Below are 72,089 nucleotides of genomic sequence, written 5' to 3'. Positions count from 1 at the left end.
ATTTTTTTTTCTATTCCATCAGTTATTAATTTATTTAGCCATTTAATACATCACTACAGATTCATTGATATTTATGATATCTTAGAGGCCATACTATATTGCAACTTTGTTTATTGCACAAGTTTTTCTGTATCTTAGAACTGAAGCTTATTCTTTTGATCTAAGACACAGGCTGAGAAGATATCAGAATATCTTTAAGTTGGATCCTGTGCTACTTTATTGTGTGCATGACTAATGATGTAGGATTCTTTCCCAAGACAGATTCCTTATTTAGTTGGCATTACGGATGTTCCAGGATCACCTGTATATTTCTTGCAACACTCATATAATTAGTCATTTCACTTAAGAACATGATCCTTCATTCAAGAATTATATGAAAAACCAAGATTTGGGTGTTAAATGGTCATTGCTCTTGGATGTGTATTCCTTTTTTTAAAAATGTATTTATTTATTTGAAAGTCAGGGTTACTCAGAGAGAGGAGAGGCAGAGAGAGAGAGAGAGGTCTTCCATCTGCTGACTCACTCCCCAGTTGGCCACAATGGCCGAAGCTGGGCCAATCCAAAGCCAGGAGCCAGGATCTTTTTCCAGATCTCCCACACAGGTGCAGAGGCCTAAGGACTTGGGCCATCTTCCACTGCTTTCCTGGGCCATAGCAGAGAGCTGGATAGGAAGTGGAGCAGCTGGAACTCAAACCAGCGCTCATATGGGATGCTGGCACTTAAGGCCAGGGCGTTAACCTGCTGCGCCACAGCGTCAGCCCCAGATGTGTATTCCTTTTAAGACATCCAGGGTGGCAGGATAAATATGAGTATCTGTGTATTTTTTTTTTAAGATTTATTTATTTACTCTAAAGGTAGTGTTACAGACAGAGAGAGGGAGAGACAGAGAGAAAGGTCTGCCATCCACTGATTCACTCCTCAAATGGCCTCCAAGGCTGAAGCTGAGCCAATCCAAAGCCGGGAGCCAGGAACTTCTTCTGGGTCTCCCATGCATATACAGGGACCCAAGCCTTTGGACCATCTTCTACTGCTTCCTAGGCCATAGTAGAGGGCTGAATTGAAAGAAGAGCTGCTGAGACATGAACTTGAGTCCATATGGGTTGCCAGTATCACAGATGGAGGCTTACCCCACAGCTTCAGCCCCACTGTGTAGTTATTAACTGCATATTGTCATGTATCTATAAATATTTCTATGGTAAGCACATATAGCTACATTAAGATATATAAGTATTCTCATCCTTGGTTCCAACACTAGTCAGTGACCACATGGTTCATTCTAACCTACTTCTTCTTCTTTTTTTTTTAATCTATAATTTTCCGCACCTGGTTCCCACAATCTAACACCCATTTATAGAATTCTGTTACTCCCCTGTCTAGGATATAAGTATCAGAATTGTTAAAACATTGTCTCATGGAAAACAACTTTATCTTCTAGATTATAGGCTTTATATGGTTTTCCTGTTGCCTTTGATCTATCAAAGGAAAAAAATTACAACATCTTATTTCAAAGATCCCAATTGACTTTATATGCAATTTTAGAATCAGGCTGCATTCTATCTTATGAAATGGAGTAATTGTTCTGATGGGTTGGACAGAAGACATAGGTTTTATAGCCAGTCAGGTACTGAAAGAAAGCAAAAGTAGAACAAAACCATATAGGTTATTTCAAAGTCACTTGCCTGGTAAAATAGAGACAAGGAGACAGAGTAATTAAAAAATAAGCCATGGTTAACATTGGGTCACTGTGGATTACTTAGTTTAAAATAAAAGAAAAGAGTATAGTGGAGAGAACTTCCTTACCATGCCAGCTGAAATTGGCTTGCTTGGGAAATTTGTTGTCTCTCACCTAGCAACTCAGTTTCAATTTGGTGATCTGGAACTTTAATATGAGTGAGTATTTTGATTTTTCAGTGGTCTGTGAAGTCCTTAAACAGGAGCTTAGTCTAAAATCATGACCTCCTATAAATTTTATTTTATAATTCTTATGGCTTATGGTGAATAAGAATCTTATAATCCTCCCCACTACAGAATAGGACTTTGTAATGAAATAAGATCTGCCTGTAGTTTAAAATGGTTCCCCATACTCATGACAGAAACATGAGAGTAATACTTTTGAAACTTCATCCTGACAATCTAATGAAGTTTCTGGGAATAAGACCCATACCTATGTGGAGTTCCCCTAAGACTGAGACTCTTGGGATTTTCTCCTTATCAGTGTGGTCATATTCAGCCTCCAGCCATTTTTAAACATTACCATTTAAGTGTCCATCCATTTAAGCTGTTTCACGTAAGCAGAGTGCAGTGGAGTCCATACTCGCCTGTCACTCCGGATTTTGAGATAGAAGTTTGGCAATCTGTTGGGTCAAAGAAAATTAACTTACTTTTAGTTTTTTAGCTTTTGTTCTTGTTTTCTAAGCTCTGATTTTATATGTTAGAACTAAAACCAAAAGTTTTCCTACTCTACTTTTCAGGAACTCAGAGTTTAAATAGACTGAGCTAATTTGAGTAATAAACAACCCTGAAAAGCCATATAAAGTTGTCTGAAGTGTTAGGAAATTCAACTTTTGTACAGGAATCTATCCATTTCTGATAGGTTTCCCTGTTGCTGGCATACAGGTCGTTGTAGTAATTTCTGATGATTCTTTTTATTCCTGTGCTGTCCGTTGTTATGTTTCCTTTTTCATCTCTGATTTTATTGATTTGGGTCTTTTCTCTTCTTTTTTTAGTTAGTTGGGCCAAAGGGGTGTCAATTTTGTTTATTTTTTCAAAAAACCAGCTCCTCGTTTGGCTGATTTTTTGTAATTTTTTTTTTTTTTTTTTGGATTCAGTCCTGTTGTTTTCTTCTCTGATTTTAATTATTTCTCTTCTCCTACTAGATTTGGGTCTGGTTTGCTGTAGGTTTTCTAGAACCTTGAGGTGAATTGAAAGCTCATCTATTTGGTGCCTTTCGAATTTCTTGATGTAGGCACCTATTGATATAAACTTTCCTCTTAACACTGCTTTTGCTGCGTCCCATAAGTTTTGGTATGTTGTGCTGTTATCCTCATTTACTTCCAGAAAATTTTTGATTTCTCTTTTGATTTCTTCTATGACCCATTGTTCATTCAGGAGCATGTTGTTCAATCTCCATGTGTTTGTGTATGCTCTAGGGATTCCTGAGTTGCTAATTTCCAACTTCATTCCTTTATGGTCTGAGAAGCTGCATGGTATGATTCTAATTCTTTTGAATTTGCTGAGACTTGCTTTATGGCCTAGTATGTGGTCAATCCTAGAGAAGGTTCCATGTACTGCTGAGAAGAATGTAAAATCTTTAGCTGTAGGATTGAAAGTTCTGTATATATCTGTTAGATCCATTTGGGCCATAGTGTCGTTTAAATCTACTGTATCCTTGTTGATCTTCTGTCCTGTTGATCTGTTTATTTCTGAGAGTGGAGTATTGAAGTCCCCCAGTACTATTGTATTGGGGTCTAAGTCTCCCTTTAAGTCCCTTCACAGATCTTTTAAATAAACCGGTGCCCTGTAGTTAGGTGCATATACATTGATAATTGTTATATCTTCCTGTTGAATTGCTCCCTTAATCATTATATAGTGTCCCTCTTTGTCTCTCTTAACAGTTTTTGTGGTAAAGTTTATGTTGTCCGATATTAAGATGGCTATGCCCGCTCTTTTTTCATTTCTGTTGGCATGGTATATCTTTTTCCAGCCTTTCACTTTCAGTCTGTATGCATCTTTGTTGGAAAGATGTGTTTCTTGTAAGCAGCAAATAGATGGGTTTTGTTCCTTAACCCAATCAGCCAATCGGTGTCTTTTAACTGGACAGTTCAGGCCATTAATGTTCAGTGTGACTAATGATAAGTGGTAACTTTGCCCTGCCATTTGCCAAAGATAAGTTCTAATATGCTTTGAATTCCCTGTGATCTTTTGCTGTGAGGTTTCCTTCCTTCACCTTCTTTCATATTTATGACCGTGTTTCTGTGTTTCTGTGTGCAATACATCTTTAAGCATCTTTTGTGATCACATATTCTGTATGCTTCTGACCCAGCTTCCTGTCAATGTGCCTGGGAAAGCATTGCATGATTCCCCAGGTTATCAACCCCCAGCCACACATGTGGCGACCAGAATGGAGTTCCTAGGTTAGGCCCGAATGAGAACTGGCTATTGTATTCATTTGTTGAATAACCAGAAGATGAAAGAACTCTCTGTCTCTCTGTCTCTGTCTCTCTCTCTCCCTCTCTCTCTCTCTCCTCTCTCTATCCTCTATCTCTCCTCTCTATCCTCTCTATCTCTCTCTTTCTCTCTCATTATGTTTTTCAAATAAATGTTTTTTAACAAATGTGTGATTCTACTGGGAGATAGAACTTCAAATCAAGTGAACACTGAAAGAAACAGAGAAGACTGGGGATACAAAGGTGATACCAATAATAAAGAATCATGCCAGCAGGACAGATTTTAGTGAAGAAATTCACATTCTTTTTTTTTTAACTTTTATTTAGTGAATATAAATTTCCAAAGTATGGCTTATGGATTACAATGGCTTCCCCCTCATAACGTCCCTCCCTCATGCAACCCTCCCCTTTCCCACTCCCTCTCCCCTTCCAGTCACGTGAGGATTCATTTTCAATTCTCTTTATATACAGAAGATCAGTTTAGCATACATTAAGTAAAGATTTCAACAGTTTGCTCCCACACAGAAACATATAGTGAAAAATAATAGATGATTTTTTAAATGATGATGAAATCAGATCAGACCTATTGTCATGTTTAATCCCAGTGAGAGTCAAGTTGGGAATTGATAATTTCTTCTTCTTCTTCTTCTTCTTCTTCTTCTTCTTCTTCTTCTTCTTCTTTTTTTTTTACAGAAGATCACTTTAGTATACATTAAGTAAAGATTTCAACAGTGTGCACCCCCATAGAAACACAAAGTGAAATATACTGTTTGAGTACTCGTTATAGCAATAAGTCTCAATGTACAGCACATTAAGGACAGAGATCCATCATGAGGAGTAAGTGCACAGTTGTTGACTTAACAAATTGACACTCCTGTTTATGGCATCAGTAATCTCCCTATGCACCAGTCATGAGTTTCCAAGGCTATGGAAGCCCCTTGAGTTCTCCGACTCTTATCTTGTTTAGACAAGGTCATAGTCAAAGTGGAGGTTCTCTCCTCCCTTCAGAGAAAGGTACCTCCTTCTTTGAAGACCTGTTCTTTCCACTGGGATCTCACTCACAGAGATCTTTCATTTAGGTGTTTTGTTTTGTTTTGTTTTGTTTTGTTTTGTTTTTGCCAGAGTGTCTTGGCTTTCCATGCCTGAAATACTCTCATGGGCTTTTCAGCCAGATCGGAATGCCTTTAGGGCTGATTCTGAGGCCAGAGTGCTGTTTAGGACATCTGCCATTCCATGAGTCTGCTGAGTATCTCGCTTCCCATGTTGGATCACTCTCCCCTTTATTTATTCTATCGGTTAGTATTAGCAGGTAAGAGAGGGAAGAGATGTACAATTTGGGACATGCTCAAGCTGACTTGCCCCAAATGGTAGAGTTAGAAACATACCAGGGGACTCCAATTTAATCCCATCAAGATGGCATGTACCAATGCCATCTCACTAGTCCAAGTGATCAATTTCAGTTCACAATTGATCATAATGAAAGAACTAAGAGTCAAAGGGAGCACATAAACAAGTCTAGTACCTGAAATTCACATTCTTATACATCATTACACAGCCCTTGGAATGATTTTTATATTTTGTGGAGTATAATAATATAATGAAGTTTATAATCATAAGCTTATCAGAAAAATAAAAATGCATCTAACTATATTCAGTGCCATAAATGTAATAAAGCATGTGTTTGCCTAAGAGTTTAGAACAACCACCACACTTAGCAAAAGAAATCTGCTATATTAAATTGTAGTCCAGCAGGTTTTGAGTAGGTGCACTATTTCTGCATATTTTATCTATAAACTATTTGGAACACTATGTGATGGTAAGCATCTGCCATATTAAAGAAACATTTTTCTTACTCTGGAAAGTTATTATGGGTAAATCTCCATTAAATATTTTGGCTACGTGTATCTTTAATTAATCTTGCCAAATGAAAATAGAGTCCTGGAATATTCTCCAATGACAGATTCTGTTTAGGTACATGAAAAACTATTTTATTGTTAGACATATAATTATCTTTTACTCAATGAGAATGGCAAAGCAACAAATGCTTGCATTGTGACAGTATCTGGTTGGCATCTGTTAACAACGTGGATGGGTTCCCTCCCTCTTTGCTTGTGAACATACCTCTAGTAGTTACTTGGAGGGCTTGCAAAATTCCATATGGATTTTCACTGGAAGAGCCTTATGAATTGCTTCTCAATGACCACTAAGTGATGAAAATGTTCTGAACTGGGCACCAGCAAGTAGTTAGTGAGCAGACAGAATTTGGAGAGCTTATCATAGTTCAAAGATATGTTCCTTGGCCTCAAATTCTGGCCTGAACTACTTATGAATATGAGAAACAGAATGACATTATCAAAATGACACTTTGAGGAGGTGGTTCCTGGTGTGACTAGACTGGATAGAATAGATTAGAGTGGCAGACCTGGCACTGGAGAAGTTAGAAAGGAAGTACTTTAAAGATATTTTCATACAGGATGAGTTTGGACAGAAGCTCTGGTTTATGCCAAAAGTAATGTAGAACAAGGGCAGTTAGGTGAAAAATTAAAAATGTGACTTTAGCAAATTTAAAATCACTACGTATCAAAAGAGAAAAGAATAATGTTTATTTATATTTTACTTAGTATAAATATCATTGATTGGAAATTTCGGAAAAGTTTTAGAAGGAAAATAAATAAATTATTGTCTTCTGAATCAGAAAATATAAATATTTTCTTTTTTCAACTTTTGTTTAATAAATATAAATTTCCAAAGTACAACTTTTGGATTATAGCAGCTTTTTCCCCGCATAACTTCCCTCCCACCCACAACCATCCCATCTTCCACTCCTTCTCCCATCCCATTCTTCATCAAAATTATGTTCAATTTTCTTTATATACAGAAGATCTACTTAGTATTTACTAAGTAAAGATTTCAACAGTTTGCACCCACACAAACACACAAAGTATAGAGTACTGTTTTAGTAGTAGGTTTACTGCTAATTCACATAGTACAACACATTAAGGACAGAGATCTTACATGGGGAGTAAGTGCACAGTGACTCCTGTTGTTGATTTAACAATTGACACTCTTGTTTATGATGCCAGTAATCACCCAAGGCTCTTGTCATGAGTTGCCAAGGGTATGGAGACTCTTGAGTTCACCATCTCCAATATTATTTAAACAAGGCCATAGTCAAAGTGGAAGTTCTTTCCTCCCTTCAGAGAAAGGTACATCATTCTTTGATGGCCCGTACTTTCTGCTGGTATCTCACTCACAGGGATCTTTCATTTAGGTCATTTTTTGCCACAGTGTCTTGGCTTTCCATACCTAAGAAACTCTCCTGGGCTTTTAAGCCAGATCTGAATGCATTAAGGGCTGATTCTGAGGCCAGAGTGCTGTTTAGGGCATCTGGCATTCTGTGAGTCTGCTGTGTATCCCGTTTCCCATGTTGGATCATTCTCTTCTTTGTAATTCTATCAGTTAGTATTAGCAGACACTAGTCTTGTTTGTGTGATGCCTTTGACTCTTAATCCTATCATTATGATCAATTATGAACTGAAACTGATCCCTTGGACTAGTGAGATGGCATTGGTACATGCCACCTATATGGATTGAATTGGAATCCCCAAGCATGTTTCTAACTCTACCTTTAGGGGCAAGTCAGATTGAGCATGTGCAAAACTATACATCTCCTCCTTCTGTTATTCCCACTGTTATATTTAACAGGGATCACTTTTTAGTTAAATTTAAACACCTAAGAATAATTGTGTGTTATTTAAAGAGTTCAACCAATGGAATTAAGTAGAACAAAAAAAATACTAAAAGGAATAAAATAGTATATTGTCCCTCAACACTCAGGACAAGGGCTGAGCAAGTCATTGCTTCCCATAGTGTCCATTTCACTTCAACAGGTTTCCTTTTAGGTGCTCAGTTTTCACCAATGAGGGAGAACATACGATATTTGTCCCTTTGGGCCTGGCTTATTTCACTCAGCATGATGTTTTCCAGATTTCTCCATTTTGTTGCAAATGACCGGATTTTTTTTTTTACTGCCGTATAGTATTCTATAGTGTACATATCTCACAATTTCTTTATCCAGTCTTCTGTTGATGGGCATTTATGTTGATTCCAGTTCTTAGCTCTTGTGAATTGAGCTGCAGTAAACACTGATGTGCAGACAGCTCTTTTATTTGCCAATTTAATTTTCTTTGGATAAATTCCAAGGAGTGAGATGGCTGGGTTGCATGGTAGGATTATATTCAGGTTTCTGAGCAATCTCCAAACTGACTTCCACAGTGGCTTTACCAGTTTGCATTCTCACCAACAGAAGATTAGAGTTCCTTTTTTCCCACATCCTCTACAGCATCTGTTTTTTTGTTTTGTTTTGTTTTGTTTTACTTTTTTTTTTAAACTTTTATTTAGTAAATATAAGTTTCCAAAGTACAGTTTATGGATTACAATGGCTTTCCCCTCTCCTATAATTTCCCTGCCACTCACACCCCTCCCATCTCCCACTCCCTCTCCCATTCCATTCACATCAAGATTCATTTTCAATTATCTTTATATACAGAAGATTGATTTAGTATATATTAAGTAAAGATTTCATCTGTTTGCACCCACACAGAAACACAAAGTATAAAATACTGTTTCAGTACTAGTTATAGCATTACTTCACATTGGACAACACATTAACGACAGATCACACATGAGAAGTAAGCACACAATGACTCCTGTTGTTGACTTAACAATTTTTTTTTTTTTGACAGTCAGAGTGGATAGTGAGAGAGAGATAGAGAGAGAAAGGTCTTCCTTTGCCGTTGGTTCACCTTCCCATGGCCCCCGTGGCCGGCGCGCTGCGGTCAGCGCACTGTGCTGATCCGAAGGCAGGAGCCAGGTGCTTCGCCTGGTCTCCCATGGAGTACAGGGCCCAAGTACTGGGCCCATCCTCCACTGCACTCCCTGGCCACTGCAGAGAGCTGGCCTGGAAGAGGGACTAGAACCCTGGTGTGCCAGTGCCGCAAGGCGGAGGATTAGTCTAATGAGCCGCGGCACCAGCCGTTGACTTAACAATGTGACACTCTTGTTTATGGCATCAGTATTCTCCCTAGGCTCTAGTCACGAGTTGCCAAGGCTGTGGAAGCCTTTTGAGTTCGCCGACTTCAATCTTATTCCGACAGGATCATAGTCAAAGTGGACGTTCTCTCCTCCTTTCAGAGAAAGGTACCTCCTTCTTTGATGGCCCCGTGCTTTCCACTGGGATCTTACTCGCAGAGATCTTTCATTTAGGTCTTCTTTTTTTTTTTTTTTTTTTTCAGAGTGTCTTGGCTTTCCATCCAGCATCTGTTTTTAGTTAATTTCTGTATGTAAGCTATTCTATCCGGGTGGAGGTAAAAGCTCATTGTGGTTTTGATTTGCATTTCCCTGATTGCTAGTGATCCTCAACATTTTTCATGTGTCTGTTGGCCACTAACTGTTTCAGGATAGGGGAATATTTTATACAATAAGATTTCTAGTTGAATAAATTTATGTGTTGTCCAGAAATTAGTCCAAGCCCTTTATCAAGAATAAAGATTTTAAATGTCCTATTTTAAGTAAGCCACTTCCAATTGGAGTCAGAAACTCATGTATGCTCACATTAGGAGCTAAAATGAATAGACTTATTAATAGGCAGACCCATAAGCCTCACCCCAGGCAAACAAGTATGAAAATAAACAATGTTGTTGTCTTTGAGAAATTGCAAATATCACAGAAAATACATTCTTTCCTTTCTTTTTGTTGTTGTTTTCTTGTTTGTTTGCTGGTAAATTTTCAATTTATATAAGAGGAAGAAATTTCATGTGTTTGATATATACAGTTTGTAGAGCATAATGATATTTCCCACCCTACTCTCCCTTGCTCCTTCATTCCCACACTCCCTCCTCCTTCCTTTCTTATTTTCCTTTCAATTTTTAAAAATGATATACTTTAAGTTTACTTTATAATGATTGTGAGCTTAGCCTCCAACTAAATAAGGAATTCAACAAGTAGTAAGATGAAAAATCTACTCTTCCTCGGTAGTATAGACAAGGTTGATAAACTATAATCAAATCTCAAAATGTGAATGCTACTCATACACATTACAAATTTTTTATACTCTGTATATTAGTTACCACAAATCAGGGAGAAATGTGATATTTGTCTTTTCAGGACATGTTTATTTCACTAAGCATAATGGTGTCCCATTGCATCATCCATTTTGTAGCAAAATACAGGATTTCAATTTTATGGTTGAGTAATATTCTATCATGTGTTTGTGTGTATGTGTGTGTGTGTGTTTACCACAATTTATTTATCCATTCATTAGTTGACGGACATCTGTGTTCATTACATACCTTAGCTATTGTGAGTTGAATTGTAAACATGGGGTACATGTAAGTCTTTCATATGCTGATTTCATTTCCTTTGGATAAATTCCCAGGAGCAGAATGGCTAGTCATATGGTAAATCTACTTTCATATTTCTGATTAATCTCTAAACATCCTTCCATAATAGTTTTATAAGTTTAGATTCCCATCAACAGCATATTAGAGTGTCTGTCTTCCCCGTAGCATTTTGTGGTATCTTTGTGGTATCTTGGTGGCCCAAAATCCATTGACAGTATTTGTTTTAGAGAGAAAAAAGACAGCGGGGAGACGACTGTGTAGATGGAGGCAGAGATTGATGTCATATAGCCTTAGGGAACTTGTGGAGCCACCAGATGCTGATACAAGCAAAGGGCATCCCCATAAACCCTTTGGAGGAGAATGGTCCTGCTGACAGCATGGTTTTGGGACTTCTAGTCTGCAGAACTGTGAAATAACTTATTCTATCGCTTTTGAGACAACAAAGTCTTTATTCTATCAATCCTAAGAAACTCACACAAATGAAGGACTCTCCTTTTCAACCCAAAAAGGAAGTGATGACAAAATTCTTCACTTAGCAATTTTTGAATATATAAACTGTGTTTCTATTTTTGTAAATAAAATATTATAAATATATTCTAGACTATTATTTAAACTCTGGTTAATGTTTATGAATTTTGGTTTTGTATTTTGCAATTGCAATGATTTGTCAGGTACTATAATTGTATACAGTACTACTTATCCCTTCAGAAAATGATGCTAAGTGCTCCATCTTTCTGAATTTGTATTAATCATTTAAAGCATTTTTTAGTTTCTTTGTCTAATCTCTAGTTATGATTGTTTTATTTTTCATTTATGAAATAGTATTCTAGCATATAAAATCTTATTCCTGGAATTCATTTATTATTCACATTAATGTTGGTGTTTGATAGAAATGCAGCACTTTCAAAATAATAGAGTAGTGGATCAAAATTTTCACTTAATGTAGTTTTCAATCAATATTGTCTAGTATTACTATTTGACCAGACTCTCTGATTGCAATCAGTTATTGCCTGTTCTGATGGTATATTTAGCAGTATTTTCCATGTGCTACAAATCTACTTGATGTTGATCAATGAGCTAGATAAAAGATAATTGTTTTTCTTATAAATATGTAGCTTCAGATTCATTATCAAATTTCTCCCGGTACATTGGATGAACAGTTTCACCAGCTACCCAGGTTCTTCCTGTCTCCCTGTGTGTTCTCTGGTATCTGCTTCATCTCAGGCCAGTACCTCGGAGGATCAAAAGATGGCTGCCTGCTACTTCCATGGAAGCCCTGGTTCTCAGCCAGCCCCAAGGAGCACCTTCTCTCTGCTGCAACTTCTGTCTCAGATGTCCCCAGCAAGTGAACACTGTCAACACATTAGTCAGAAAATAAAATTTCTCCCAGTAGTCTGTATTTTAGCATTTATTTTTTAATGCATGTTTTCATTTTGACCCATTATTTATCTAGCTCTTTCAAAGCAAGTTCATAGCCTGCACATCCTTCTTTAGATACACAATCTTAGACAAGTTAATAGTAACTTACCTTTCAAAATCAAAGTCTATGCATTTAGTTCCAATTTAATTGAAATTTCAGGCTTTAATATCTGGTAGTTCCAAATTTGTTGCCAAATATCTGTTTGAATTGTATCAATTTTTTAAAGTTTACTTTTCCTCTCTGTATTAGTATTATCTTTCTTTTTCAGACAATTTATTTTGTTCATTTGGAAAGCAGAGAGAAAGAGAGAATGAGAGATAAAGAAAGATCTGTCATTCGCTGGTTTAACCTTCTTATTCCAGAAGCAGCCAGGCCGGGCTCAGTTCTGGTCTTCCATGTGAGTGGTGGGGACCCAACAACTTTGGACAGCACCTGCTGCCTCCTAGGATGGTCATTAGCAGGGATCTTGAATAAGAATTGAAGCTTGGATTCAAACCTCAGTATTCTGAAACACCAGCATTCCAAAGGACGTGTTAGCTGCCTCAGTAAGTGCTCTCTACAAGTACTTTCTTTTTAAGAGAAAGAGAAGACAGTAGGAGATATAGATGTAGCCTTCTAGCTGGTTTATCATGTGTGCTTATGTGTACATGCACATGTACCTATGTGTGTGAGAGAGAAGAGAAATGTCATAGACACAGTCCACATCCTCGTGTGTGTTCCATGTATAAGGGACACTACTCTTGCTATCTCTCCTGCTAATGTTCATAAAAGCTGACATTCTGGATACTCAGTGATCTAAAAGTAAGTCAGTATGATGACAGAACAAGGATTATGAAAATCACTTCTCATTCCCTTCAACCTTTATTTCAAGTAATATTCTTGTCACTAGCATCAGCCATGTTCCTGGTACAGATCTGGGTCAAACACTAGAGGAGAGGAGATCTTTCTTACTTAGACATTAGACCCTTAGAACTATTTCTCATTTTGAAATTAAATAACAAAAAAGATCTAGAATTTCTACAGCTCAGAAACATTCAATAGGCTTTTATAGAAAAATATGTATTAAGAAAGAATTTCTTTATTATTTCTGAGTTGAAAGTACATGATACAAAGATTGCAAAACCTGTGTGATTAAAAAGAAGAGCCTTCAAAAATTATGTTTATGCAATCATTTACACTAGATGTGTCTGTATAATGCACATAGGAATATATGTGATTATACAGACATACATTATTGTATGTAATACCTATCCTTATAGAGACTGTGTCCTCCTCAAACACCTCTGCCAGAAGGGTGGACTTTAGCAAGATAATTATTAACATTGTATCCTGAAAGACTAACTCTGGAAGGATGCATTGCACCATCTTTTTGGAGTCACTTTAAAGAATGTAATGATCTTGGGCAGATTCCATCATGGCATAATGGCTTAGGCAACTGCCTGCAAAACCAGCGTCCCATATCAGAGACTGACTTGAGTCCCACGTGCTCCACTTCCCATCTAGTTCCCTGCCAATATGTCGGGAAAGGCATAAGAAGATCGTCCAAGTGCTTGGGTCCCTGCCACCCATGTGGGAGACCCCAGTAGAGTTCTAGGCTCCTGGCTTCAACCTAGTGTAGCCCTGCCTATTGTGGGTGTTTGAGGAAAGAACAAGTAGATTGAAGATCTCTTTTTGTGTCCTTTATTCTCTCACTGTCATTCTGCCTTTCCAATAAATAAATCTTGCTTAAAAATAATATAATTACCAAATTATGATTCCAAACTGGTTGCAACAAGATGCATGTGGTTCTATCAGGGGCAGAGTGTTGGTAAGTACAGCAGAAAGGAGGCCCAGGCAGAAGGCATTTCAGGTACCCCATGAAAGACTCTGTCTATGTGTTACTAAAAGTAATATTTTATCACTTTTTGAACTTGCTGTCAGATTGAGACTTCTTTTTCTTCATTTTGACTTTGAGGTACAGTGATTATCTGTGACAATTTCACCCAAACATCTTCAGCCAGAAGAGACAAGAGGGATACATTTTATCATTAGAAACAACGCTATAAAGTGAAGGGTAATGGTAGTGCTGGAGCTATGATGATCATGGCAGTTGGACCACCAGACACAACCGTCTCTGTTCATGTGTGTTCTCCAAAGTTACTCCAACAACACATCGATTGTCCATTCTAGATTTTCGTCATGGAACCTGGGATCTCAACAAAGACTGAGATCAAAGAGCATCCTTGTTAATATGAAAGACTGAGCTAAAGTGGAAAGGCTACCCTTGCCTTTCAAACACACAGAATTGGTAATGGGGAAAAATTACTCCCAGGAAAACACTACACCTATAAAAATGTTTAACCATTCTCGATAAAAATAAATCTAAAAATCCAGATTGAGAGAAACCAAAGTTAACCTCAAGACAGAGCAATGGAAGAGAACTGGAGCCAAAAGGCAAATAGAAGGCAATAATCAGCTATGTATGGTGGCATTGTGTGCAGGTGGATGGAAGTTAATAACAAAACAACTCCATATGCTCGGGGAACTGGGATGGGAGTCCCCGAATAAGTCACAATCTGGTAAAATTTATGGATCTAGAAATACTGCATGACTAAGTCTGTGAATATATTACAAAAGTGTGCCACCTGTTGGCCCTGAGAGAGAAAAAAAAAAAAAAAACAAAAAAAAAAAAAAAACAAAAAACCTCTTTCTAGAAATCTGACCCCCAGAGATAAGCTATTTTTGATGAAGGCTTTGAACTTTAAATACAGGAGAGTCGTATATCCTCCTGTCAAGGTTCACACGGTTTTGGCCCACATTTTAACTACCAGAGCAATTGTGGCAGTTGTTATGTGCAGGTGTAACTTAACTGCACCTGGCCTTAGCTATATTATATGCCTCTTGCTTTCTGCTCTGGGAGCTCTCTATATGTGATAATGGTGGTAACCTACTCAAGCATTCTGACTTATGCACAAGCCCAGAAATTCAAGAACATTAACACCATGAGGAGCAACCATCGGCCAAGTGACAGATAAAGCTGGTGTATAAATATACTGTTCTCTTGGTGTGTGTGTGTTTTTTTTTTTTTTTTTTTTTTTTTTTTTTTTTTTTTTTTTTTTTGCAAGTGAGTTTTGGAGACTGAACTGAATGAAAGTACAGGACACCAATTAGATTTGGATTTCAGATGAAAAGCTAGGAGCTGGACACTCAGTCTGCATCTCCCATGCGAGTGGCAGGACCTGCGTATTTGAGGAGCTGGCATACCTGCTGGCTCCCAGGGCATGCATTTGCAGGAAGCTTCAGCTAGGAATGGACTGAGTAGGAACTGAAACCAAAGTGTTTCGTTTTGGGGGATGACTGTTCCAACCTGGTATCTTAAGTGTCAAACATAATATCCACCCTAGAAAATCAAGCCTAAAAATGTGTCTATATTTTATCTGCCAACCCTACATGAGAGAGCAATTTCACAACACATTCTAAATGACTCCTCAGAATATCCACAGTGAGGTTTTCCACAACATCAGCCAGTATAATCACGTATCTTTTAATTGGCTTTCTTTCTTTTTTTTGTTTCATGTTTGTTAGTTACTTCTTCCTGTTTCTAGGAATCAGCTTTTGAAATAAAATAACAACACATTGAGTTTGTTTAAGATAAATCATAAAATGTAGGCATAAAACAGCCTCCCTCTGGGTGGCCTCTGGGTGGGATTCTGGAAGTAGATCACTCCCTGGGAAACAGCCATTAGAATCTCCCTACTGGTGGGAAGTGGATTGATGATAATCCCTAGCATGCAATAGTAATACGACTATTAAGAATTTTACAAATGATGAATTGGGTTACGGTACTGAGTGGAAGGTGAAGTATTGAATTATGCAGTATTGCCTCAAGGATTGTGTAGCTAGATAATTTTTGTTAATGGATTTTGTCAGCCTCAACAATGAACATAAATATATACAGGTCAATTCTTAAAGACTATTGTAACATACATTTAAATCTTTATAATTGTTTTGTTTTGCTGTTGTTGTAAGGTAGTAATCAGGAATCATATTATCCCATAAGAGGAGTTGCTTTACAACGTATCATTTATGGGCAGATTTGTTGTATTTTCATTGTTTGGAATTGTCAGCTCTTTCATACATGCATATCGTGTCCATGTATGTGTGAGTCTGCATCTGAGCTTTCTAATCTGTTTTGCTATGATTGTTTTCCTATGAAACAACACTGTGTTTCTTTACTTATTATAGCTTAATAATAAATCTTTTATCTGGTAAGAAAGTGAGTGCTTCCATATTGTTCTTTTAGATAAAATATTGGACATGCTTGAAAAAACATCTATTTGATTTTGGCTGTGATTGCATTGAATCTATAAATCAGTGTGGGAAGAGTTTTATCTTCCTGATATTATTCTTTCCAATCCTCAAATATGATGTATTTATCTATTTAATTAGATTTTAAAGTATTTCTCAATATATTTTATAATTTTTTCCATGTAGTCTGCTTCCACACACAGTGAGATTTCTTTTCAGATAAGTCATATTAGTTTATAATATTGTTAATAGTATCTTTCAAAATTTCATTTGTTAACTGCTTATTGCTAGTAGGTAGAAAGTAACTAGATTTCTATATTGATTTTGCATCCAGCATTCTTGATAAACTTTCTTATTAGTCTAATAATTTATCTGCAGGTCCTCAGATTTTCTCTGTATGCAATCATATCATCTGCAAATAATGACAGTTCTATTTATTTTCTGCAATTTCTTATACTTTAATTTGTTTTTCTTGCCCTACTTTATGACCTAGCATAGTGCTCCATTAAGGGAGTTAAAGTAGGCATTCTTGTCATGTCCTTTTTCTTTGAACGACCCATCATCAAGTATGATGTTTTCTATAAGTTTCCCAGAGGTATTATTTAAAAGAAAATGTGTATTCTAAGTTCTTTATGGATTTTAATCTTTACTTTTAAGATTTATTTATTTATTTGAAAATCAGAGTTACACAGAGAGGCAGAAGAGAGAGAGAGGTCTTCCACCCACTGGTTCACTCTCCAATTGACTGCAACTGCCGGAGCTGCCCTGATCTGAAGACAGGAGCCAGGTTCTTCTTCCAGGTCTCCATGAGGGTGCAGGGACCCAAACACTTGGGCCATCTTCCACTGCTTTCCCAGGCCACAGCAGAGAGCTAGACTGGAAGAGGAACAGCAGGGACTAGAATCGGTGCCCATATGGGATGCTGGCACCACAGGCAGAGGATTAACCTACTCTGTCAAGTTATCGGCCCCACTCAGGGTCTTCTTAAGACCAAGGACTTGGGCCATCTTCCACTGCTTTCCCAGGCCACAGCAAAGAGCTGGATCAGAAAGTGGAGCCTCCGAGACTCAAATCAGCGCCCATATGGGATGCTGGCAATGCAGGCTGCAACTTTACCCTCTAAGCCACAGCACCGGTCCCATAATTTTGATCTTTAAGATGGTGAATATATCCAACTCTTTTCCAATACTACCAGTAAAATCATGTGATTATTTTAATCTGCTTAGTTAATAATAGGAATCTTTAAAAATTTAACTTAGCAGCCAGTATAATTAAATGTCACGGTGCATTAGGCTGTTAAAAATACAGCATAAAATGTCTTATAAACAAACATATATTTCTCACAGTTCTCCAGGCTGATAATTCCAAGTTCAAGGTATCAGCAGATTTGGGATTTGATGAGAGCTTGCTCTTTCCTTCACAAATGGTGACTTCTGACTGCATCTCCGCATGGTAGAAGAGATGGTCAAGCTCCCTAAAACCTCTTCCTAAGGTCACTAAACCCATTATCACCTCCAAGAGGCCCTGTATCTCCAAACTGACAAACCGGGCATTGGGTTTCAAGAAGCAGATTTTGTGGGGACACAAACATTGAGAACATAGCACAAAGCATTGAATGATACAATGTAAATGTGAATGGAATTCCAGAAGGTGAAGAGACAGAGATCTGAAGATGAAATATTTATTAAGGTAATGGATGAAGATTATCCAAAACAATAAAAGCATTAAATTTGCAAATCCATGCAGATAATACAACTACAATTTGTACAAATAATAAAATATACATCACACAACTAAATACACTATACTTAAATGAGAAACAAAAATAGAGAACATGAATTAGGGCAGCTAGAGAAAAGAAGACTTTCCTCACACAGAAACAAAAGTGAGAATGCTGGCAGATATCGAACTAAGTCAAAGATAAATGGAATGGAGGCCGGCGCTGTGGCATAGCAGGTAAAGTCGCTGCCTGCAATACCTGCACCCCATATGGGCACCAGTTCGAGTACTGGCTGCTCCACTTTCAATCCAGCTCTCTGCTCTTGCCTGGGAAAGCAGCAGAAGGTGGCCCAAATCATTGGGCACCTGCGCCCTCGTGAGAGACCCGGAAGAATCTCCTGGTTCCTGGCTTCAGATTGGTTCAGCTCGGGCTGTTGCGGCCAACTGGGAAATGAACCAGTGGGTAGAAGATCTCTCTCTCTCTCTCTCTCTCTCTCTTTCTATTTCTCTCCCTCTGCCTCTCCTCTCTCTGTGTAACTCTGACTTTGAAATAAAAAAATAAATCTTTAAAAAAATTTAAAAAAAGATAAATGGACTAATATTTGATTTTCCAGATACAATTCTATCATGTATTTCTAATTTAATACAATTTAAGTCAAAGGTCATCTTTTATGTAGGGAATAATATTAAATTTATTTAGACTTACTTTATGCCGTATAATATAATATGTCTTTACAAATGTTTAATGTGTAATTGAAAAGAATATTTTCAGGGCCGTCACTGTGGAATAGAAGGTTAAGCCGCCATCTGCAGCCCCAGCATCCCACATGGGCACTGGTTTAAGTCCCGGCTGCTCCACTTCCAATTCACCTCCCTGCTAATGCTCCTGCAAAAGCAGTGTTAAATGGTACAAGTGATTGGGTCCTTCACCCACCTGGGAGACCTGGCAGAAGTTCTGGGCTCCTGGCCCAGCTACGCCCCTTAGAGCCATTTGGGAGGTGAATCAGCAGACAGATTCTCTCTCTCTCTCTCTGTCTCTCTATCTCTCTCTCTCTCTGTGACTCTGTCTTTCAAATAAAACAAATGAATCTTTAAAAAACAAAGAAAAGAATGAAAGAATGTTTTTTTGCTGTTTTTAAGGATTATTTTCTGCAAAGTTGCATTCCTCTAATTGAACCTCATTGGGAGGAGGGGTAGATTTGTTGCCCTTGTTCTTGGGTAACAGTACTTATATAAGAAAATTATATATATATATATATATGTATATATATGTAATTATACATTATAAGAAAATGTATGTTTCTAGAAAGTTCTGTGGGGAAAGAACAATACAGCCAATATGCTTGGACTTAATGGTCATTCCTTTTTAGAAATGAATTTTAATGGCAAAAAATGTCATTAGGTGGGGAGCAATCTTAGGGACACAAGGAAATAACAGATTCAATGAAAGAATGTCATGATATAATGCAATAATACAATATATTATAGATTTCTCTAAGTGAACACATCCCAGATGTGAGAGAGAGAGACAGAGAGAAAGGTCTTCCTTTTGCAGTTGGTTCACCCTCCAATGGCCGCCGTGGCCGGTGCACCACGCTGATCTGATGGCAGGAGCCAGGTACCTATCCTGGTCTCCCATGGGGTGCAGGGCCCAAGCACTTGGGCCATCCTCCACTGATCTCCCTGGCCACAGCAGAGAGCTGGCCTGGAAGAGGGGCAACTGGGACAGAATCCGGCACCCCAACCGGAACTAGAACCCGGTGTGCCGTCACCACAATGCAGAGGATTAGCCTAGTGAGCCACGTGCCGGCTCAAGTCTCTTTTAAACCACTGAACTTTTTTTTCAGGGGCTTTCACAGTGTTTATATACAGAACTGTATTTCTTCAAAAACAACGAAATAAAATGAAACAACACCATAAAGGTTGCTCATCAACAAAAGGATTTGAATTCATGGAGTCAGAATTTGTGTGTTTGGTTCTTGTTTATCTTCTTCTAAAAATTTAGTTAATTGGGGCCAGCACTGTGGCATAGCAGGTAAAGCCGCCGCCTGCAGTGCTGGCATCCCATATGGGTACCTTTGGAGTCCCAGTTTTCCACTTCCTATCCAACTGTCTGCTATGGCCTAGGAAAGCAGTAGAAGATGGCCCAAAGCCGGCGCTGCAGCTCAATAGGCTAATCCTCCACCTAGCGGCGCTGGCACACCGGGTTCTAGTCCCATCGGGGTGCCGGATTCTGTCCCGGTTGCCCCTCTTCCAGGCCAGCTCTCTGCTGTGGCCAGGGAGTGCAGTGGAGGATGGCCCAAGTGCTTGGGCCCTGCACCCCATGGGAGACCAGGAGAAGCACCTGGCTCCTGCCTTCGGATCAGCGCGGTGCACCCGTCGCATCGCACCGGCCGCGGTGGCCATTGGAGGGTGAACCAACGGCAAAGGAAGACCTTTCTCTCTGTATCTTTCCCTCTCACTGTCCACTCTGCCTGTCAAAAAAAAAAAAAAAAATGGGGCAAGTCCTTGGGCCGGTGCATCTGCGTGGGAGACCCAGAAGAAACCTGGCTCCTGGCTTCGGATCAGTGTTGCTCCAGCCTTTGTGGCCAATTGGGGAGTGAACCAGTGAATGGAAGTCCTCTCTCTTTCTCTGACTCTTCTTCTCTCTCTATGTAACTCTGACTTTCAAGTAAATAAAAAAATTTAGTTAATTCCAGTTTCAGTCCCCTTTCTTCTTGCTAACAAAGGAAGACATGTTCATTATTTTGAAGTAATTATAACAAGCACATGGGTTAAAAAATAACGTCACTTGAAATTTCCACCTTTTGCTAAAGCTAAAATAGCTATTATCATATTGTGTTTCTCTACAGTTGTATAAATTATTGGTGCATTTATATTGTGAAACTTATGTCCTGATTTTTAAAATACTTTTTATATTAAAAGATGTATTTATGTCATTTTTTTGAAATGCAGAGAGAGAGAGCGAGGGAAACAGATGAGAGAGAGAGAGAGCACCCAACAAACTGATTTACACTTCATTGCCCACTAGAATCAGGATTGGACAAAGATGAAGCCAGGAGTTGAGAGTTCAATCCAATGGATGACAGGTACCCAAATAGTTGAGCCAAAACTTTCTGCTTCCCAGTGTGAATGTTAGCAGGAAGCTGGAATCAGGAGTGGAGCCAGAACTTGCAAATAGGGCTGTGGACATCATAAATGGTTTAACTGCCATACTAAATCCTTACTCTGTAAGTCCTTATTTTCTGAAATTATTACAAAAATTTCTTAATTCATATATGTGTTTCATCAGTACTTTAATGAATATATATATTTCAGCCTGTAATTCTGCCATAAAGATTGTTTTCATTTTTCAGTGTAATTAATAAAGCTGTGATAACCTACAAATTTTCATTTATGTTTCACTTACTAGGAAAATTTATACATATTGTTGTTGAGTAAGAATATGATTGAACTTCTAAACTAATTTCCAATTTCCTATTATATACTCTTCATGTAGTTATTTTTAAAAATTACTTATGACATAAATATTTATGAATATATGGAGGGCATCCAAAATTTATAGAAAATGTCAATGACTTCTGTTTACTTCTTTCCACAAATTCATTTCAAAAATCATGAAAAATTGAGTGAAAATATAATGTACAATCCTCATGAACTTTTTGAAAATCCTTCAAATTATTATTTGGTCATTTAATAATTTAAATGTGATTTTACACAAATGAACAAATATACATCTTAATTTTAACTTTTGTCCATCTGTTACAATATTATAAATCTTAACATTTTTAAAACAGGGAATTGCCAGTTAATTTCTGACACACAAATTAATGAATTTCATAATTGATACATTGTTTATGATTTGGAATGTTTGTAGGCTTTGATAAATATTTTAAGCTATTTCAGAAACCAAAACTTATCTTTTAAAAATATAGAGCTGATAGTAATGGGAGACTACTCTGCAACGTTATGGGAAAATCATCAAAGCCAGTCACAAATAGTTTTACTAACATCAGCATTGTGAAAATACAGTTCCCAAAGCAATTATTCAGAAGGGAAAAAAACCCACATGAATATGTGGATTTTCACTTGCTTGTTATATCACTTTTATTTATAACATTGTAATGCTTAGTAATGATACCAACTGGAAGAATTAATGTGTCTTGGGTAAAGAACATTTGACTCAATCTCTTGAAAACTGCACTTTTCTGATTAACTGGAGAAGGTAGACACACTTTCAATATCCTAAATTGCTTGAGAGCCTATTTGCAGAGATTTTTTTCCTGGACTTCATTATATAAATTACTTTTCTTTTTTTCTTTTTTTAAGCCTCCACACTGCTTCTTTGTGCTTACCCTGCTATCTTTGGAGAGCCAACTCCCAAAGTAAGCAGCACAACTGTGTAGCTCAATGAGTGGTGTGAATAAATAACTCCCAGTGAATCATTTTACAGTGCATCATTACAGATCTCTAATTTGGCTACAGGAAAGAGGTACAAGGTCTGTGCTGGATATCTAATTTCCTCTCTCTTAATTTGTTCAGAATTGCTGTTGGTTTTTCCTAAAACTTAAACACCAACACTTTCAGACAATTTTAATATATAATATATATTTTAATGTACTCTTCTATTTTTAAGTTATCATAACTTTCTCAAATAATTGGTACCAGCGAATGAGGAATGAAACAGAATTAGAAGCACATTTAGAAACCAGGGGACTCCAATTTAATCCCATCAAGGTGGCATGTACCAATGCCATCTCACTATTCCGAGTGATCAATTTCAGTTCACAATTGATCATAATGAAAGGACTAAGAGTCAAAGGGAGCACATAAACAAGTATAGTACCTGCTGACACTAACCGATAGAATAAATAAAGGGGAGAGTGATCCAACATGGGAAGTGAGATACTCAGCAGACTCATAGAATGGCAGATGTCCTAAATAGCACTCTGGCCTCAGAATCAGCCCTAAAGGCATTCGGATCTGGCTGAAAAGCCCATGAGAGTATTTCAGGCATGGAAAGCCAAGACACTCTGGCAAAAGATCTCTGTGAGTGAGATCCCAGTGGAAAGAACAGGTCATCAAAGAAGGAGGTACCTTTCTCTGAAGGGAGGAGAGAACCTCCACGTTGACTATGACCTTGTCTAAACAAGATAAGAGTCGGAGAACTCAGAGGGCTTCCATAGCCTTGGAAACTCATGACTGGAGCATAGGGAGATTACTGATGCCATAGACAGGAGTGTCAATTGGTAAAGTCAACAACAGGAGTCACTGTGCACTTACTCCTCATGTAGGATCTCTGTCCTTAATGTGCTGTACATTGAGATTTAATGCTATAACGAGTACTCAAACAATATGTTTCACTTTGTGTTTCTATGGGGGTGCAAACTGTTGAAATCTTTACTTAATGCATACTAAACTGATCCTCTGTAAAAAAAAAAAAAAAAAAAAAGAAAAGAAAAGAAATTATCAACTCCCAACTTGACTCTCACTGGGATTAAACATGACAATAGGTCTGATCTGATTTCATCATCATTTAAAAAAAAATCATCTATTATTTCTCACTTTATGTTTCTGTGTGGGAGCAAACTGTTGAAATCCTTACTTAATGTATACTAAGCTGATCTTCTGTATATTAAGATAATCGAAAATGAATCTTGATGTGAATGGAAGGGGAGAGGGAGTGGGAAAGGGGAGGGTTGTGGGTGGGAGGGACGGTATGGAGGGGAAGCCATTGTAATCCATAAATCGTACTATGGAAATGTATATTCATTAAATAAAAGTTAAAAAAAAATAAAAACCCTCAAAAAAAATGAAGCACATTTAAAGGCATAAAATGGTTCCTTCACCATCTTTCTTTTTTTTAAAAAATGATAAATATTATCAAGAGTTTAAAAACTAAAAAACAAAACTCAAAAATTCTTATTAAGAAATTCTGAATTGAAATTCACCTTTTTAAAAATCCATTTTAAATCATTCATTAATTGTCATCGAATTCCTCTCTATTCAAAATGGTGCTAGCAGTACCTATTTTGACTAATTTAAAAGACTAATGAAACAGACAAGATTATGAATATGGTGGTATTTTATAATTTTTAAGTATAACATATAATGCTTATAATTGTGATCATTGTTATTAATAGATTTTAATAAAAATGAAAATGGTTTCTGCTCTATTGACTCTGAATAATATAATTTTCTTCTCTAGAGTAACAAATATTTACAGATCTTAAAAGAAAAGTATAAAAATTAACATGGGTTCATATTTTTAGAAAAATATACAAATATAATTGCTTCTTCAGAATTGTCTGTATGTGTTTCTTATGTTATGATTCCATACTTTAAAAACCATATAATATTATTTCCATTTTATCTAAATACTGCAATACTGTGTGTATGGCAGCATTGGCATAAGTGAAATTCAACTAATATTAAGAATTCAAAGTTGAAATAGTGTTTCAGATGGTATTCCATTTGGTGATTTGAATCTGTGAGATAAATCTTTCTCATCTAGATAATTTATTTCAAGTCTTTTAATAAACCAAAATGTTCAGTCTTCTAAAATACAAACAAATTTCTAAAATATAAACATATAAGTATGTACAACTCCTTTTATGATATACATAAAACATGAAGATAATAAGTAAGTAGTAAGAATTTACAGATATTAACTTATATATGCAAAAAGCTTTTTCTATACATTAATGTAGTTGCTCTGCTAATTACTTCTTCAGGCTTTCTGTTTAAGTAGGCACCACCTATTAAGAATTGATGTCCTGGGTCTGGCTCTATGTCACAGCTGGTTAAAGCCCTGGCCTGAAGTGCCGGCGTCCCATATGGGCACTGGTTCAAGTCCCTGCTGCTCCTCTTCTAATCCAGCTCTCTGCTACGGCCTGGGAAAGCAGTAGAAGATGACCCAAGTCCTTGGGCCCCTGTACCCATGTGGGAGACCTGGAAGAAGCTCCTGGCTCCTAGCTTTGGATCAGTGGAGCTCCAGCCTTTGTGGCCATCTGGGGAGTGAACAATCAAATGGAAGACCTCTCTCTCTGTCTCTACCTCTTTCTGTAACCCTGTCTTTCAAATAAATAAAAGAAATCATTAAAAAATAATGTTCAAAGATAGCTGAAAGGATGAACAGAAACTGGTTCATCCCCTTCCTCTTGTAACTTTTCTGTTCCAATCCTTGATAACAAATGATTGGGTATAAGATAGGAAGTCATTCTTCAACTACGTGCTGTATATTTTTGCTTCTATCATCCTTGCAACACATCATGATACAGTTTAAAAAGTTCTAATTGGAATCCTGGCTTTGAAACAAATATGATTTTGTGTGAATTTTATTTACATTTCAGTTATGACTTCATCAATAAAACAAAGGAATGAAATATTTTTAATGTTCTTATCCATTCCAGTCTTCCAAGATATGCTCTTCTCTTTCATGACATGTGGAAGTTCAAAGGGCAAGTTATAGAGCTGTAGTTAAAATCACCTTCCAAAGGCCAGTATTATCACACAGTGGGTTAAGCTGCTCCTCGTCACATGTGTATTTATGTAAAAACCCATACGAAAACCAAAGGGGGGGTGACAAGGAGTTTAAGACACTTGTGTCCTATGTGAGTGTGTGGGTTCAAGTCCTCACTCCTCTTCCAATTCTGCTTTCTGCTGGCTTATATTCTGGGAAGAAGCCAGTGATACGGTTCAAACATTTGAGTCCCTGCCATCACTGTGGAGCCACATGGAGCTCTTGACTTTGCCTCAGCCTGCCTCTGCCTTCCCTACTGTAGGAGTTTGGTGGATGAATCAGAGAGTGAAAAACCTCTTTCTCGCACTTCTCTCTCCTTCTGTCCTGTCTCCTCCTCTCTTTCTCTCTCCCTGTTTTCCTCTCTAGTAGAAACCATTGTTAATTTTTCCCGGGACCAAGATCCTTTCCTTTAGTTTTCCTTAACATTGTAATTATCATTTGAACTTTGTTTCAATGACAGAGATAATAAATTATAGATGCTTTGGTAGAATTTCATTACCATTTCCTGATTTATCTGGATGACTGCAGGTAGAGATTCTGTGGCATTTGCTTCTTAATAATAACCATGCATAAAAGTTCTCATGACTTTGAATTCTTAAGGAAGTAACGTGGAAACTATTGTGTATGTTATAATTTCTCTCATGTTTTGTCAACAGTACTACTAATTCTTTACTGTTGTTATCAGGTTGCCATATAATAATTTTGAAACACCCCAATTAAAATCTTTTTGAAAAACTGTGGTAGATGGAAAGTTCCTTCAAAGTGCTGGAGATATTACATGAATTGTTGAGAGAATGGTATCTCCATGGATTTTGAATTTCTGACTTTTTCATCAATATGACTGAATATAGAATTTATCCCTTTCAAGATCTCAGTAATCATAGTTCTACTCATTCAAATGTCTCTTTAAGACTGTTTGCTGTAAGACACTCCTCCCATTAAGCATTATGCAAATACTAAATATGAGGGTAATTGAAAGTGTCCATAATTGGCAGCCATTTAAAGCAGTAAAACTGTTAGTTGACACAGCTATGTCCCATAAAGGAATGGCTGAGTTCAAGTCTGAACTCTGCTTCTGATTACAGATTCTTTTAATGTACACCCTAGAAGGCAGTACATAATGCACACATTTTTGGGGACCTGCCACCTACAAGGGAGATCAGAACTGAATTCCTAGCTCCCTGCAGCAGTTTGCACCAGGCAGAGTCAGAGAGAGAAAGAGAGAGAGAGGCCTTCCATCACCTGGTTCAATCACCAGACAGCTGCAACAGCCAGAGCTCTGCCAATCCTAAGCCAGAAACCAGGAGCTTCTTCTGGGTCTCCCACAGGGGTGCAGGAGCTCAAAGACTTGGGCCATTTTTTTTATTGCTGTCCCAGGTAGTAGGCCTTTTTTAAAAATAAAATCCAATGATTGTGTAGAGTACATATCCAAAAATTTCTTTATCCAGTCTACTGTTGATGGGCATTTAGGTTGATTCAAGATCTTTGCTCTTGTGAATTGAGCTGCCATAAACATTAAGGTGCAGACAGCTTTTGTGTTTACCAATTTAATTTCCTTTGGATAAGTTCCAAGGAGTGGGATGGCTGGGTTGTATGGTAGGGTTATATTTAGGTTTCTGAGGAATCTCCAGACTGACTTCCATAGTGGCTTTACTAGTTTGCATTCCCACCCACAGTGGGTTAGTGTTCCTTTTTCCCCACATCCTCACCAGCATCTGTTGTTGGTAGATTTCTGAATGTGAGCCATTCTAACACGGGTGAGGTGAATCCTCATTGTGCTTTTGATTTGCATTTCCCTGATTGCTAGTGATCCTGAACATTTTTTCATGTGTCGGTTGGCCATTTGGATTTCCTCTTTTGGAAAATGTCTATTGAGGTCCTTGGCCCATCTCTTAAGTGGGTTGTTTGTTTTGTTGTTGTGGAGTTTCTTGTTCTCTTTGTAGATTCTGGTTATTAATCCTTTATCTGCTGCATCATTTGCAAATATTTTTTCCCATTCTGTTGGTTGCCTATTCACTTTCCTGAATGTTTATTTGTAGTACAGAAACTACTCAATTTGATGCTATCCCAATAGTTAATTTTGGCTTTGACTGCCTGTGCCTCCCGGGTCTTTTCTAAGAAATCTTTGCCTGCGCCTATATCTTGCAGGGTTTCTCCAATGTTTTCTAATAATTTGATGGTGTCAGGTCGTAGATTTAGGTCTTTAATCCATGTTGAGTGGATTTTTGTGTAAGGTGTAAGGTAAAATTCTAGACAGCAGTAATGAAATCTGGTCATTTGCAACAAAATGGAGGAATCTGGAAAACATCATGCTGAGTGAAATAAGCCAGTCCCAAAGGGACAAATATCATATATTTTCCTTGATCAGTGACAACTAGCCAAGCACCAAAAAGGAAACCTGTTGAAGTGAAATGGACACTATGAGAAACAATGACTTGATCAGCCCTTGACCTGACAGTTGAGGATCAACTTAATACTTTATCCTGTTTAGTATTTTTTGTTGTTCTATTAATAACATTAGTTGAACTCTTTAAATAACACAATTATTCTGAGGAATATAAATTTAACTGAAAAATTATTCCTGTTAAATATAAGAGTGGGAATGAGAGCAGGAGGAGATGTACAGTTTTGCACATGCTCAATCAGACTTGTCTCAAATGGTAGAGTTAGAAATGTGCCTGGGGACTCCAATTCAATCCCATCAAGGTGGCATGTACCAATGCAAACTCACTAGTCAAAGTGATCAGTTTCAGTTCATAATTGATCATAATGATAGGATTAAGAGTCAAAGGGATCACATAAACAAGACTAGTGACTGCTTATGAAGAATTGAGCTTGTTCTTAACTATGTGTCAGCAGTTAAATAGAAAGATGTGTTGTCAGCTTTTCTCTTTGATTTTGCCTGTTCTGCAAGCTCAATTCTTCACTGTAAAACTTGATTGTGGGGAGTTGGATTTAAAGTTACAGGCCTAAGCCTCCTCCCCCAAAGCTGAAACTATGTGCAGCTGTAAAAAACGAAACAAACTATGTAACCTCTGCCTCACCCACTGTTTGGGCAAAGCCCCTCCTTACCCCTTTCCTGTATCTTGCCTCCCCCAACCAGTTCCTTGTCCCTGAGTTCCCAGATAAGCCACAAACCTTCCCGTAATCTTGTGTAGGCCCTGCAGTTTGACACGTACACCCCAGCAGCTCAGACCCTATGCTTCGGCCAATCAATTCAAAGGGCATCAACCCCAAAGCCATCCCATTTTTGGGAGATTTCCTTTGAATTTCCCGCGTGATGAGATGATTTGATAAATCGTACCATGACGTGTGGAGTGCCTCTGAAAATTGTATAAAAAACCTGACCCTCGACTTCCTGGGGCTGCTCTGTTCCTGTGTGTCAGAGAGCCCCAGCATGCTGGACAATAAACCCCCTGCTGATTGAATGAGAGTGTCTCTTGGAGTCGTTCCTTGGGCGGCGGATGCTTCTCTATCCTAACACTTATACTATCTGGTAGAATTAAGGAAAGAACAATCCAACATGGGGCCTGGGATACACAGCAGACTCATAGAATGACAGATGTCCTAAACAGCACTCTGGCCTCAGAATCAGCCCTTATGGCAATCAGATCCAGCTAAAAAGCCCTTGAGAGTATTTTAGGCATGGAAAGCCAAGACACTCTGGAAAAAAAAAAAAAAAACAGACTTAAATGAAAGATCTCTGTAAGTGAGATCCCAGTTAAAGAACGGGCCATCAAAGAAGGAGGTACCTTTCTCTGAAGGGAGCAGAGAAGTTCCACTTTGACTATGACCTTGTTTAAATAAGATAGGAGTTGGTGAACTCAAAATGCTTCCATAGTCTTGCCACTTATGACAAGAGCCTAGGGTGATTACTGACACCATTAACAAGAGTGTCAGTTGTTAAGTCAACAACAGGATTCACTGCGCACTTACTCCTCATGTAGCATCTCTGTCCTTAATGTGTTGTACAATGTGAATTAATTCTATAAGTAGTGCTCAAATAGCACTTTACACTTTGTGTTTCTGTGTGGGTGCAAACTGTTGAAATTTTTCTTAATATATACTAAATTGATCTTTTTTATATAAAGATAATTGAAAATGAATCTTTATGTGAATGGGATGGGAGAAGGAGCAGGAGATGGGAGGGTTATGGCGGGGGGAGTTATGGGGGGAAGCCACTGTAATCCAAAAGCTGCACTTTGGAAATTTATATTTATTAAATATAAGTTTAAAAAATGAATGTAAAAATAAACAAAACAGAAAGTAAATGAAATCCAGTGATTGAATATAATGAGGGTAATGAAATGCTTCACTACAAAAAAGAAATGCTTCACAAAATAAGTAAAAGGCAGATAAGAAAAATATTTTCAAGATGATTAGTTAAAATCATTTAAAACATTTGAAAATATATAGTATTTAAATAGTTAACAATTAACAATACAAATATTATTTGAACACTCCAAATTTCAGTCAGAAAATATCTCATTTTTAAATTTGAGATTTTCACTTAGTTTATTGGAAGAATCTTCACTGATGAACAAGGACCCTATTATGATGAAGTCAAATGGAAAGGTTTCTGCCAGAAACATTTCTAAGCTGGCAGCTTATGGAAGACCGTGTCTCATGAAACACCTCTTTGTCTTAGATTTCTTGACACAGTCTTTTGGATTTCTCTTGTAGCATTTTAGGTCATCCTTCTGAATGTCTGTTTCTCATCCGAATGTTGATTCTCATCATTCTTCATCATGAACATTTTGATTTTTTAGAGATAAATTCTTTTTCTTTGTTGTATTATCCCCAGCCTTACACTAAAAACACTTTTATTGACAATGATCACCCTGCCTTCTCAGGTGAGAACTAACTGCTGATTTGAAATCTCCAATTCTACACCTAACAGAACTCTTCAAATTAACATGCTGAATGGAGATCAACTGAGTACCAATTCCAATCCCAACTTTTAATTTACACATTTTTCTAAATCTCAGGAAATGCCACCACTATACACCGATAAGAAAAATCCAAATGCCATGAGTCATTCTTAATTTCTATATTTCCTCACCCCTTCAGCAAGCCTATTATTAAGTTTTCTGGGTTCCACCTAAAATGTCAACAGCAAATCATTCCACTCCTTTGCATTCCTACCATGACCACTGAATCTGAGTCAAGAATATCCCCTTGTGACCTGGGAAATTCAATGCTAAGCATGTTTGTTACTTCAATTCTTGTTTCATTGTACAACTTTTTTCCTATGAAGAATTCCAATGATTTATTTTAAGTATAAAATAGAAAATACCCTTCTAGCATATAACCAACTAACAGCTATGTGTTGTACTAAGAATAGACACTAATTTCTAAATATTTTTTAATCTGAAGAGATCTATATTATTTGACCTTGGTTTATCTCCCCAACATAATATTGAAAAATTATAATCTCACTCAAGATTGAAATTTGTTTAGATTTTTCTGTCCTGTATGCATTCAGAACTTAGTCATTCCTTTATTGGAATGCCGTTTGCCTGTTCTTTGCTAGTTTATTTCACTCAGGTGTAGCTTAATTCAATTATCACCATTCAGAAAGAATAAAAATGTACAATTCGGTTTGAATGTCAGATGAACAGTAACTTTTCAGTGTAAGGATATTACAAATATCTTACAGGATATAATTTTAAAATTGTGTTATCTAAAAGTTAGATTTATCTTGTGTCCTGTGTGCTTCATTTGCTCAACCTGGCAGCCTTATAATAATAAGCCTTTCCTGGCCTCCTATATCTCACCATGCATTTTTTTTCATTGCACCACATTAGTGTTTATTTTTCATTTTCATAGTGTTCATTTATGTATTTATATCATGAGCTTACAAGACCCCAGAGAGACTAAGGTCAGACCTTTGTATCCCTTTGTGGAATAACCCCTTCCTGGCACACAGGAGGATCTCAGTAAATATTTCACTCATTGGGTGATTAAGTCAATATTTTACTTGAAAATTGTGCCAGAGTCAAGATCAGAGGATTAAGTCATGACTGACATTTTGCAGCTAACAGCTAATGAGGATATGCCTGTTTTATAATTCTCTAGCTCTCAATTTGGAAAATATATCAGTCATTTCTTGTTTACAGAGTCCTTCAAAACAAACTAAACATGTTTTATTAATTGTTTTAGTTTTTTCTATATTTCTAGAAATATGTATATTATAAGGGTCCAAAAAATGGAAAAATCTTCCATGCTGATGGATTGGAAGAATCAATATAATCAAAATGTCGATTCTCCCAAAAGCAATTTATAGATTCAATACAATACCAATCAAAATACCAAAGAAATTCTTCTCAAGGTCTGGAAAAATGATGCTGAAATTCATATGGAGACAGAGCAGACCTCGAATAGCTAAAGCAATCTTGTACAACAAAAACAAAACTGGAGGCATCTCAATACCAGAATTCAGGACATACTACAGGGCAGTTGTAATCAAAACAGCATGGTACTGGTACAGAAACAGATGGATAAACCAATGGAACAGAATAGAAACACCAGAAATCAATCCAAACATCTACAGCCAACTTATATTTGATCAAGAATCTAAAGCAATTCCTGGAGTAAGGACAGTCTACTCAATAAATGGTGCTGGGAAAACTGGATTTCCACATGCCAAAGCATGAAGCAAGACCACTACCTTCCACCTTACACAAAAATCTACTCAACATGGATTAAAGATCTAAATCTATGGCCCGACACCATCAAATTATTAGAAAACATTGGAGAAACCCTGCAAGATATAGGCACAGGCAAAGACTTCGTGGAAAAGACCCCAGAGGCACAGGCAGTCAAAGCCAAAATTGACTATTGGGATTGCATCAAATTGAGAATAAACATTCCTGAATAAACATTCAGGAAAGTGAATAGGCAACCAACAGAATGGGAAAAATATTTGCAAATGATGCAGCAGATAAAGGATTAATAACCAGAATCTACAAAGAGAGCAAGAAACTCCACAACAACAAAACAATCAACCCACTTAAGAGATGGGCCAAGGACCTCAATGGACATTTTCCAAAAGAGGAAATCCAAATGGCCAACCGACACATGAAAAAATGTTCAGGATCACTAGCAATCAGGGAAATGCAAATCAAAAGCACAATGAGGATTCACCTCACCCGTGTTAGAATGGCTCACATTCAGAAATCTACCAACAACAGATGCTGGTGAGGATGTGGGGAAAAAGGGACACTAACCCACTGTGGGTGGGAATGCAAACTGGTTAAGCCATTATGGAAGTCAGTCTGGAGATTCCTCAGAAACCTAAATATAACCCTACCATTCAACCCAGCCATCCCATTCCTTGGAATTTACCCAAAGGAAATTAAAGTGGCAAGTAAAAGAGCTTTCTGCATGCTCCTTAATGTTTAATGCAGCTCAGTTCACAAGAGCTAAGACCTGGAATCAACCTAAATGCCCATCAACAGTAGACTGGATAAAGAAATTATGGGACATATACTCTTTAGAATATTATACAGCAGTAAAAAACAATTAAATCCGATCATTTGCAACAAAACAGAGGAATCTGGAAAACATCATGCTGAGTGAAATAAGCCAGTCCCAAAGGGACAAATGTCATATGTTCTCCCTCATTGGTGACAATTAACTGAGCACCAAAAATGAAAACTGTCAGAGTAAAATGGACACTATGAGAAACAATGACTTGATCAGCCCTTGTCCTGACAGTTGAGGAACAACTTAATACTTTATCCCGTTTAGTATTTTTTTGATCTACTTAATACTATTGGTTGAACTCTTTAAATAACACACAATTATTCTTAGGAGTTTAAATTTAATTGAAAAGTGATTCCTGTTAAATGTAAGAGTGGGAATAAGAGAGGGAAGAGATGCACAGTTTTTCACATGCTCAATCAGACTTGCCCCAAACGGTAGAGTTAGAAACGTGCCTGGGGACTCCAATTCAATCCCATCAAGGTGGCATGTGCCAATGCAAACTCACTAGTCAAAGTGATTAGTTTCAGTTCACAATAGATCATAATGATAGGATTAAGAGTCAAAGGGATCACAGAAACAAGACTAGTGTCTGCTTATACTATCTGATAGAATTAAGGAGAGAACGATCCAACATGGGGACTGGGATACACAGCCGACTCATAGAATGGGAGATGTCCTAAACAGCCCTCTGGCCTCAGAATCAGCCCTTACTGCATTCAGATCCAGCTAAAACACTCATGAGAGTATTTTGGCATGGAAAGCCAAGACACTCTGGAAGAAAAAAACCCTAAATGAAAGATCTCTCTGAGTGAGATCCCAGTGGAAAGAATGGGCCATCGAAGAAGGAGGTACCTTTCTCTGAAGGGAGGAGAGAACTTTCACTTTGACTATGACCTTGTCTAAATAAGATCAGAGTTGGTGAACTCAAAATGCTTCCATAGTCTTGCAACTCATGACAAGTGCCTCGGGTGATTACTGATGCCATAAACAAGAGTGTCAATTTGTTAAGTCAACAACAGGAGTTACTGTGCACTTACTCCTCATGTAGGATCTCTGCCCTCAATGTGATGTACAGTGTGAATCTATGGTATAGCTAGTAATCAACAGTACTTTACACTTTGTGTTTCTGTGTGATTGCAAACTGTGGAAATCTTTACTTAATATATACTAAATTGATTTTTTGTATATAAAGAGAATTGAAAATGAATCTTGATGTGAATGGAATGGGCGAGGGAGCGGGAGATGGAGGGTTGCAGGTGGGAGGGAAGTTATCGAGGGCTAAAGCCACTGTAATCCAAAAGCTGTACTTTGGTAATTTGTATTTATATGTATATATGGGTCCACCATTGTGGGATAGTATGTAAAACCAACATTTGTGGTGCCATATATATGCCAGCTTGAGTTCCAGCTGCTTCAGTTCCAATCCACTTCCCTGCTAATGCACCTGAGAAAGCAGAAGAGGATGGCTCAAGTGCTTGTGCCCATGTGAGAGACATGAAAGAGGATCGTAGCTCATGGCTTTGGAATGGCCTAGCTTCATCTGTTGAGGTCTTTTGGTGAGTGAACCAGTGGATAGATCTTTCTCTCTCTCTCTCTCCTCTGTGTGTGTGTGTGTGTGTGTATGTTACTCTGTTTTTAGAATAAATACTAAATTTTAATACAATGTGTTATGAAAGCACAATTAATAGATACTTAACAGTAAATCTAAAATGTGTAGTTTGCTACTATCTGATAAAAATGACATTCTTGCTTAAAGCTGTAATTTTACTAGCCAAAGGAATCTGAAAAATACTGTCAAATGAAAATATATTTGCCCATGTCTTTCATTTACTTTGCATTCTTTGCTATCATCTCAAAAACAGAGAACCCAGCGTTCTAGGGAATGGAATTGAATGTGGTAGATGTTTCTCTGACTCTTCATTAGTCATTGAAGGAGGCAGTGTCACAAGAAAATTTTAGTTCAATAAGGAGAAGTAACTGCTGTCAATGTGCGAGCATCACACAGCCGCTGTGAAGAGGAAAGGTGCAGTTCTAAAACACTGGGAGACAGAAGGGATAGATCCATAGGAAAGATGTATGGTCACATATTCCCATATTCTTTGGGCTTTTTTCCAACTAAACCTGTGAATGAGGTGGCTGTGCCCTTAATCTGTTCCCTATTGCCTTTTTATACAGTTAGTTCCAAATGAGATATTTTGCCAGGTGCTTGGACTGTCACTTTATGAATTCATGTCTAGTTTTGTGGAGGCACAATGTGTTGGTGTAGTATTTATTGATCTCTCACTATATGTTAGCAGAGATACAGAAAATACACACAACAAGGTTTTCAATTTCTAGGAATTTATATTTTAAGTAAAGTACTGCAAATGTCTGCTAAAATATATATTGCACACCCAAACACATGCTACTCTTTTTATCAGGGACTATTTTTAAACTGCATTTGTCCAATTTGACAAATCCAGAGTAAATACTTTGGGAGGATTGGGTAATCAATAGTTTTAATGAAAGCAATCTCTTCAACCAGTGTGGTTAGTTTTTCTGGCCAGCTGCCAAAATTTTCTTGATAGAATTGCTATTAGACAACATATATTTGATAAACATTTTATTGAAAAAGAAATAAACCAAATGTACTTCTTTCACTGTCTTCGGACGCTAGGCAATTTTCTTCTTAAGGAATTTATTCTCAATGTTCTACCTTTACAAAGAAAAAACAGCAACTTGTTCTTAATTTATGTTATTAACAAATTGAAATGTGAGAGAATAGGAGGTTAAATCATAATGAGAACAAAGGCAAATGTGTGTGTCTTGGCCTTGTGGTGAGCACTCTAAGGCATTAATTGATTTATCTTTTACACTCTAAGTTAAGTATGATTAGCACCTTTATAGAGAAAAGATAACTGGTGTTTCTAAAAACTAAGTAAATTGTAGTCAAATCTTCACATCAAGCAAGTAATAGAGTCATGAATTGAAACCCAAGTTTTGCTGACTCTAAACTGAAATTCTCCTAAAGAATGCTAAATGAACATGATATAATGAAATTATTGGTTGAAAGTTAGATTTGAGTGAGTAATGTATTAATGTAATTTTAAATGTAAATAAGTGGCTGGCGCCATGGCTCACTTGGCTAATCCTCCGCCTGCAGTGCCAGCACCCTGGGTTCTAGTCCCAGTGGGGGCAAAGGTTCTGTCCCGGTTGCTCCTCTTCCAATCCAGCTCTGCTGTGACCCTGGAGTGCAGCAGAGGATGGCCCAAGTGCTTGGGCCCTACATCCGCATGGGAGACCAGGAGGAAGCACCTGGCTCCTGGCTTCGGATCGGCACAGTGCACTGGCCGTGGCAGCCATTTAGGGGGTGAATCAATGGAAGGAAGAGCTTCTCTCTGTTTCTCTCTCTCTCTCTCTCTCTCTCTCTCTGTCTAACTCTGCCTGTCAAAAAAAAATGTAAGTAAGCAATTAGGGGAAATGGTGACTCAGTTTTATTCATAAATGTCCCCAAATACCCTCACCAAATCAGAGCAAACAGGAAGACAATATTTCACCAAAAAGAAGGACTCATGATGACACATCATTATTTTCTTAGAATTATATCTGCAAAGCACACTGAATCTATTAAAAACTAATTAAAATTAAAATAAGGAATAATATAAATATAAATAAAGGCACAAAGTACCACAGTATGTGAGAATATAACTGAGTTCCTAAACTACTTGCAATAAAGAGTCTAAAGGTCACAGCAATGCATGGTTTGGCAAAGAAATGACAAAGAAGAACCCTGCATTGAAGCATGGGGGAAATTACATCAAGCACTAAACATCAGTTTAAGGCCACATCATAGTCACACAAGGAATTATTTTCCAGCTCTTACCCTTGGTAAGTTTTTAGCAACCATCCTGCTAGTCCTTCAAGATACCTGCCTCTGGGTGATGCATCCTGCTGTGGGACAGTGAATTCCATGGTCATGTGATAAATGGAATTTATCACGTTGCTGTGATAAATTGTGTTCCTCTGTAAGAGGTGATATTGTGTGGGTCACCATGGATATGAATAAGGCATTTATTTAGTCCTCTGCATGGCAAGGCTGGGGAAAGAATTGAGAAACATGAAGAAAAAGTCATCTGGAATAAATGCTGAATCTCTTATGGAAAAAAAGCACTACCCTCAGAAAGATGGCAAGGGCCTAAAGAAATTCATTTTCCATAATATCTAAGGTCAAAATAAATTAAAATCAATGAGTTGTAACTTTAAATAAAATGTTTGCTTTAACAACGCAAGTAAAAATTATTTAAAATAACGTTATATTCCTTCAGGGATTTTTACTAGAACAGCAGTGTATTCCATCCCACTCCAATCTCAATCAAACTGCATTAGTAGTCTCAATGTTAGGGGCTGGCATTATGGTGTAGTAGGTAAAGCAACTGCCTGCATATGGGCACCAGTTCCTGTACCTGCTGTTTACTTCTCATTCAGCTCCCTGATACTGGCCTGGGAAAAACAGCAGAAAATCATCCAAGTACTTGGGCTCCTGCCACCCATGTGGGAGACCTGGATGAAGCTCTTAGTTCCTGTGTTTGAGTGGCTCGGTCCTGGTCATTGATGCTATCTGGGGAGTGAACAGCAGAGGGAAGATTTCTCTTCTCTGTCTGTCATTCTCCCTCTCTGTAATTCTCACTTTCACATAAATTCATAAATTTTAAAAATTCTTAATTTTAGGAAAACAATGTTTTATCATTCAGAAACTATTATTAAATATTAGTATAGGATGGATCAGATGAAGAATAACATAAAAGAACACAAATAGAAGTAAAAGAAAACGAACATGAGTTAGAAAATATAGACTCATGGTTATTTTTTCTGTTCTTCTAAATATTAATATTTTTAACTATATTTTCTTGAAAGTTCTGGAATCATGCCAAATTAATAATAATGAGCACATGGAGACTCTAAATATGATTTCCTTGAGAGCAAAAATAGCTCTTTTGAAAAATTGTTGATACTAAATCTAGGTTAGGAAATTGACAAGATGATTATGATTATGCATTTACTTTTTGCAAGAAAGCATGAAAAGTATCAATATTTCTAATAAAACTTAGGAACCAGGCTGAAGGGTCAGCCAATGACATTTGCAGAAATAACATAAATATCAAGAAGAAGAAGAACTTTGACTTATTCAAACACATGCAATGAATTATTTTAAATATGACAAGTACAAGAATATTATAAAAGTTCTATGATTCATTTTGTATGGTTCCTGTACATTCCATTTCAAGGAGACTCAGTTGTAGCTGTTGAATGATAGTTCTTAAATGTAGAAGTCCACATAGTAATGCAGAAGTCATGATAGAATTAGATAATCATCATTTGTGATTGAAATAACTAATTAGACAAAAAACATTACTAGTGAGCAAAACTAGCTAGGGAAAAACTGTCATAGAGCAAAACACAAATCGATCAGAACTTACTTGATCAAACCTAGTGACTAAATGTTGATTTGCTTGATTTGCTGAAACATGGCATAAACACCTATTATTATCAAGTATTTTTCCCAAGAAGAGGAGAAAGTCTCACCTTGTAAACTTATGGTTACCATACATCAGTTTACAAGTAACAAAAGATAGTTGTACAAAGTAGAAAACACTATAAAGGTGACATCAACCAAATTATTATAATTCAAATAGCAGCATAAATTATGAAGTCATAAAACATGTAAAACAAAACATGAAACTGTGTAAAATATTAACTAAATAGGTAACATAAAATTCCTAAAGAGAGAGCTTTTTCTAATGCTACACTGTAATAATGCTATTCATGCTTTATTAACCTAGAAATAATTTATTTAAGGTACACAAACTTCATGCATTTCTTACATAAACAAATTTAGGTCCCTCCCACCCATGCTCCCACCATTCTTGCTCTTCCCTCTACTATTCCTATTCTTATTTTTTTACAAAGATCCATTTTCAGTTAGCTTTATACTCATAAGATTAACTCTACACCAAGAAAAGAGTTCAACAAATAGCATGAAAAAATAACTGTTCCTCAACAATAGAGACAAGTACATTTCAAATCGATTGCATCTCAAAGTGTCAATTTCACTTCTATAGATTATCTTTAAGGTAATCTATTAGTAATCAGAGGTCAGGGAGAACATAAGGTGTTTGTCTTTTGGGAACTGATTTATTTAACTAAATATAATGGTTTCCAGGTACAAACATTTTGTAGCAAAAGACAGTATTTCATTTTTTAACTGCTGTGTGGTATTCCATAGTAATCAGAGGTCAGGGAGAACATAAGGTGTTTGTCTTTTGGGAACTGATTTATTTAGCTAAATATAATGGTTTCCAGGTACAAACATTTTGTAGCAAAAGACAGTATTTCATTTTTTAACTGCTGTGTGGTATTCCATAGTGTATATATACCAGAATTTTTTATCTAGTCATCAGATGATGAGCATCAGCATTGATTCCATATCTTAGCTACTATGAATAGAACTGTAGCAAACGTGGAGGTTCAGATCAGTCTTTCATATGCTGATTTCTTTTGGTTTGGGTAAATTCCCAGGAGTGGGATGACTGGATAATATGGTAGGTTTATATTCAGATTTCTAAGTATCTCCATACTGTCTTCCACAGTGGCTGCACAAGTTTACATTCCCACCAGCAATGGATTAGGGTAATTTTTCCCTACATCCATGCCAGCATTTGTTTTTGTTGATTTCTGTATGAGAGACATTATAACTTGAGTGTCTAGAACCCTTGTTGTGGTTTTAATTTTCATTCCCCTGGTGTCTAGTGATCCTGAGCATTTTTTTTCATGTGTCTGTAGGCTATTTGAATTTCCTTTTTTAAAAAGTGATGTTCAAGTCCTTAGGGCACTTCTTAACTGGATTCTTGGTTTTGTTGTTGTTAATTTTATTGAGCTCTTTATACATTCTGGATGTTACTCTTTTATGAGTTGCATAGTTTGCAAATGTTTTCTCTCATTCTGTTGGTTGCCTCTTCACTTTGTTGAGTGTTTCTTTTGCAGTGCAGAAGCTTAATAGCTTGATCTAATAGCGTTTGTCAATTTTGGCTTTGATTGCCTATGCTTCTGAGTTTTTTTCCAAGAAGTCTTTTCCTATGTCAATGTCTTGTAGGGTTTCCCAAATGTTCTCTAGCAATTTGATGGCATTGGATCATAGATTTAGGTACTTGATCCATTGTGAGTGGATTCTTTTGTGTGTGTGAGCTCTAAGGGTAGGGTTATTGCATCATATTTCTGCATGAGGAATTCCAGCTTTTCAGAACAATTGGTTAAGGATACTCTCCTTTCTCCAGGAATGTATTAGCTCCTCTGTAAAAGACAGTTGATTTTACATGTGTGGATTTTATTTTTTTGCCAATTCTAGGTTTTTGCAGCCATGGCATTGTCTATGTATATAAAGGCTAATTGATTTTTGGCTGTTAATTTTTTTGTTTTGTTTTTTTAAAGATTTATTTATTTATTATAAAGTCAGAGTTACAGAGAAGCAGAGACAGAAACATAGAGAGACAGGTCTTCTATCTGCTGGCCATAAGAGCTGGAGCTGCACCAATCAGAATCCAGGAGGCTGGAGCTTCTTCTGAGTCTCCCACATTGGTGCAGGAGCCTAAGGACTTGGATCATCTTCTGCTGCTTTCCCAGGCCATAGCAGAGAGCTGGATTGGAAGTGGAGCAGCTGGATCTCGAACTGTGCCAATATAGGAGGCTGGTACTGTAGGCACTGGCTTTACCCACTTTACCAAAGTGCCAGGCCCTGTGTGTTAATTTTATATCTTGCAAATTTACTCTTCTATGAATTCCAATGGTCTCTTAATGGAGTTTTTTGGATCCCCTATAAAATAGAATCATGGCATCTGAAAACAGGCATAGTTTGACTTCCTCTTTCACAATTTGTATCCTTTTGATTTATTTTTCTTGCCTAATAACTCGCTAAAACTTCCAGCACTGTATTGAATAGTAGTGGTGAATGACAGCATCCTTGTCTGGTTACAAATCTAAGTTGTTGACTGTGAGATTGTCATAGATTGTCTTAATTGTCATGAGGAATGTTCCATCTATACTAATTTGCTTAAGGTTTTCATCATGAAAGAATGTTATATTTTATCAAATGCTTTCTCTGAATCTGTTAAGATAACCATATGGTTTTTATTATTCAATTTGTTAACATGATGTATCACATTGTTTTATTTGCAAGTGTTGAACTTTCCCCGCATAGCAGGCGTAAATACCATTTGGTCCAGGTGAATGATCTTTCTGATGTGTTGCTGGACTCAATTGCCTAATATCTTGTTGAATATTTTCACATTTATATTCATCAGGGCAATTGGTTCATAGTTCTCTTTCTCTGTTGTATCCTTTTCTGGTTTAGGAATTAAGGTGATGCTGGCTTCTTAGATGGAGATTGGAAGGATTCCCTACCTTTCAATTGTTTTTTATAGCTTGAGAAGAATTGGAGTTAGTTCTTTAAATGTCTGGTAGAACTCAGCACAGAAGGCATCTAGTCCTGGGCTTTTCTCTGTTGGGTGCAACATTATCACCTATTCAGTTTTCATCTTGGTTATTGGTCTGTTTATATTTGCTACATCTTCATGGCTCTATTTTTGTGGATTGTTTGCATCCAAGAATCTACCCATTTCCTCTAGGTTTCCCAGTTTGTTGGCAAACAGCTCTTTGTAGTAATCCCTGATTCCTGTGTTTCTGTGATATCTGTTGTTACATTTCCTTTTTCATCTTTGACTTTATGGATTTGGATCTTCTCCCTCTTTTTATTTTTGTTAGTTGGATGAAATTTTGGCTAATTTTTTAAAGTTAGCTTCATTTCACTGATCTTTTATATTTTTCATTTCAATTTTGTTTATTTCTTCTCTAATTTTAATTATCTCCTTTCTCCTACTAATTTGGAATGTTTTTTCCTAGGTATTGGGATGCATTGATAGCTCATTTATTTGGTGCCTTGCCAATTTCTTGATGTAGGTATCAATTGCTGTAAATGTCTCTCTTAACACTACCTTTTCTGTATCCCATAAGTTGACTTGTAGAATTGCTGCCTTCAGTCATTTTGAGAATTTTTTTTATTTTTCTCTTGATATCTTCTATGGCCCGCTGCTCATTCAGGAGCATGTTGTTCAGTCCCCTGTGTGTGCATATGTTTTAGAGTTTCCTGAGTTGTTGATTTCCAGCTTCATTCTATTGTGGTTAGTGAAGATGTCTAATATGATTTTTAATTTTTTATATTTGCTGAGACTTGTTTTATGGCCTAGCATGTAGTCTATCTTAGAGAAAGTTCTATGCACAGGTGAGAGGAATGTGTATTCTGCAACTGTCTATGAAAAGTTCTGTAGATATAAGTTAGATCCATTTGTTCCATAGTGTAGATTAGCTCAGTTGTTTGCTGATTTTTCTATCTGGTTGATCTGTCCATTCTTGAAAGTAGAGTGATGATGGGGCCAGTGCAGTGGCTCACTTGGTTAATCCTCTGCCTATGACACTGGCATCCCATATGGGCGCCGGATTCTGTCTCAGCTGCTCCTCTTCCAGTACAGCTCTCTGCTGTGGCCCAGGAGGGCAGTGGAGGATGCCCCAGGTGCTTGGGCACCTGCACCCATGTGGGAGACCAGGAGGAAGCACCTGGCTCCTGGCTTAAGATCAGCGTATCTCTGGCCATAGTGGCCATTTGGAGCTTGAACCAATGGAAGGAAGACCTTTCTCTCTGTCTCTTTCTCTCACTGTCTAATTCTATCTGTCAAATAAATAAAAAAAGAAAGAAATTAGTGTGATGATGTCCCACATTACTGTTTTGTTGGAGTCTATATCTCCCTTTAGATCCATTAACATTTCTTTTAAATTGCTTAGTCACGCTGTAATTGGGTAGATATACATTTATTACAGTCACATCTTCTTGTTGAATTTATCCTTTAATCATTACATAACACCATTCTTTGTCTCTTTTAACAGTTTTTGTGTTAATGTCTAGTTTGTCTGATATTTGGGTAGCTACACTAGATCCTTTTGGGATTCTGTTAGCATGGAACATTTTTTCTATCCCTTCACTTTAGTCTGCCTATATCTTTGTTGGTGAGATATGCTACTTGTAATCAGCTATTAGATGGGATTTGTTTAATTCATTCACCCAGTCCATCTCTTTTTTATTTATTTTTTCATTTCAAAGACAGAGGTACAGAGAGGAAGAGAGAGAGAGAGAGAGAGAGAGAGAGAGAGAATGGTCCATTCATTTGTTCACTCTCCCAATTGCTGAAATGGCTGGAGCTGCACTGATCCAAGGACAGGAGCCAGGAGGTTCTTCCAGGTCTCTCACATAGGTGCAGGGGCCCAAGGACTTGAGCCATCTTTTACTGATTTCCAAGATTGTAGCAGAGAACTGGATTAGAAGTGGAGTGGCTGGGAAATGAATCAATGCCTATATGGGATGCCTGCACTGTGGGCAGAAGCTTAACCTGCTGTGAACAGCGCTGATCCCTAATCCATCTTTTAACTAGAGAGTTGAAGCCACTTAAATTCAAGTTTACTATTTAAAAGTAATGACTTGGTCCTGCCATTTTCCCATAAATATCCCCATTATCCTTTGGATGTCTTTTCTACTTTTACTGAAAGATTTTCTTCCTTCATACTCTTTGATAGTGTTTCTGTGTTTAGCACATCCTTAAGCATCTCTTGTAAAGCTGGAGGAGTGATGACAAATTCTTTAAATTTCTGTTTGTAATGGGGGTCTTTATTTTACCTTCATTCAAAAATGAAAGCTTTGCAAGGTACAGTATTCTGGTTGACAGTTTTTTTTTTTTTTTCCTCTTAAGACTTGGACTATTTTTCTCTCCATTCTCTTCTAGCCTATACTTTTTTTTTTTTTTAATGAAAAAGCAGTTGTGACTATAGTTGGAAATCCTCTGGAAGAAATCAGGCATTTCTTTCCTGCTCATTTCTGAATCTTTTCTTTATGTTTTACTGTGGAGAGTTTGACTACAATGTGTTGCAGTGAAGATCTCTTTTTTAAATTTTTTATTTATTTATTTTTTATTTTTTTTACAGGCAGAGTTAGACAGAGAGAGAGAGAGAGAGAGAGAGAGAAAGGTCTTCCTTTTCCAATGGTTCACCCCCCAAATGGCCGCTACAGCCGGTGCATTGTGGCTAGCACACTGTGCTGATCTGAAGCCAGGAGCCAGGTGCTTCCTCCTGGTCTCCCATGCGGGTGTAGGGTCCAAGCACTTGGGCCATCCTCCACTGCACTCCTGGGCCACAGCAGAGAGCTGGACTGTAAGAGGAGCAACCAGGACAGAATCTGGTGCCCCAACAGGGACTAAAACCCAGGGTGCCGGCACCGCAGGTGGAGGATTTAGCCTAGTGAGCCGTGGCGCCGGCCTGCAATGAAGATCTTTTATGGTTATGTCTATTAGTGTTATGTCTATTAGTTGTTCTAACAGACATAACCTATATATGGTTGTACATGGATATCCCTTTCTTTCTTCATATTGGGCAAGTTTTCTGTAATTATTCTAATATATAGGCTTTCTAATATATCCCTTCTTTCCATGCCTTCAGGAGATCCCAAGACCTATATGTTGGGTCATTTTATAGTATCCCATAAATCTCCAACACTGTTTTTAATTTTTCTAGTTTTTTTGTCTGGCTGAAAGATTTCTAAAGATTTATTTTCTAGCTCAGATATTCTTTCTTTTGCCTCATCATATCAATTCTCTTGTTAAGGGTTTGCATTACATTTTTTAATTTACTGTATTGAATTCTTCATATCTAACATTTCATTTTGATTTCTTTTTGAAATCTCAATTTCATGGGAAAAATTCATTCATTTCTTGTATGGATTTCTTTAATTCATGAATTTTCTTCTGATTGCTTCTGTGTAATCCTATGATTAATCTTTTGAATTTCATTTCAGGCATTTCCTCAATCTCTTTATCTTCACATTTTTAATATTGAAGTATTGCATTCCTTTTGGGACCAGTCTTGTTGTCTCCCTTATCCTTGTTTGCTGAATTTCTGCATTTTTTTAGGTATTTGTGGAGATATATTTTTTTTTCTCTGATGGCTTTTATCTTTCTTCTGTGGCTTAGTGGAATGTCTGCTCTTTCAGTTAATACCCAGAAGCATGTACTGTGTGTGTCCAGAGAGCTCTGGTCAGTGTTCCAGAGTGGGATGAGTATCCAGGTTGACTCCCAGGAAGGGAATGATAGATCTTTTCTATCGATCAGCTCTGTTGTTGCATCCATACCCTCACCTCCTCTCTTCCAAAGTGATCAATGGCTAGGCGTTAGCTCATAGTGAGTACAGTATTCATCTGTGCTACTATAAGAACAATGCAAAGGATCTGTGCAGTCCTCATTGTGAGCATGGATCCCATTGCAACGACCCACCAAATTAATCAGGAAATTCTTATGCTGTTGAGCCACTCACAGTGATTGCCCAGAGACCCAGCTACACCTTGCACTCTCTTATGCAGTCACAGTGTTCCAGTCTCAGCACAAAGTGCTCCCACAGTCATACAGTGCTGAGGATATGCTCCATCCCACTAATCTCTCCTGTACAAAGAGAGGCAGAGATGCTCCCAGAGCAAGCACTTTTGAGTACTCTGCCTAGGCAATTTGAGCCTCGGAGTCTGTTATGTGTTGGGAGCCTGAGGGAACTTCACAGTCCTATGTGTGTGCCCAGCCACCTGTCAGTCTTCCCAGAGAGACTCAGGAGTCTCTTCTCTGCTGGATTCTTGGCACACAGACAGGAGCTGGCGTAACTGTTACTTATGCCCACAACGGCGCCTGCCCTCTCTCAGCTGGTTGCTGGTCCTTCTGATGTGGACAGAGAAATGTGACTTTTTTTCCCTCTCAATTGTCAAGTATCCTGTTTCCCACCGGCTTTAGGCAGCTATATCACCAGTGGCACAGACTGCTGCAGTATTATCTCACTTCTCTGTCTAGAGCTTGCACTCAGGCTCTTGGCTGCTGAGATCCTGTATTGTACCCGTGCTTGTGCTGCAGGTCCATGCTCTCCATGCAGACACACAGCATTGCTCTTCTTTCCACTGCAGTTTTCTCCCTTACTCTTCCCTGAGATGGCACTCTCTCCACTTTTTCTTTTAAACTCTCTTCTCCTAGCCTAGAGCACTAAGCTTCCTCCCTATTTTACCGTCTTCAATAAAAATTATTCATGTTGACACAGAACCTTCATTTTGCAGGATTATATACAGTTCATGCAAACTAAAAATTTAGGAATGCCAATGGAGAAAACCAAAAAAGTAAAAGTTTATAAAAATAGAATTAGTGATTTTAAGAAAATAAGGTTATAGTATCTTTTTGTTTGTAAATGTGTTGTATGATCCGAAGCTATTATTGGTCATACCATTGGTGATATAGATTAATGAAACTATTCCTGAAGTAACAGTGTGTACTACATAACCAATATGTTGTTATATTAACTTTCACTATCACCAGGCCGTCTTTGAACTCTTATTTATAAAGACATGTTGTTTTTTTTTTTGTCTGCCCACTATCTTTGTCTATGTTCTGCCCTTCCTCCAGTTAATAGGGAAGGCTCAACATGTTTGGGAAGTATTTCCTGACAAGGACAGTTACCATTAGTTTCCATTTTCTTTAATATCCACATAGTATTAATATATCACTGTTTGCCACTTAATTACATACTGTCCTGTGCTATTTTAATACTTCATATATTATAGTTCTTTACCACTATAAAATCCATAAATTTATTTTTAATATATATTGCTTGTTTGTGTTAAAATTCAGTGTGAATTAGATTTTTTCTCTTTAGTAGAGAAAATTTATCTTCTTTATTATCTAGCCTTATATTAGGTTTTCAGTAAGTATTTATCAATATAATAATTTTCAACACTTTAGAATAAAAGAAAACAAAAAGCATTATTTGTAAATATGATAAATACTATTCTATTATTTCTTCAGGTTTAAGAAATGGAAAACTAAAGCTCAAAACATTCATGTAATTTTCTCATTGTTACCCTATTAATAAATTGAGAAAATGAGATGTGAACCCAATATTAAAACAACTAAAACTGTATGCTTAATTCATTATTCACCAATGAATTTATATTTCTGAACACATTGTCCCTCCAAACCCCAACTAATTGTACATATTAAAATAATATATTGGGCCGGATTCTGTCCTGGTTGCCCCTCTTCCAGGCCAGCTCTCTGCTATGGCCAGGGAGTGCAGTGGAAGATGGCCCAGGTGCTTGGGCCCTACACCCCATGGGAGACCAGGAAAAGCACCTGGCTCCTGGCTCCTGCCATCGGATCAGCGTGGTGCGCCAGCCGCAGCGCGCTGGCCGCGGCAGCCATTGGAGGGTGAACCAACGGCAAAGGAAGATCTTTCTCTCTCTGTCTCTCTCTCTCACTGTCCACTCTGCCTGTCAAAAACAAAAACAAAAACAAAAACAAAAATAATATATTTATTTTAATTTATATTTTTGTTGGAGTAGGTGGGACATCTGTATAACAGAAAATATTAGAAACCTAAACATGCTCATTGTTGTTATCAGTATGAGCCTTTATTCACATGATCTACACAGGGATTATTTGCTTGCTCTTTCATTTTTCCTCTCTCTTTTTTCTCTCTCTCCTCTTTTCTTTCCTCACCTCTCCCCTCCCCTCTCTCCCTAACTCCTTCTTGTCCTCCCTCAGTCCTTTCATTTGATTCATTCTTTTTTCCCACATCTCCCAATATTTTGTTCTATAGAACATGTATTATATTGAGTTTTATTAACTTAACTATTTACTTACATTTTGTCTCTGTATACATAAAAGTAACACAAGATTAAGGAGACAGTAGTACTGGGAGTATTTAAAGAATCTTATTTACTTAAATGGCAGAGTTATAAAGAGAAAAATAGATCAAGAGAGAGAGAAAGATCTTCCATTTGCTGGTTCAAGTTTCAAATGGCTGTAATGGCCAAGACTTAGTCCAAAGTCTGGCACCTGGAACTATATCTGGGTCTCCTATGTGGGTGACAGGGACCCAAGTATTTGGGCCATCATCTACTGCTCTCCCAGACACATTAAGGGGGAGCTGGATTGGAAGTGGAGCAGATTAGGATTTGAATCTGTGCTCACAGGGGATGCTGGCAATTCAGCCAGTTTTACCCACTGTGCCACAATGCAAGGCAATGGGAACATTTCTATAGTAAAATTTTAATATTTTCTTTTTAAGAAAGAATGTATTGTCCTATTTTTACACAAAGCACTCTCTTCTTGAGGATTTCATTCTTCTCATAGTATCCTCTCTCTCTAAAATGTAGTAGTCACTTCATCAATGTGCATTTCTATAGTTCTGTGCCAGGATGGATAACACGCATCAGAAATATTTGGCCACGAGCACTCTTAATTTTTAATTAAAAAGTATAGTTGTCATTGTGCCTTCAGAGATTAACACTTTCATGCTAGGATCCTGAACAGTGTGAATATTACCAGTATCTTCTCATTAGTTAACGTGTCCACTAAGTTGCCTGTAGTACTATCACTCATTTCAAGGTGTCTGGAATAATAGCTACTGGGATGGTTCAGTAGACCAAATATGGAACTCTTCTTGTGCAGTCCCAGAAACATATTCACCCTCTCTGTTTCTATCCTGCCGCACCTGTTTTCCCTTAGACATAAAGACCTGATGTCCTGTTCTGTACCTAATCCTTCAGTTGGTTCTGTGTGGAAAGGTTGCTCTTATTCCTACTCCTCTCCTTACTGTATCCATTATCACGGTTCCCTCAAGTGTTAGGATTATTGCACTCAATGGAAGATGTGATTTCAGACCTGGATGAAAAACAGGACAAAAATGGAAATAAAATAGAGCGGCAGAGACATAATGCTTCTCCATCTATATTTTATATTTTATGGGAAAGTTTCAGAAGCTTATTATAGTTTATTTTCTTCCATCTCTCATTCATTATTGTCTATACTTTCTTCCTTAGGTTTGTTTCCTTTCACCCTATTTTTTAATGTTTTGTCCATCTAATTATTACATCATGCAAACTCCTTGACTATTGCAATGATTCAAATAATAATCTGGAGAATAAAACACTGCTTGTTTCATTTAAAAATATCACCCAGTCCCCAAATTCATGTTATCCAGTTATAGTAGGAGAGCCGGGAAGAATTGAATGTAACTAATACATAGAACTGATTGTTATCAGTATGTTCTTCTGACAAACTTAACAATATTTAATGAGTTACCCTTCCCATAGCACCAAATTTCAAGCAGTCTCCTCTTTACTTGCCACATAAAACTTGAAACTCAGTTTTCAGAGAAGATAGAGTATAATTTCAGTCTTTAGAAAAGTTTAAGTAACTCTTTAAGCTTATTTTCAAAAAGCAATCTCATGTACTACCTTATAAAAACCACAACTCTATTCAGGACCACGGTTTATCATGCCTATCATGCCAAACCCTGATGTTGGTAAGTTTCTACTTTAAGCAGATACATGAGTTAGGTCTCTCATATTATCCACAACAAACAAAATATATTAGAATTTAATGCATACTAAATTACTGAATAATACCCAGTCTTTGAATCTCTGTTGCTTGATAATAAAAAAATTAATTTTAGGGGTAGGTTTTTAGCAAAAAAAAAAAATTAAGACACTGAATGGAATGTCTACAACCCATGTCCAAGTTGCCTGGATTCCAATCTTGTCTTTTCTTCCAATTCCAGCTTCATGCTAATGAGCACCTGGAGGTGGGGCAGTAGGATATGAGCTGGATGTAGTTCATTTCCTACTACCCACACTGGGGACTCAAACTCAGTTGCTGGTTACTGATTTTGAGCTGTCCAAGCACTGCTGCGGTGCACTTGGGAAACGAACCAGTGAATTGAATATCCTCTCTCTCTCTCTCCCTCTCTCTTTTCTCTATCCTTCCAATAAATAAAATAAATATTTAAGAGAAAATTGATTTTAGTATATTTGCAATTTGTTACATAGTTAGAAAAATGTGATCTTTTATGTTTCTTTTTATTTTGGAATTTTCTTAACTCTCTTAGAGGAAAAATGACAGAAAGAGAGACAGAGACAGAGAGACAAGTACAGAGTTCTCATCTGCTTCTTCACTCCCCAAATCCTCACAATGGCCTGGACTGGGTTTGCTGAAGTTGGGATCTGGGAATTCAATCTTGGTCTCCATGTGCAGAGTGGGAACCCAATTATTTGAGCCATTATTTCTGCCTCTCAGTATCTTCATTAACATAAACTTGGAGTCAGAAGCCACAGGCAGGTGTTGAACCCAGATAATCCACTTGGAAAAAAGCTTTCACCAAGACCATGAAGTGTTGAGACTGAAAGCACATTCTATAGTATTTTTTTCTGGGCAATGTTGATGATACTAATCAATTAGAGACAGCTGTTCCCAGCAGTCACATAGATTCTGTCTGTGCTACTTAATATAATTTGACCTCTGTGATTTAATCTGTCTTATGGAATCTCAGCATCTTGAGAACATGGAACATGTGTATTTTTGTCCTTCCATAATCTAACATTAGCAGAATGCATTTATTAAAATTAAAAAGTCATGTTTTATGCTAGTACAAAATAATTTTTGATTCTTTATATTGCAATATACTATAATAAAATTCTCTAGTATACTAACATGATGCCATGTAAATAATTTGTATCTAAGGTGTTAGTATTCCTTTCCACTGATGGTTAACTTTCTGCCCCACCTTCAAGATATCAACTAAGTAATTCAATATTCTAAGTGTGTAAGCCTGTAAGGTACTTTTGATATTACTTGCAATTTTAGGTTTCTTTCTTAGGTTTGTATTTCACCTTTGAATGCAAAAAGGGTACTGCATGAGGATCCAAATTGCTTGAATAATGAGAAGCCACGCTGACTTGGCTGCTGAAAGATAACAGAAAAAAAAAAGAAGCAGGAGGGGAAGGAGGAGGAGGAGGAGGAGGAGGAGGAGGAGGAGAGGGAGGAGAGGGAGAAGAATGTTCCCAGGGGACTGGCTGAGAGAACTTTTCAGTGGAGAAGTGACAGAACAACGCAGAGACTCTGTGGGACAGTGAGGAAAGATTATAAACACGCTGAGGCAACCAGCTGCACCTCCAACCAACTCTATTTATGCAGCAGGCTCCCACCTGGGAAACACCATCTTCCCCAGATAAGGTAGGAAGAAGTTTCCATGGTACCTGACACCAGCAGCTACAACTGAGGAAGAATTCCACAGTGTTCCACTCACTTCAAGTCTGGCCTGACGTGTTGACTGGGATCTGAGACGTTACTTTGCTTGGAAAAGTGAAGCCACATTGCTTCCCTCCCTCAAAGCACCGATCCCAATTGGGTGTGGTAGAGACCTGGCTGAACTGTGCTCTGACCCAGAAGACAGCACGCAATCATGCTGCCAACAGAAGCGAACAGAGCCAGAACAAGAGGAATTTTCAAGGCAAAGAGCAAATCCTCTTACTCTTCACCTACTGGAGTTCTGTTCATAAACCTGATAGATGCGCTCACTCACTCTAGGTAGTCCAAGGGAGTTCCTCTCAGCTCTCTGGATCTAGCACCAGAAAATCCCATTAAAAATTCAGATCAAACAAGAGAACACTCCTTTTGCACCTCTTTGTTCACTGTGCAAAATCTCATCACTATTCTTGCATGATGTATGAGAATTGGAGGCAGTTTCATCTGTGCCTTGCAAAACCTGGAATGCTGATGTTAATGTCACAATCTTTGGATATCACACTCATTTGTGGTTTCTGGAGTGGTCTGATGCATTTTTCTGCTTCAGGCTGGTAGCTAGCATCATTCCCAATACCTGCCACCCGTGCTAGGAGATCTGATAACCACAGCACTATATCCTGAAAACGCAAAGACTGTAACTCTATGCACTAATTTCCTCAAACTCACTGCAATCATCCTGAAGACTCCTAATCTCTATTCTACCTCTCTTAATACCTGCCAGCGGAAAATCTATTGTTAACGTATAGGCATCTTGTAGTTCTGTAGAAGGGTTAAGTTTATATCCCCTAATAATATGACTAGGGATTTTGGTGTTATAAGCCTCAGCAATAGTTACATCTCCAAGCAGGTACATGAGTTTGTCCATTACATATCACACAGTCCTGGAGCCATAGTTTTTGGTGGCACATGCCCAGTATCATGCAGCCATGCCAGTGGACAAGAAGATAGCCCACTGTGTGTCCCTCAAAACAAAAACAAGCCTTTGGCAATAGCAAACCCTAGAGTAACTGTCACTGAATTCCATGCAGACTGAAGATATACATCAAAGGAAACCAATATTCATCACAAAGTCACACTTCTACCCCTACAAACTGTTGCAGTATAGACAAAGCTAACGTTGATTAAAGCAAAACAAATCACTTAGAAGTTACACTTGTGGGCTCATCTAGAACCAAATCAAACAACAGACCAAGTAATGCAGCACATTCCATGTAAACCATGAACATTTTTCAAATAAAACCTATACCATAAAAGATAAGTACTATTACAGTAGATGTACAGAAGTCAATAGGGGGACACAGGAAACATGAAGAAGCAAGGTAAGATGGAACCTCCACAGAACACAATAGTTCTGTAGAAACAGATCCTTAACAAAAGGAAAACTTTAAAATGTCACAAATAGAATTCAAAATAATGACTAAGAGGAAACTCAATGTGATGCAAAAGAATACAGATGGATGGCTTAAGGAAATGAGACAAACAATAAGTGACTCGAATGGAACATTCACTAAGGAAAAGATATCATTATGAAGAACCAAATATAAATATTGGAGATTTAATCTTAAATCAATGAAATAAAAAATACAAGTGAGAGCTTCAACAGAAGAATAGACCAAGTGGAGAAAAATGTTTTTGATCTGGAGGACATGTCTTTTGAAATAACCTTGTCAGATAATAAACAATAAAGATAAAAAAGTGAAAAAAGAACATAGAAAGCTTATGTGAAGTCTAGGTTACCATTAAACAACCAAATATTCATATTATATGGATTTCAAAGGAAGAAAAGGAAAAAGCCATTGAGAACCTACCGAATGAAATAATGTTATAAAATATTGAAACAGACATGGACATCCAGAATCAGGAAGTTCAAAGGTCCCCAAGCAGACTCAGTCAACAAAGATCTTTTCTGAAGCATATTGTTCTCAAATTGTCAAAAATTACAGACAATGAGGGCATCACAAAGAAAGTAAGAGAAGAAAACCAATTAGGCTGAGAGTAGACTTTTCAGTAGAAAAGAATGGCATGGTATATTCAAAGCCTAAAAAGAAAACAAAATGAAACAAAAAGCTTCCACCCAAGAATATTATTATATCCAGCAGAACTATCCCTTCAAATTGAAGGAGAAATAAAATATTTCCCAGAGAAGCAAAAACTGAGAGAGTTTACCACAATCAGAACAACCTTATAAGAAATTCTGAGTTGAATCCTACATGAAAAGTAAACATCACAAAAACATGTGATGTTATCTAATTCACTAACAGAGCAGGTAAACTGAAACAAGTCAACATGTTAATTCTTATGTATCAATACTAACCTAGACTTAAATGGATTCATTCACCAGACAAAAGACTTTGGAGAAGATTTCTGTAATTATTTTACTAAATCGTTCTTCTATTCCATTCACTTTCTGCACTTTCAGGAAAACCTTAGACCTCTATGTTGGGTCATTTGATAATATCCCATAAATTTCAGACACTGTTTTTAATTTTTTTAATTTAATTTTCTAATTTCTTCTTTTCTTTTATTTCTTTCTTTTTCTTTTTCTTTTCTTTTTCTTTTTCTTTATTTTTTGTGGAGGCGTTTGGTCTGACTGAATGATTTCCAAAGATTTCTCTTCTAGCTTGGATATTCTTTATTTTTACTTCTGCCTCACCAAGCCTGTGGTTAAGACTTTCAATTGTTTTTTATTTGATCTATTGAATTCTTCATTTCTAATATTTCATATTGATTTTTCTTTAAGAATCTCAGTTTCATGGGAAAATGTTCATTCATATCACATACGGATTTCTTTAATTTGTGGATTTGCTTCTGATTGCTTTTGAGTAATCCAATGATTAATCTTTTTCATTTAATTTCTGACATTTCATTAATCTCTTCATCTTCACATTCTTTTTTTATTTTCTTTTTTTCAATTTTTTTTAAATTTTATTTAGTAAATATAAATTTCCAAAGTACAGTTTATGGATTACAATGGCATTTCCCCCCATAACTTCCCTCCCACTCACATCCCTCCCAATTCCTGCTCCCTCTCCCATTCCATTCACATCAAGATTCATTTTCAATTCTCTTTATATACAGAAGATCGATTTAGTATATATTAAGTAAAGATTTCATCAGTTTGCACTCACACAGAAACACAAAGTGTAAAATACTGTTTCAGTACTAGTTATAGCATTACTTCACATTGGACAATACACTAAGGACAGATCCCACATGAAGAGTAAGTACACAGTGACTCCTGTTGTTGACTTAACAATTTGACACTCTTGTTTATGGCATCAGTAATCTCCCTAGGCTCTAGTTATGAGTTGCCAGGGCTATGGAAGCCCCCTGAGTTCACCGACTCTGATCATATTTAGACAAGGCCATGGTCAAAGTGGAAGTTCTCTCCTCCCTTCAGAGAAAGGTACATCCTTCTTTGATGGCCCTGTTTTATCCACTGTGATCTCACTCACAGAGATCTTTCATTTAGGTCTTCTTTTTTTTTCTTTTGCCAGAGTGTCTTGGCTTTCCATTCCTAAAATACTCTCATGGGCTCTTCAGCCAGATCCAAATGCCTTAAGGGCTGATTCTGAGGCCAGAGTGCTACTTAGGACATCTGCCATTCTATGAGTCTGGTGTGTATCCCGCTTCCCATATTGGATCATTCTCTCCCTTTTTGATTCTATCAGTTAGTATTAGCAGACACCAGTCTTATTTGTGTGATCCCTTTGACTCTTAGACCTATCAGTGTGATCAACTGTGAACTGAAATTGATCACTTAGACTAGTCAGCTGACGGCAAGATGGCGGAATAGAAGGGAGCATACTGATAGTCTGGGAAGAGACAGTTTAATAAAAGTGGAGATACTGCAGGTTCAAGGAAGAGTAGGGGAATAAATAGCAGAGGAAACTCTTCCGGAACTAGTGATTCATGGTGGACCTGCAGGGAGGGTGTGGGAACCCATTGCTCGGGACACCAGCAGCAGAATCAACGCACCAGCGCTTGAACACGAGGTGAGCCAAACCTCAATAGCTCAAGATACCGGCAGGAAAGCAGAAAGAGGAGACTAGAGGGAACGAGGCTTGAAACCCCGTGGGGAAAAGTTCACCAGACTAACTAGAAGAGAGAGGGAAAAAAAAGTGACCAGTAAGGACACGAGTTTCTCTCTCTCCACTCACCTCTCAAAGGCGAGCAAGACAGAGCAGGTGTCATTTTGGACATATGTCATAAGCGGCGCGACCTCAGTTCTGCACCCACCCTCAGCCACGCAGAAAAACAGGACTCTGGGGGAAGGGTTGAAATAACAGGAGATTAGGACCTAGTGAATGTGTGGTGCTAATGAAATGAGACTGTGAAAAAAGATATGGTGGGTGAGAGAACTCATGGAATTCACGTGAGTACTCTCCAGAGATGCTACAATTCAGTAACCTTGGCAACCCAGTGGGAGACTGCAGGAGAATTTGAGCCCACACTGAGAGCAGCACAGATTCTCTGTGTGGTCCTTGGGAAAGAGCTTCTGATCTCTGGCTCCTGTGGGTATATCATTCGCCTGCTAACTCATCTTCACATTCTAATAATGAAATGCTTTTGTGTTCCCTTTTGGGGTCTTGTTGCCATCAATAAGAATCAGCTTGTTTCTTGAACAGCCATTCATGTTTATTTCTAGGCATTTGTGGAGATACTTTTTTTTTTCTTCTGATGGCTTTTATAGTCAAATTTTTCCTCTGTGGCTTACTAGAATATCTGCACTCTTAGTGAATACCAAGAGATTTGTGCTGGTTGTGGCTAGCGAACTTGTTCAGTGCCCCAGGGTGGGGCATGTTTTCAGAGTAACACCGAATTGAGGCATGTTTTATCTCCTCTAGTTAACAGAGGGCAGGGATGGTCACTTCTACTGGTGAGATCACATCCTAACTCCTCTCTTCCAAGGTGATCAATGCTCAGGCTTTGGCTCCCAGTGGATGTAATAAACATCCATGCAACCCTATGAACTGCACTGATAACCTGTGCTGTCCTTACTCTAAGCACTGATCCCACTGCAGTCACCCACCCAAGGCAACCGCAGAGCTCAGAGCATGTTGAGCCACACACAGTGACTGCCCAGAGACCTACCTGTAGCCTGCATTCTCTTGTGGAGCCTCAGGGTCCCCACAGTGTCAGAACACAAGGCTCTCAAGCCTCTGGGTACATAGGGCCCATTCTGCCCCACCAGCCTGTCCAGTCCAAAAAGAGGTAGATGTTGTCCAAGCCAGCTTGAACTTTTGAACTTGTGCTGTGTTGGGAGGCTGGGGAGTACCTCGCAGAGTTATGTGGGTGCCCAAACCCCTGTCAATCCTCCCAGCCAGGCTCAACATCAATGAGGACCACAGATCTTTCTCTCTGCTAGAATCTCTGAATCAAAAGTGTGCACGAGGACTGCTGGAAAATGTTGCCCTCTCACCCTGCTGCTGCCAGTAGTGCTGAGAAGATGGCATCCTTTCTCAGCCAGTTGCCATGAGTGCATAAAAGGGCTTCTGCAGCTGCCACTTATGTCTGAAATGGCACCCACCCTCTCACAGCCAGGCACCGGGCACCTTTGTGGGGAGGGTGGAGTGAGAGAAATGTGCCTTTTTTATTTCCACTGCATGTGTGGGTACCCTCTGGTCCCTAGAGCTCCAGGACAAACTCACACCACACTCTCCCTCTGGTTGTATCATCATAGGTTGTTGCAGTCTGAGCTCACCTCAGTCTTGGATATTCTTTCTTCTTCTGGTGCCCTCTATGGCTCTTGGCTGCTGGATTCGTGTGTTGTGTCCATGTTTGTACTGTGTGTCTACATTTCACATGTCTTCTGTGTCGCTCCCCGCCTTCGTGGAGGAACGACACAGGACCCTGCGCTGTTCTTTTGTCTGCTCGGCCCTCCCCGGGTTTGCTGCTGGTTCTTCCCGGGTTGGCTACTGTCCCTTCCACCTCCGTGGAAGGGCGGTTCCCCCTGCCACATTCCCCACTTCCGCGGGGGAGCGGCACACCGCCGGCCAGCTCTCTCGGGGGCTGCACAGGTGTTCCTCAGGTGTTCCTCTTAGATGTTCCTGGTGCATGTTGTCTCTCTCCTCCTTTATAGTCCTCTTCCACCAATCCCAACTCTGCTACCCACACGCCGAGTACGCTGCTCTCCTCCAATCAGGAGCAGGTCCTACAGTTTATTGGTGGAACTGGAGGCAGCTGTGTAGAAGCTGTTTCTCCCTTCTCAGCGCCATATTGTGGGAAAGCAGATGCATAGAATAAGTCTTAATTCCAGTAACTTAGTCTAGTCCAAGTTGCTCCCCACACTTCTGTAGAATTTCCACTGGGTTTTCTCTGTAATTCTCCCTTGAGAGTGTACTTCCTACTCCCACACTTTTTTTTAACTGTTTATCCTAGTCTAGCACAGTACACCCTTCCCTATTCTGCCATCTTGGAATCCTCGAAAATATATCATATTAAAACCTGTGGGATACAGCAAAAGCATTATTAAGAGGGAATTTTATAGCATTAAGTGCCTTCATTCTTTTAAGAATTATTTATTTTATTTGAATGTCAGAGTTACACAGAGAAGACTTCCATCCACTGGTTCACTCTCCAGATGGCTGCAATGGCTGGAGCTTCACCAATCTAAAGCCAGGAATAAGGAGCTTCCTCCGGGTCTCCCACATGGGTTCAGGGGCCCAAGCATGTGGGCCATCTTGTATTGCTTTTCCAGGCCATAGCAGAGAGCTGGATTGAAAATGGAGCAACCGGGACTTGAACCGGCACCCATATGAGATGCCAGCATTGCAGGTGGAGGTTTTACCAGCTACTCCAGAGTGCCAGCCCCAAGTGCTTACATTTAAAAAAGGGGAGGGGAGTTTCAAGTAAATGATCTATTGGTATATGTTGAAGACTTTGAAAATCAAATCAAATCAAAAGCTAGCAAAGGGCAAGCAATAATAAGGATTAAAACAGAAATAATTGAAATTGAAACATAAAAAATAGAAAAGATCAACAAAATGAAAAACTGTCTTTTTTAGACAATAAACAAAGTATACAAACCATTATCCATATGAATAATGAAAGAAGGAAAAATAAATAAAAGTAGGGTTAAATATAGGTGGCATTGCAACCTGCACCACTGAAATATAAAGGATTGTGAGAAACTCTATGAAAAACTATATACTAACAAACTGGAAAACCTCAAATAAATGGATAAATACCTGGATACACATAACCTACAAAGGTTTAGAAGCTGGAGACAATATAAACAGACCAGTAATAAGCAATGGTATTGAAACAGTAATTAAAATTATCCCATCAAAGAAAACTTCAGGACATGATAGCTTTACTAATACTTTCTACAAAATATTTAAAAAGGATTTAACTCCAATGATTTTAAACTATTCTAAAATATTGAACAAGATGGAACTCTGAAAAACTTATTTTATGAGGCCAGCATCACTTTGATACCAAAATCAAAGGCAGAACATGAAAACTATAGACCTGTATTCTTGACGAACATAGGTGCAGTAATTGAACCAAATAGTAGCAAACTGGATCCAATACCACATTCAAAAGATCATACATCATAATCAAGTGGTATTTATCATAGAAATTCAAAGGCAGTTTAACATCCACAAATTAAGAAATGGCAGAAATCACAAGATGAAGAAGAAAAATCCTATCATCATCTCAGTCACCTCAACAGATGTACAGAAGCAATTGATAAGACACAACATCTATTCACGGTAAAAATCCACCACAAATTATGTTGAGAGGAAATATACCTCAAATTTATAAAGGGGATATATCACAAATCAACGGCAAAAATCATACTGAAAGGAGAAAATCTGAAAGCATTTCACTTCAGGTCTAGAGTCAGATGATGTCCATGTTCGCCACTCTTACTTGATATAGTACTGTTATATTGGCAAGAGTAATTAGGGAAAAGGATCTCAATAGACAGTTTTCAAAAGGAAAAATTCAAATGACCACCAAATATTTGAAAAAATGATCAACATTGCTAGTCAGCAGTGACATGTAATTCAAAACCACAATGAGCTATCACCTCATCCCTGTCAGAATGGCTATTATTGAAAATACAGAAGGTCACAGATGCTGGGGAGGATGTGGAGAAAGGAGAATTCCTATATACTTTTGGTGGAGATGTGAATTAGTGCAGCCACTGTGGAAAACAATATGGAGTTTATTTAAAAACTAGAAACAGGTCAGTCACATGATACATCAATTCTATTAGGGGTATGTACCTGAAACACATGAATGCATTGTATCAAAGAGAGACCTATGCCATATGTTTATTCCAACATTGTTTACAATAGCTAAATATGTAATCAATCAAGGTGTCCCCTAGCAGATGAATGGAAAAAGAAATTTCTCAACATATATGGAAATATATATATATATAATGGAATATCCAGCTATATGAAAGATGAAATCCTACAATTTGCATCAAAATGGATGCAACTCATGGACATCATGTTGAGTGAAATAAATAAGACACAAAAGACAAATACTGAATGTTTTCCCTTATATATGGGAGGTAAAATTAAAGAGAAAACATCAAACAGCAAAAAATGAAAGAAATGGCTGTGTTTATCAGTATTGCTGCCAATATAGTTTTGTCAAACTTTGTTTTATATCTTTGTTAAACAAATAGTTAACAATGATATATTGTATAGTTGCAATGCTCTGTGATTGTTTTAAAATTTATTGTATATGAGTAAAATGCACATCTTTTCATTTTTTATGGTTTACAGTCCTTGCCTATATGCCTGTTGAACTATGGTCTTTTTATTTTATCTTGTTGAATAGTTTATTTAATGGACTATTAAGTCTTTGAGGTACAATACAAATTTATTTTTTTAATTTTTTAAATAGATGTTTATTCAAATGTATGCATTATTCATTCAACAAATACTGACAGAATGCTTGCAACGTATAAAACAAAAATAGGATATTGAGTCATCTGAGTATATATGGAAAGATACTTCTGGGATGTTACTAAATGGGATAATAATTTTCCATAAATATTTGTTCCTCTTCTTTGTCCCTGTAACAAATGCATTTGGCATCCTATCCAGAATTTTTTCTCTGGACAATTTCTTCATCCAGCTGCTATGGATGTTGCTTGGTCAAGGCTCACATCTGTGTCTTCTTCCATAGAATTGCCTTAACATGACAAAAAACAACTGTATAGAGGGCTCTGGGAAGCTAAGGTCCAGACATCTTGCTCCAGGGTACAACTTCTGTAATGTAATTTATGCTCCAGTGCTCCCTGTGGAATGAGGTTGAGGGTAGAGTTTTGAAAACACTTATTTACCTTGCATCTTTCCCTTCAGTTTTCTATGGAGAGCCTCCCCTCAATACAGCACTTGGCAAGAATGCCTTTCTTGGGCTCTTATTTTAGGGAAATCAAGGTGTCATCAGATAACTAGGTAAAGAAGAAGAGGAGGGAGGAGAGGATTGAGGAGGAGGAGGAGGAAGAGGAGTAAAAGGAAGAGGAATGAGATGGGGGAAGAAGGAGAAGAAGGAGAATAGAAAGAAAAAGAGAGAAAGAGAGAGAGAGAGAGAGAGAGAGAGAGAAAGAAAGAAAGAGAAAGAAAGAAAAAGAAAGAAAGAAAAAGAAAGAAAGAAAGAAAGAAAGAAAGAAAGAAAGAAAGAAAGAAAGAAAGAAAGAAAGAAAGAAAAGAAAGAAAAGAAAAGAAAAGAAGTTATCCAAGCTACCACCACAGCTTGGTGTAATTATGGGAATAAGTTCTGGCCTACCGTATGTAAGTAGAAGTAATACAAGGAATTTCTGGCACTTAAGCTTAAAAGTGGGAAGGATCTTTCATTCTATACATGGCTGCTTACAAAATCATGTATATGAGAAGTAGGGCTTCTTCTTGGAAAATAAAGATGAAGATCATACCCTAGATAGAACAGAGTGGGAGACAGAGAAGATGTATCAGACCTAGTTAATTAGGCAGCTCTGTAATGCTTTTTCATTTTGACTTTTTCTAGAGCTACAAGCTTCTCTCTTATTTAAGCTACTCTTTCTTTCTTTCTTTCTTTCTTTCTTTCTTTCTTTCTTTCTTTCTTTCTCTCTCTCTCTCTCTCTCTCTCTCTCTTTTGACAGGCAGAGTGGACAGTGAGAGAGAGAAAGAGAGAAAGGTCTTCCTTTGCCATTGGTTCACTCCCAATGGCCACTGCAGCCAGCGCACTGCGGCCAGTGTATCGCGCTGATCCAAAGCCAGGAGCCAGGTGCTTCTCCTGGTCTCCCATACGGGTGCAGGGCCCAAGGACTTGGGCCATCCTCCACTGCACTCCTGGGCCACAGCAGAGAGCTGGACTGGAAGAGGAGCAACCGGGACAGAATTCTGCGCCCCGACCGGGACTAGAACCCTGTGTGCTGGCGCCGCAGGTGGAGGATTAGCCTAGTGAGCCATGGCGCCGGCAAGGTACTATTATTTCTAAGAAAATTATTATATACAATAGGTTGTGCTCAAACTGTGACAATTGACTGAAATATTTTTCTCTGTTCAGTTCTCAATAATCAAATATTTGTAATCAGAGATGCGAAGATCCAAACTCACGTCTTTGTCCTTAAGAAGTCAAAGGTCTAAGAGAAAAACAGAGACCAACAAAGAACCCAGAAAGGACCCAAGGGCTTTTCTTTATTTATTCAAATGCTGTATTATAGAGTACTGATGAGGACATTCTGTTTCCCAGAATAATGGGTTAAACCTAAACAATTTTATTTGTTAATATCCTGATTTTTTGGTGTAAAGTTTTAGGCTTGTTTGAAAAGCATTAAAATGTGCCTCGTGGAGAGGTAGATTTTTGGGTTCCTGGCTTCAGCCTGGGCCATCCGCAGCTGTTGCAGGCATTTGGGAATTGAACTAGCAGATGGAAGCTCTCTCTCTCTCTCTCTCTCTCCAGCTCTGCCTTTCAAATAAATAAATAAAAAGCTTTAAGAACCAGCTTAAAATGATATTTTGACTTATAGTAGCTTTATCAGATAAGATTATTTGGCAGATTATTAAGTTCCTGTGTTTCCTTACACCGGAGATATAATTTAAATGCTAGAGAATTTAGAGTCCGCTTTAATATGTATACAAATGACTTCAAGTAGTTCAGCCAAATGGAAGGAAGGAAGGAAGGTAGAAAGGAAGGAAGGGAGAGAGGGAAGGAGGGAGGGAAAAGTCTACTAATTGCATACAGCAGAATTTGGTAATGAAATGCGCCACTGAATTTTCTAATAATATATGGTTCATTGGAATGGCACAAGTATCACAATCGGTTAAGTGGTGGGTTTTCCACAAGCTCTAAATATGAATATCATGTATTCAGTTAGTATTCTTTTATGATATCTGAGGAGGAGCTCCTATTAGAGAAAACACTCTTTGGAATTCCCCAATGTGTTGTTTATAGATCACTCTAAATAAATTTTGGAGTCTATTATTTATATCAGGTTATGTTTTGATATCATATATAGATGGATATTTGACATGTGGCTACAATATAATGAAAGCATGCAAATCTAGATAATAAATGAATCTGATTTTCTTGATGTATGATATTGGAATAAGAAAAAATAACTGGAAACAAGCTGGTTATATTATTTTATGCAAAGATAGAGGAGAGGACTTAATATTCCAGAAAGCATCATCCAGTATTCCAAATAGCTATGTTTTCTGACTCTTCACATAGTGCGCATATTTTATATTTTCAGAGGGAACCTCACATGTCTGATATTGAAATTCATGGTTCACATTTGTAAATTAAAGGCATCAGATCAACACATATTCTTCATTTCAAAAGAAATGAAAACTTTTTTCTGTTAATATCTGTAATCTTACTAAATATATAGACATATATTTGTAGTTATTAAAAAACATATGCTCCTTATGTCCTTTCTGTATGGTACACAGCCAACAAATTTTTTCATATTTCATCTCTTTAACAACATTGTGAGGTCTATTTTATCCTCCTCATATCCCAGGTAAGAAAATTTTGATTTGGATACAAAGAATACTTAGCAGAAAATTGCAAAGTGCATTAATGGAGGGCCTGAGATTTAAATCAAGACCTATTCGGGTGCAACTGAAATTAAGGCATTATTATCTATAGTTCCTACAATGTGAAAACCTTTCCTCTAGACCTACTGCATCCACTCTGTTTACTTCACAATTAGAAATTCATTCTTCTCTATCTAGTTCTGGAAGCAGTTAATGTGTTTACTTAGAAATTACAGCAATAGTTTAACTTCCTTTCCAGTCCATAGAATCTAATACAATTTTGGACTAAGAGCAGCCATTAAATAAACAATTGATGATTAAAGTAATTGTTTCCATTGCTATTTCAACACAGGAGGTGGTGACAGTCCTGATTATGTTTTAATGTTATCCTTTTAGTCATTTTCGGATATAATATGCTATCTTCTTTTCCTTACAGTTTAGAGATTCAAGTTTTTAAATATTGAATTGTCTGCCATTCACTAATCAACAAAAGTGTGCTGAGTAATTTCAGGGTCTCAGAGACATTAACAGTAATTTCCATAAAAATATAACTTCCTCCTGAAATAGATGCAAATTTACTTGTTGGTCTAAACTCACCATTCGCAACATCAGCATTTTTCATGTGTGGTTATGTGGATGTCGATTTGAAATAGCTGCATCATTTCTAAAGCATGTTACCCCAATTCTCTGCATGTCCTTGAGATTCCTTTATCATCCAGATCATTGTGCTGCATGTTCAGCCCTATTAGGTTTTGGCTTAATGCTGTGCAGTTTCACTCACTGATAAAAGCCTTATTGTAGTGTTTTTAATACCTACAGCGCCTCTGTGATTTTGCACAAATTAATTGTTCTTTTGTAGCTATTGCAGCTTTTTAGTACTTTGAAGCTGTTACTGAGGAGATAGACAAGGGGGAACTGTGGTTTACAGCACGACAGCTTAATTTACATAGGCAATGTGAAGTGGAATGATGAGGAAATTAAATTGGAGAAGAAACAAAAAAAAAAAAAAAGCACAATTGAAAAACATTTGTATTTGACCAGAGTGATCCAGCTTGAAAAACTACCTAAATGGAACTACCCAAATGACTGTTCTGGCCTTCGCATAAGTTATGTGAATAATAGACTCAACGAATAAAAGCTCATATTTCTCTAAAAAGCTAAAACAAACAAGATTTATGATTGCAAGAAACACTCAATTTGAAGTAAAGGATAGGGAGATGATTTATTATATTTGAATATTTTCCAGACCACGATAAAAATAATATCCTAACCTGTGTGCAAACACCTGACCACATAGGAAAACAGGAAAAAAAAAAAAAAAAAAAAAAAAAAAAAACAGAAGAGCATCTCTACAAATTGCCTCTTTCACTCACTGGTTTTGATGAACACCTATTACTCTCACTCCCTATATGTATGCTCATAAGACCACATATATGGTCCTTTGCAGACTTCAGCAATTATGCATTTATATATCCTATGATATCAAAAGAAGCCATATTTTCTATAAGTTGGAAAATTTAAATTCTCTTCATACCATTAAGAATTCTTCTAATTCATTTTTTAAAGATTTATTTATTTATTTATTTGAAAGGCAGTTACAGAGGCAGAGACAGAGAGAGAGAGAGGTCTTCCATCTGCGGGTTCACTCCCAAGATGGCCACAATGGCTAAAGCTGAGCCTATCTGAAGCCAGGAGCCAGAAGATTTTTCCAGGTCCCCCATGTGGGTGCAGGGTTCCAAGGACTTGGGCCACCTATTACTGCTTTCCCAGGCAATAGCAGAGAGCTGGATTGGAAGTGGAGCAGTCGGGATTAGAGCCAGCACCCTTATGGGATGCTGGTACTGCAGGCAGCAGTTTTACCCACTATGCCACAGTTCCAGCCCTTCTAATTCATTTATAATTAAACAAATAAATAATTTAGATTACTGAAATGATGGCAGGGATAAAAATGATCTGAAGATAAACAATATCTGGCTCACAGGAACCTATAATAATACATAAGTGCAAAGTCAAATTACAAATACAAATTTACAAATTAAGTATAAAATGTATGTATAATATTTAAATATATAAATAACTGGGGATATGGTTGAGAAATATGAGAAAACACTGGTAGTGCAGTTTATAATTCAAAAGAGTTAGAGCAAGACTGAACTTAATGTTTAGAGCTTTGATTTCCTATGTGTAACTGGAAGCAGATGAGAGTAGAGAAGTAGTCAGGCTGCAGGTATATTGTAAAGTAACTGTCTACTGTTTCCTTACTTTGTTGCTTTATTTGATATTTCTAGTTTGTTTATTTTTTAAAAAATTAAAATTTAAAATAATTTATTAGTGGGAAGTAAACCTTAATATTCCTAAACTGGCTGAGATGTATCCATATCATCACTAGGATGGAGCTCTGGAATATACCTCTTCTTAGTTACCTTTTGCTTATGAAACTCTGGGGCACCCATGACTCATTCAGTGATTTACAGGATTAGGAAAGTAGGTGAAGGGAGACATAGAATTAGGAAATAGAAATGTTAAAAAAAAAAAGATAGAAAAAGAGTAACAGAGATTGAAGAAAGAGGAGAGACAAGGAGAGATTATGGGAGATAGGACCAGTGATTATGGTAAGGTTTACACAAAAAATATAGTATAGAGGAAGCCATTTGTTATCCGGTTATAGTCTTTCACAATTTAACCTTAGAAGATACTCCTACAGCTTGCTATTTTCAAGCTTGTTTTGCAAGATATGTTATTCTAAATAGCAGTTAGCAGAACAGCCTCACTGGGAAAAATGAATCTAATAGAATATCACCTAAAAATTTGTAGCAATGAAGAGTTCAATTTTAGCATGCATTTCCTGTTGTGAAGAAGAAAGTGTTTTCAAAACATTAATGGTTAACTAAATTTTTCTAGATTTAGACACAGGAGAAGTCCAAAAAAAGTACCAAAGAAAGTAATGTGTACTTAAAAATCGAATTTCAGTTATGAAGCCAATCTGAGTATTTTTTTCCTCTTTAAATCATGAAGAAGTGCTTAGGATCAATAACCATCAGGGTACTGCAAAGAAAAACTACGAGGTAGTACCACACTCCAGTTACAATATCTATTATCCAAAACTTAAGAAATAAAACTAATGCTGATGAGGATAAAGAAAAAAAAGAACCTAATACACTGTTGGCAGAAATTTATATTGGCTTAACTGTTAAGAAAGCAATAAGGAGATTCCTCAGAAAACTAAAAATAAATCTGTCATATGACACCATAAACCCTCTCCTGGGAATATAGTCAAAGGAAATGAAATCAGCATATGGAACAGATACCTGTACTCCAATGTTTATTACTATTGTGAATAGCAGTCTAATTTAGAATAGCAAAGATATGGAAATAATCTAGATGTCCATTAACTGAAGATTGGATAAATAAGATGTATCATACACAATGTAATATTTCTAAGCAATAAAAAATGAAATTCTTAACATTTGAAGCAAAATAGATGGACACAGAGATCACCACTATAAATGAAATGTCCAGAAAGACAAATATCATGTCTTTTCTTATTTCTGGAAGTTAATCTAGAGAGCATATAAAAACTGTCAGTATATATTTTTAACATTTATTTAATAAATATAATTTTACAAAGTACAACTTTTGTATTATAGCAGTTTTTCCCCCCATAACTTCCTTCCCACCCACAACCATCCCATCTCCCACCCCCTCTCCCATCCAATTTTCCATCAAGATTCATTTTCAATTATCTATATACAGAAGATCTACTTAGTATTTACTAAGTAAAGATTTCAACAGTTTGCACCCACACAGACACACAAAGTATAGACTACTGTTTTAGTAGTAGTTTTACCATTAATTCTAATAGTACAACATATTAAGGACAGAGATTTTACATGGGGAGTAAGTGCACAGTAACTAATGTTGTTGATTTAACAATAGACACTCTTATATATGAAGCGGTAATCACCTGAGGCTCTTGTCATGAGCTGCCAAGGCCATGGAAACCTCATGAGTTCACCAACTCCAATCTTATTTAGACAAGGCCATAGTCAAAGTGGAAGTTCTCTCTTCCCTTCAGAGAAAGGTACCTCCTCTTTGATGGTCAGTTTGTAAACTGGGATCTCACTTGCAGAGTTTTTTCATTTAGGTAATTTTTGGTTTTTGCCAGAGTCTTGTTTTTTCATGACTGAGAAATTCTCATGGGCTTTTTAGCCAGATCCGAATGCCTTACGGGCTGATTCTGAGGCCAGAGTGCTGTTTAGGACATCTGCCATTCTATCAGTCTGCTGTGTATCCTGCTTCCTATGTTGGATAGTCCTCTCCTTTTTAATTCTATCAGTTAGTCTTAGCAGACACTAGTCTTGTTTATGTGATCCCGGTGACACTTAATCCTATCCTTATTATCAGTTATGAACTGAATCTGATCACTTTGACAAGTGAGATGGCATTGGTAAATGCTACCTTGATGGGATTGAATTGGAATCCCTTGGCACATTTGTAACTCTATCATTAGGGGTAAGTCTTAGTGAGCATGTCCCAAAATGTAAATCTCCTCCCTCTCTTATTCCCACTCTTATATTTAACAGGGATCACTTTTCAGAAAAATTGAAATGACTAACAATAATTGTGTGTTAATTAAGAGTTCAACCACTGGTGTTAAGTAGAACAAAAAAATACTAAAAGGAATAAAACAGTAAGTTGTTCAGGACAAGGGCTTATCAATTCCTTGTTTCACATAGTGCCCATTTCACTTCAACCGTTTTCCTTTTAGGTGCTCGGTTAGATGCCAGCAATTAGGGAGAACACATGATATTTCTCCCTTTGGGACTGGCTCATTTCATTCAGCATGATGTTTTCCAGATTCCTCCATTTTGTTGAAAATGACCAGATTTCATTTTTTTCTACTATACACTATTCTTTGAGTACATATCCTATAATTTCTTTACCCAGTCTTCTGTTGATGGGCATTTAGGTTGATTCCATATCTTAGCTATTGTGAATTGCACTGCAATAAATATTTAGGTGCAGACAGCTCTTTTATTTGCCAATTTAATTTCCTTTGGGTAATTTCCAAGGAGTGGGATGGCTGGGTTGTATGGTAGGGTTATATTGAGGTTTCTAAGGAATCTCCAAACTGACTTCCATAGTGGCTTGACCAGTTTGCATTCCCACAAACAGTGGATTAGTGTTCCTTTTTCCCCACATCCTCGCAGCATCTATTGTTGGTAGATTTCTGAACGTGAGCCATTCTAACCGGAGTGAGGTGAAACCTCATTGTGGTTTTGATTTGCATTTCCCTGATTGCTAGTGGTCATGAACATTTTTCATGTGTCTGTTAGGCATTTGGATTTCCACTTTTTAAAATTTTTTAACTTTTATTCAATAAATATAAATTTGGAAACTATAGCTTATGGATTACAATGGCTTCCTCCCCATAACTTTACTCCCATCCACAAACTTCCATCTCCCTTTCCCATTCCATTCACATTAAGATTCATTTTCAATAATCTTTATATACAGAAAATCAATTTAGCATATATTAAGTAAATATCTAATGCTATAACTAGTACTCAAACAGTATTTTTCACTTTATGTTTCAGTGTGGGAGCAAACTGTTGAAATCTTTACTTAATGTATGCTAAACTGATCTTCTGTATATAAAGAGAATCGAAAATGAATCTTGATATGAATGGAAGGGGAGAGGGAGTGGATAAGGGGAGGGTTGCGGGTGGGAGGGACGTTATGGGGGGGAAGCCATTGTAATCAATATTCTGTACTTTGGAAATTTATATTCATTAAATAAAAGTTAAAAAATAAAAAAAATAAAGCAACCCAAAAAGAAGGTCAAAAAATATTTCAATAGTTTGCACTCACACAGAAACAAAAAATGTAAAGTACTGTAAAGACTTAACAAATTGACACTCTTGTTTATTGGGTCAGTAATCACCCTAGGCTCTTGTCATGAGCTGCCAAGGCTATGGAAGCCTTTTGAGTTCACCAACTTTTGAAAAATATCTATTTAAGTCCTTGGCTCATTTCCTAAATATGTTGCTAGTTTGATTGTTGTGGAACTTCTTGATATATTTGTAGATTCTGGTTATTAATCCTTTATCTGTTGCATCGTTTGCAAATATTTTTCCCATTCTGTTGGTTGCCTCTTCACTTTCCTGAATGCTTCTTTTGCAGTACAGAAACTTCTCAATTTCATGTAATTAAAATTGTTAATTTTGACTGTGACTGCTGTGCCTCCGGGGTCTTTTCCAAGACGTCTTTGCCTGTGCCTGTATCTTGCAAGGTCTCTCCAATGTTTTCTAATAATTTGATGGTGTTTGGTCGTAGATTTAGGTCTTTAATCCATGTTGAGTGGATTTTTGTGTAAGGTGGAAGGTAGGGGTATTGCTTCATGCTTCTGCAAGTAGAGATCCAGCTTCCTCAGCACCATTTGTAGATTAGACTATCCTTACTCCAGGTATTGGTTTTAGCTTCTTGATCAAATATAAGTTGGCTGTAGATGTTTGGATTGATTTCTGGTGTTTCTATTCTGTTCCATATGTTTATCATCTGTTTCTGTACCAGTACCATGCTGTTTTTATTACAACTGCCCTGTAGTATGCCCTGAAATCTGGTATTGTGATGCCTCTGGCTTTGTTTTTGTTGTACAAGATTGCTTTAACTATTCAAGGTCTCCTGTGCCTCCATATGAATTTCAGCATCATTTTTTGCCAGATCTGAGAAGAATGTCTTTGGTATTTCTTTTTTTTACAGTATTTTTTAACTTTTATTTAATGAATATAAATTTCCAAAGTATGGCTTATGGATTACAATGGCTTTCCCCCCCTATAACGTACCTCCCACCCAGAACCCTCCCCTTTCCCATTCCCTCTCCCCTTCCATTCACATGATGATTCCTTTTCAATTCTCTTTATATACAGAAGATCAGTTTAGCACACATTAAGTAAAGATTTCAACAGTTTGCCCCCACACAGAAACATAAAGTGAAAAATAATAGATGATTTTTTAAATGATGATGAAATCAGATCAGACCTATTGTCATGTTTAATCCCAGTGAGAGTCAAGTTGGGAATTGCTAATTTTTCTTTTTTTTTTAACAGAAGATCAGTTTAGTATACATTAAGTAAAGATTTCAACAGTTTGCACCCCCATAGAAACACAAAGTGAAATATACTGTTTGAGTACTCATTATAGCATTAAGCCTCAATGTACAGCACATTAAGGACAGAGATCCTACATGAGGAGTAAGTGCACAGTGACTCCTGTTGTTTACTTTACAAATTGACACTCCTGTTTATGGCATCAGTAATCTCCCTATGCACCAGTCTTATCTTGTTTAGACAAGGTCAAAGTCAAAGTGGAGGTTCTCTCCTCCCTTCAGAGAAAGGTACGTCCTTCTTTGAAGACCTGGTATTTTGATTGGTATCAAATTGAATCTATAAATTGCTTTTGGGAGAATGGACATTTTGATGATATTGATTCTTCCAATTCTTGAGCATGGAAGATTTTTCCATTTTTTGGTATCCTCCTCTATTTCTTTCTTTAAGATTTTGTAATTCTCACCTTAGAGATCTTTGACATCCTTGGTTAAGTTTATTCCAAGGTATTTGATTTTATAAGTAGCTATTGTGAATGGGATTGATTTTAGAATTTCTTTCTCAGCCATGGCATTGCCTGTGTATACAAAGGCTGTTGATTTTTATGCATTGATTTTATATCCTGCTACTTTGCCAAACTTTTCTATGAGTTCCAATAGTCTCTTAGTAGAGTTCTTTGGATCCCCTAAATAAAGAATCACATCATCTGCGAAGAGGGATAGTTTGACTTCTTCCTTCCCAATTTTTATCCCTTTAATTACTTTTTATTGCCTAATGGCTGTGGCTAAAATTTCCAGAACTATATTGAATAGCAGTGGTGAGAGTGGGCATCCCTGTCTGGTATCAGATCTCAGTGGAAATGCTTCCAACTTTTCCGCATTTGATAAGATGCTGACCTTGGGTTTTTTATAAGTTGTTTTGTATGCCCAATGTTCTATGCCCAATTTTCTTAGACTTTTCATCATGAAAAGTGTGCTGTATTTTATCGAATGCTTTTTCTGCATCCATATAGATAATCATATAGTTTTTCTTCTGTAGTTTGTTAATGTGGTATATCACATTGATTGATTTGCGAACATTGAACCATCCCTGCATACCAGGGCTAAGTCCCACTTGGTCTGGGTGGATGACTTTTCTGATGTGTTGTTGCATTCTATTATCCAGAATTTTATTGAGGATGTTTGTGTCTATGTTCATCAGGGAAATTGGTCTGTAATTCTCTTTCAATACTGCATCTTTCTCAGGTTTAGGAATTATGGTGATGCTGGCTTCCTAGAAAGAATTTGGGAGGATTCCCTCTTTTTTGATTTTTCTGAATAGTTTGAGAGGAATTGGAGTTAGTTCTTCTTTAAAGTGTCTGGTGGAATTCAGCAGTGAATCCATCCAGTACTGGGCTTTTCTTTTTGGGAATGCCTTTATTACTGTATCAATTTCTGACTCATTTATGGGTCTGTTTAGGTTTTCCATGTCTTCTTGGTTCAATTTATGTACATTGTATTTTTCCTGGAATCTATCCATTTCTGATAGATTTCCCTGTTTGCTGGCTTCCAACTTTTTGTAGTAATTTCTGATAGCTCTTTTTATTTCTGTGTTGTCTGTTGTTACAATCCCTTTTTCATCTCTGATTTTATTGATTTGGGTCTTTTTTCCTCTTTTTTTAGTTAGTTGGTTCAATGGTTTGTCCATACATAAAAATTTAAATGTTACATTGTCATTGACTCTATGCCATTGTAAAATATTATGAATGACGAGTT

This window comes from Oryctolagus cuniculus, chromosome 4, assembly GCF_964237555.1.
Source record: "Oryctolagus cuniculus chromosome 4, mOryCun1.1, whole genome shotgun sequence".
NCBI classification, from domain to species: domain Eukaryota; kingdom Metazoa; phylum Chordata; class Mammalia; order Lagomorpha; family Leporidae; genus Oryctolagus; species Oryctolagus cuniculus.
Note: the sequence above shows the minus strand (reverse complement) of the source record.